A 72,089-nucleotide genomic window follows, 5' to 3' on the forward strand; every position below is an offset into this window, starting at 1 on the left:
TTATAAACTGAGGGACGAGTCTAAATGACTTTCTGTAGAAACAGACGTCATGCCGCAGATTCAGACCTCAGAATCACACACTTCTGCATTTATTTCGTGCAATTTTGAGAGGATAAAAGATCTGAATTCTAAGATATAAACTCAGAATAGAGAGGAAAACGTCAAACAACCTTACATAAGTAACACAATGAAGTTACATGCAATTATTAAATTCCTTTCCTGACCATGTGATTATAACTTTCACATTATGTGTTATGTCCACCGTAAAAGACTTTGGAGGTCAAAACTCAAGGTTATGTTTACTTGCTGCATTTAAATTATACTATCTGACTGTCTTTTAATACAGATCTCAGTCAGGTTAGATGCCATATTAATTTAAAAGCAGTTGAAAAGCAGTCTGTGTGAGACAGACTTACAGTCTTCCCATTATAATCACAACCCACAACTTTCAAAACCAGTGTACAGAGTTTTTGTCTGTTTTTTTAGGAAAGACATTTTATCAACTGAACAATCATTATAACAGTACAATGCGCTGAACACGCTGTACTTTCCTCCCTCACGGCCTCATTTACATCCCTGTCAAAAATGTAATATGGCGCCATGCTGACTAAAGTCTGTACTTGAACCAGCAGAACATTTTCAATGCAACAATCCACACAAAACATCGAGTTGTGGCCTCCGAAATCTTACAAGGTTACCAGACGAGGCTGTTTGCAGTGCACAGACGCAAATCCAAACACAGGAACTGCGTCAGTGACTCCTACAACTCTAGAGTCAGATGATTTAGACACATTTCGCTCGAATAGCACACATTTTTAGACGTACGACGTGGCTCTAGTGTGTTTAGATGCTCATTAGAAGTAATCGCATTGCTGTGAACACTACTTTTGTTTGTTTTCATGAACTGAAGGATGAGTCTAAATGACTTTCTGTGCTACCAGACGTCACGCCACACATGGCGTCAGTAGACATCCAGGACACATCCCCCTCTGCTGGCACAAACACAGCAGCGCAGGCTTCAGCAGGACACATGCTACTCGTCTGCAAAAGATGCCAGTGGTTTGGCACATTGACTAATGAATTCAAACAGGAAGAAGTCACCAGAGAGCTGAATGATATGTCATGAAATCAAATCCTGACTCATGGATCCTGAGAGACGTCAGCTGGAAGCTTTATTTGAGTTTATCTCCAGTCATGTGACCGATTGTTAAACATCCGAGCCCAATGCACAAGGTTTCCCACAGAAGAGCTCTGGAGAGCGGCTCTGCGGAAACCTCCCTGCCGTGCTTCCGGGAATTCAGTCCACTGACCCTGAAATACAGTCTTGTTTGTGCTCAGTCCGACTCTGAATCCAGAACCAGAGATGGGAACTGAAGCCCTCCCTCGGCCAGCAGCGAGTACAAGCCCCGCAGAACCACAGCACTGGGTCCATCCGCTCCGGGACGAGAGCTCCAGTACGACGCAAGGCTATCGGTCATCGCCTAAAAACAGAAATCACAGCAACATTTGATTACTGCTCTGCGGTCTGTCCAGCTAAATAGCACACAGTGCATGCCACAAGGTTATTAAACTCAGAATGAAACCGAAACCATTATATGAAATAAAATAAATATGGACTGAAGTAAAATATATAGCAAAAAAAATATATATTTTATTCCTACAAGCAGCTTAGGTAACATTTCTCAATTTATTTTAGTTAACCATGATGCACTAAAACTATTAAAACTAAAACTGACGTGAAATAAATAATAAGAAAAAACAATAATAATAATAAATAAATTAAAAAAAAAAAAATATATATATATATATATATATATATATATATATATGATAATTAAGATAATTAAGAAGATTAAAACTATAGAATTGTGAAATATAATTACAATTTTAAAAAACTTTTCTGTTTGCATATATTTTAAAATGTCATTTATTTCTGTGATCAAAGCTGTATTTTCAGCATCATTCCTCCAGAGTCACACTATCCTTCAGAAATCAGTCTTATGTGCTATAAATGTTTTTAAAAACTGCTTAAATACACACACATACATGTATATTAAGGAAAAACATGTTAGATTTATATATAAAATATTTATATTTACACATGATATAAATTATATAGTATAAATATATTCACATACACATTTCTATATTTAAAAAATATTTGTATTTATATATACAGTACATATAGTTTGTAAACGAACCTATTTTGAATGTGATTAATCGTTTTGCAGCCCTACTATTTCTATTTTATCTCAACTTTAATTCAACCCAGTTTTCAGTATTGAATAAGTTCAGGATCCATGCAGTGTATTGTGGGATTTACTAATGACGGATGAATGCAACGCTGCCTTAAACTCCATCCAAAATAAGGTATCTCACAACAGATTCAATCTATGACTGCTGTCTATCTAGTCAGCTCACTCAGAAAACAGAAGAAAACAAGAAGAAAAAGCTACTTCCTGAATGTAAGAAAGAAAGACTAAGTAATTTAAACCTGCTGAAGATGAACGGCCTGCTGAAGCTGCTCTACTCGGAGCCTTTGGCTCTCCAGCTCTCTCAGTTCAGCCCCACTGCTGTACGACAGGACGGGGGGCAGACAGGAACCGGCCGGGGCGCCCCATTCACTTCTCCTCCGGACGGGACACAAGCCTCCAGAGATCCTCATATCCCAGCTCTCCCAGTCTGAGAAACACAGTATTTGATACAATATATTCAAATATAAAATATATTTTAGAATATTTGACCATATATTTTAAATAATCTTCTTAATAATCCTTAATAATACCAAAAGCCAAGAATAAGGCATAAGATGGAAAATCAGCAAGCATCTAAAGCATATTAATTGCTTTCCCAAGAACTGTCATATATTGATCCCTCCGGGTCAGGGAAGGGAGGATGAGGTTTCAAAATGAAAAAGCATGTGAGAGGCTTTGAGATTTTACCGGTATCACTTCAATATAAATATATAACCGTTAACGGCATTGAGAAAGGGATGGGAATATTGTTTTCTCTGATAAATGGACGGTGTGTCCACTTGTGGAAATCATGACTGAATGTGTGATACTGGGCCCAGAGCAGACACAACTGTGCGTGTTTAATGGAGAGTGAACAGATTACAGGCTACTGACACCACATTAGACCCAAAATATCCTGAAGATGAAGCGTGTGTAGACTGAACTCACAAACAGCACGTGAACATCCAGAATAAACTAGACCGAGGCTAGCGCTCACAAAAAATGGCCTTGTATGTCGTTCTGCTGAAATGAAAACATTCAGTTTATCATGAAGTAAAACTGCAATTATCTGTTGATTCTGACGTGAATCCACTATATAATAAAGGTTTATTTGTGTTAATCGTGACATGGGGATTTTCATGAATGTCTGGTTGGGTGGGACAAGCTGGTACATGTGTCAAATAAAATTACAATTCAATTAATTTTAAAATGTAAACTATCATAAAATCATGATTTAATATTAACATTTAAATTTATATTAATATTATAATTAATCGTATAAAAAATATATTTATCAAAAATAATAATAAATAAATAAAATAAAATAAAATAATTTTACTTTTTTTTTTTTTTAATGTGTTTTTTACACATTCTTTTTGTGTGTGTGTGTAAATTTGCAAATATTAATTAAGCAAATGAATAACGTCACAAGCAAGGAACCCTGACATGAAAACGAGATTCTGAAGCACCTTTCTTCCGTTGATCAGCACATGTAATAACTTCTGCCGTCATCCTCTCCAAACCCTCCAGCATCCGGAAGGACTCATATTCTCTCTCACGCAAGGTCCCTGTGACACACACACACACACACACACACATTTATCTTGGTCTCTGTCTACTCTAAATGAGCTTCCTGATTCGGAAGTGTCCTGTGACTAACGGCTAGATGACAGTGTTATCCTTGGAAGGATCTTTATTGCCCAGTCCTTATTGTCCATCTTTCTGCCCCGGGCCGGGTACCTGAATCTGAGTGCTTCTGGGCCTGCAGCTCAGCGTTGAAGCAGTGCGTCAGGTCAAGACAGCGCTGTGTAAGCACGTCCAGCTCTCTTGTGATATCAGCAGGACATACAGTAGGCAGTTCGGACGGGAACTGATACAACAGCAGCTCAGGAACATACAACAACAAAATACTACAAGATTGTAATCATTTTAAAGTCATGTTTAAAGGAACAGTGCACCCAGAAATGGAATTTTACTCACCCTCAAGTCATCTAAGATGTAGATGAGTTTGTTTCTTTATCAGGACAGATTTGGAGAAATATAGCTTTACATCAGTTGTTCAGCAGTGGATGCTCTGTAGTGAATGGGTGCCGTCAGAATGAGAGTCCAAACAGCTGATTAACACATCACAATAACCCACACCACTCCAGTCCATCAGTTAATGTCTTGTAACATGAAAAGTTGGATTTGTTTCTTATAAACACACTTTTTTTCCACTTCAAAAAGACATTGGTATGGATTACTTCAGGATTATTGTGAGGTTTTAATCAGTTGTGACGGCACCCATTCAATGCAAATGGCTAGTAAGTGATGAAATGCTACGTATTCCCAAATCTGTTCTGATGATGAAACACACTCATGTACTTGATGGCCTGAGGGAGTAATGCTGACTGCACGGATACACGGATGATATCTGAGGTGATAGCGATCAAACGCTACAGGACTGATCTGAAAAGGATACAGTGTCTCGCAGTCTCTCTGTGAATTTGGTTCTCTCTGGTACTGGCTTTGATTGCTGCGTTAACACCTTCCTCCACAATCTGAAAGAAAAATTATTATTCTCACAACAATAAGTGCAATTCATTGAAATTAGTGGAGCAAGGCATTTATGTGAAGTCTTCCTTACAAATGTTTGAGTTGCTTTTAGCACTATAACTACTCTTCTAGTCACTAGACTTATAAGTAGCTAACATAATTTTATGTTTAGATTTTTCTATGTTTAAAAATGCTACTTGTGTTTATTGTGTGAAAAAAAAAAATATATATATCAACCTGCTTTACAACTTCATAACAATACAAAAAATATCGGTATTTCACCGACAAAATGAACAAGTGGTTTTTATTAGACTGGTTTCATGTTAAAATGCATGTCCTGTGACTTTAATTTCGAAACAGTATTTTAAGTTTTGCGCTGTTTCATTGCCTTATAGTGACATGACTTAAAGTATGAATTATTTACGAATTAATGTTATGCCTCAAATGCTACTGAGAGTGCTCAGCTTGTAGTGAACCTATAATATTCCTTTAATTTTTAAAGACATTATCAGACTGACCGCTTCTGTTTTGTCCTCTGTGCTCGCCAAGCTGGTAACAGAGGAGATTGTATCCTACAAAAACAACAAAGCAAAGCAATAAAAGCTACATTTGAAAATATTTAAGATTTATACAACAACACATATACCTTACAAAAATGTGTGGAAGGTAGATTTGTAAAAAAAATATAGATATATTTACAATTTTGAAATGTATCAAAAATATTGTATAAACAGTATTGTTTTATTACAATTAAAAATAACGTCTCTATTTAATTCTATGTCGAAATGTAATTTATTCCTGTGGAGCAAAACTGAATTTTCAATATCATTACTCCAGTCTTCTCTCCTCTGATCAAGACACACTTCATCCTTATTATAAAAGTTGAAAACAGTTTTTCTACTTGGCTTTTTTTTGGATTCTTTGATGAATAGAGAGTTCAAATGAACAACATTTATTTAAAATATCAATCTTACATAACATAATGTCTTTACTGTCACTTTTTTGATCAATGTAATACAAATGAATGACTTCAAAGATGACTATCTGATCATAATCATACCATTGCTCCTCAGAGCGCACACTTCCTGCTGTGACTTCCCCGTCTTCACCGTATGCTGGCACTTCTTGGCTGGAGACTGACGGGGAATTATCTTCAGACGGCTCTTCAGCATCTGTGGCTTTGACACACATCTTCTGCTGGGGTCGTGTGGAAGAGATCCTCGCCTGAGCGCTCTTTGAGACTGACGGTCTTCCGTTGACCACCGGATGAGCAGTCGGTCCCTTCCGGACCAGAACCGGCCGCGTCCAGGGGACCCCGTGGGTCACATTCCCTCCGGCCCGTCTCCGATCAATGGCTTTTTTAGACGTCTCCGAGAGAGGGACAGATTTCACCAGCTTTCTTTTATCTTCCTCTTTACCAGTATGATTAACGAGTGCTTTATTTTTTCTCTCATTAGGTTGTCGTTCTTTATGAACCTCAGATGTGCTGCGGATTTTCAGTGCTTTTTTTAAAACCTGCTCCAACAATTCAATTTCTTGCTTTTCTTCAGGCTGAATATCTGCTTCGGGAGGCAGAAACAAAGATCGATTGTGTAATTTACGATGTGGGATGACATGACGAATAAATAGAAATAGATCAATGATTTTCCTCTAACCATCTTTAGTACCGACGGCTGCTGCAGTTTCTGTCACACGCGTTCTCCTGCAAAAAATATGGCATGGATTAAGCTTTTCTCAATTAATTTGAACTTTTCACAACACAGGAACGTTATAAGAACAAGACAACCACTTAGATCAGCGCACATTGAGTGTAAAATCTCCTTGCACTGTCGGATGTTTTCAGTGAGTCTCGATTCTTCAGCTTTGCACATCTTGATGGCTTCATCAACAGCCTGAAGAAGAGACATGCTCAGTATCTGGGGAAAATACACAATAGACAAGATCTTAGGTAAACATGTTTATGAATGCTTGGAATTATAGATGCTATATCTGTATGTTTTTTTCTTTCTCCACCATATTAATCACCTTTTAGCTTTATTCTAATCAATTTAAACAATCAAATATACACTGCCTTAAAAAGTTTGGTATCCTTAAGAGTCTCTTATGCTCATTGTGATATAGTATTTCAATTTTTAATATTAGTTTCCATTTTGTATATATTTTCAAATATAATGTAGTCCTCTGATAAAAGCTGTATTTCCAGCATCATTCCTCGAGACTTCAGTGTCACATGATCTTCAGAAATCATGATAATATGGTGATTTATAATCAATGTTGAAAATGTTGTGCTGCTTAAAGAGTAAGAAACTTCGTTAAAAACATTAAAAATCATACTTATCCCAAACTTTTGAACGGTAGTGTATATGCAAATGGTTTTGAAGCATAAATGACACTAAATTCAGTTATTAATCCACTAAAGAGTAATAAAAAGTGCATACTTAAGTACAGTAAGTGTTCATTCAGTCAGTATAACGCTATATTAATGAAGATTCAAGACTCTTATCATGGAAATGATTCAAGTTACCCGCCAGGAAGCGCACGCTAGCGTCTAAAAACACAGCTTTCACTTTTCTTTATCCATCCTCTATGTACCTCCAGCTCGTTGGATGTTTAAATATATCGTATGTAACTAAAACTGACAAAATAAAGAAGGAAAACTGAACATTTTGCATCAAACTTCCGTGCGCTCCGTGAACACAGCTCGACTTCTCACGACGCAACTCACGTATCGCGAGATTGACGCGGCGCGTCGTTTCTATGGAAACAAGCGAGAGCTGAGCAACAGTTGTCTGGAGTTGAGGAGAAACTGAGAAAGTCGTTTCGTTTCTCAGCATGGAGAATCACAGGGATTTTGGGAGAGCTGTGCCGGTGCAGATCAGTGTTCTGTCGGCAAACCATTTGGTAGGAAGTCACTAAAATCATTAGACATTGTACAGTCAGTTATTGCATTATTCTATCGAACAATGGTAATCATAACCGGGGCTAGTTGTCACACGAGGAACGGCTATATAACTGTACGTTAGATTTTTACATTTGCCAACGTTACATGGTTTAAAACACTAAGTTGAAAAACTGTCTTTAATTTGAGACGAAACTGACTTTCAAAAATGATCCTACTGTGAGAAAATAATAATATTCACTGAAGTGAACAGTGTGACAACTTACCCCGGTCTCCACTACAACTGTTGCTACAATAAAACAAACTTGGCTTCAGCCACCACTGACTTTAAACAAGTAAATGTATAAATATACTAAACATTAGAGAGATTCTTAAAAGCTTCCGGCACTGTTTGAATGTATTGTTATGATGTTACAGTTGTAAGAGTAGCTGTGGTAGTGTGGCATGTTCAAGCTAGGTTACTGTAAAACAGTCATTGCTATTGTGTGTTCTGTTATAAGTTACTTGTGATTATTTCAGAGGGGCAGTAGGACTGATTCGTGCCTCAGCTTTGTTCGGGTGGAGTTCAATGGATGTGTGCTGGGAGACTCACAGAAACTGGACGTTCCTGTGGACAAAGATGTGGTTTACAACTTCAGCTGTAGTTTTGAGTGCTCAGAAGTGGCACACACACTGGATGATGTGGCTCATAAACCTGTCATACGTGAGGACTTTTGTCTCGTTTCTTGCACAAATATCTAAAAATTCTTAAACCAAGCTACATTTACTTGAGGGGCTAAGTGAGTAAATTTAGCTACAAATTAAACAATAAATATTCCATCTATCCGTATATACATACAGTATAGTTGACTTGATTTTAAATGTTACATTTTTCATGGTTAAATGTAAACAGAAATGTGTATTCTCAGTGACGGTGTTCGAGATCTTACCAAAAGAGAAAAAACAAAAAGAGGAAAAAACCACTGTACTAGGACAAGCCGTCGTGGATCTACTGCCACTGCTGCGAGGTTTTACCCATTAGATTCAAACTTTACACATTTGAGGGGAACTTTTTATTGGATTCTCATATACGTGAGGTTTGATATCGGTGATATCTTTGTTCTAGGCCAGTGCAGCTTCTCATCCACTGTGCTTCTTCACGCGGTGCCTGGATCACCGGCAGATGTTGCTGTACATGAGGATGGTGTAAAAGTAAAGACAATGTTCATGACCTCATTTTTACACCACTACATAAGTACAATATAAAAATATTTGATTATGCATTTTGTATGTATTTCTATGCACAGTCCACACTGGATGTGATGGTGCAGGTTCCCGAGCCGTTGCTCTCTGATGCCCAGCGCTCTGAGTCTAATGTGCTGATGGTCACTGTGGAGACGGCGTATTCTGTTCCCGACATCTGGAATCCTGCCTCCACACCTCCGTCACACTATATAGCTGCCCTGCAGATGCCTGTCTCAGCCACGGTAAGAGACAAGTGTTTATCAAGTGTTTTAAATAGAAATAATTCCATCCTTGCTGAGAATGTTTTTTGTAATGAAAAAATCTGAATGATTCCAAACTGTTGACTGAATGTGTTTCAGTTAGTGCTGCCAAACGATTAATTGCGATTAATCGTATCCAAAACAAAAGTGTCTGTTTCAGTAAGTTCTGTCAAATGATTAATAGCGAATAATCGAACCCAAAATAAAAGTGTTTGTTTCAGTTAGTGCTTGCAAACGATTAATCGCGAATAATCAAACCCAAAATAAGTGTTTGTTTCAGTTAGTGCTTGCAAATGATTAATCGCGAATAATCAAACCCAAAATAAAAGTGTTTTTTTCAGTTAGTGCTGCCAAACGATTAATCGCGAATAATCGAACCCAAAATAAGTGTTTGTTTCAGTAAGTGCTGCCAAACGATTAATCGCGAATAATCGAACCCAAAATAAAAGTGTTTGTTTCAGTTAGTGCTGCCAAATGATTAATCGCGAATAATCGAACCCAAAATAACAGTTTTTGTTTCAGTAAGTGCTTGTCATGATTCTGCCTTCATGTCCTGACTTTTCTCTAGTCTTGAGGCAGGATCATGACAGACCCGTGTTTTGTGTACAAGCACATGGCCTTGTCTTTGGGCCATGTGCTTGTGTTGTCTCGTTCCCTTGCCCCGCCCCCCTTGTTATCCTAGTCTTGTGGTGTGATTGCCTTATCTGTGCCACCTGTTGTTTCTTAATTAGTTCCCCTATTTAGATCTCCTAGTGTGCTCTGTCTTTTGTCGGTTCATTGTTTCCTGAAATGTGTTTCTACTTGTCAGCCCTTTGAGAAGTCTTTGTATATCCGTGAGTGTTTATTTGTAGTTAGTGTTCTAGTTTTTTGAGTCTTTGTTTATCGTGTCAACATAGTCCTGTTGAGTTATTTTGTATTTTCCCTAGTCAGTGTTTTCCCCCTCGTGGGTTTTGTTTTTCCCACTTTTTGTATTTAATAAACCCTGTGTGTTGTGATCCCTGTCTGCACTTGAGTTCCTCCTTGCCAAACCCTGACAGTGCTGCCAAACGATTAATCATGAATAATCAAACCCAAAATAAAAGTGTTTGTTTCAGTTAGTGCTGCCAAACGATTACTGTCAAGTGATTAATCACGATTAATTGCATCCACGATAAAAAATGTGTTTACATATACATAAATCTATGTGTGTGTGTGTATATTTATTATAAATACACACCCATGCATGTATGTATTCATGAAAAATATTTTACTTTTATGTATTAAATATTTATATTATATATATATAAATGAGATGAATATAAATACATGTGTGTAAATACATGTAAATATTTTCTAAATATATACTGTATATGTGTGTTTATATATACATAATAAATATGTACAGTACACACATGTATTATGTAAATAAAAACTTTTATTTTGGATGCGATTAATCGCGAATAATCATTTGACATCACAAATAGTAATTTAAAATACTATTAATATTTTTTAAATTAATACATTGCTTAAGTTGTTCATATAGTAAGTGCCAAAAAAAGTTTAAAAAAATTATTAGAAAATGTAAAGAGTTAAGTTTATTGGTCTAAAATAACAGATGTTTAGATATGTGCAAAATATTTGAATGTCTAAAATAATAATTCACCTAAAAAATTAAAAGTCTTACATTGTTTATTCATCGTTTTACAGAAAGAGCAAGTCTTGTTATTCTCCAATGGCGTTTTAAAAATGGGTGGTGAGAAGGAGCCAGTACCAAGACCCAAAAAATGGCCTTTGGGGTCTCTTCTCGCACCAGGGGCCGAGGTCATTCAGGGCCTTTATATTGATGCAGAACCCACAGACACGGATCACGGAGACCTTACTGATATAGAGGTGACTTGAGCCATTAATAGACACTTCAGTGATGGATGTGGAAGGAATATGTCACCACATTGATCTGTTTGTGTGCTATAGGACAAGGATTTTAGAGCAGATGCAGAGTGTAACCAGAAAAGAGTGAGCTGGGATACGGCACGTCGTTGCTTTATTGATGCAGGAGGTGTGGCCTGGTGAGTAAACAACACTTTTAATAAATGCACTCACTCCTGTGTCCTGAAATCCATGTTCTCCAATCATGTCTTCCTGTTTTTCTCAGTCTTTCCCGCAGGATTGCAGAATGTAGATTGTGGCCTGTTGAGATTATGAAGGCCATACAGACGGCACCAACCAAAGGTGGGAAGACAAGACAGGTGAGAAGCATCCTGAACTTTTAACATATAAAGGATAGTTCACCCAAAAATGACAATTTGCTCATCCAAGAAGTAGATGAGTTTGTTTCTTCATCACAACAGATTTGGAGAAATGTAGCGTTATATCACTTGCAGTGGATCCTCTGCAGTGAATGGGTACCGTCAGAATGAGTAAAAACAGCTGATAAACACATCACAGTAATCCACAAGTAATCCACTCCACTCCAGTCCATCAGTTAATTTTCTGGTGAAGTAAAAACTGTGTGTTTGTACTGTGTGTTTATATCTTATGTAAACCTAGTTTAGTAATGTTATCAATCAACTTTGCATAGATGATAGCACAATATTTCACAAAAATATACGTATATATATTTAGCGAACAGTCAAATAAATTAACCCTATGAGTGAGCATGAGCAAGGACTCTACTAAAACAATTCACACCTCCAATGTTCAAACCAAACCTATGTCTGTGGTTTGTACTCTGTGTTAATTCTATCAGCTGTTTGGACTCTCATTCTGACGGCACCCATTCACTTCAGAGGATCCACTGGTGAGCAAGTGATGTAAAGCTACAGTTCTCCAAATCTGTTTAAATTCGTCTGCAGCTTGGATGGCCTGAGAGGGAGTAAATTGTCAGCAAATGTTCATTTTTGGGTTAACTATTCTATTAAGAAACAAAGACAAAACAAGACAACAATTAATTTAGATTCCATTATTGTGCTTGCCTCTTGATAAACCACAAATATTGCTTTGGTGTGTTGTAGGGGGAGGACGAAGCACAGATCTCATTCCACGGAGTGGTTTACATGGATCTGGTGCCGCTGTTGTACCCAGGAGTGCGGCGTATACACGGGGTGTACCGAATCTACCCTTTTTATGAGTCTGATCTGCTGAATAAGGTGAGTGAGTCACATCCAGATGAAATGAACCATGCTTCAAATCAAGATCAGAGATGACAGAACGGTCTGATACCACTGAATTAAACTTGGAAAAAAAGTTTTATTATATAAAATAGGGCTGCAACTAACGATTATTTTGATAATCGATTAATCTGTCGATTATTTTTACGATTAATCGATTAATCGGTTTATGTACTTATATTTTAGTTTTTTCCATTTTTCCCCCAAGTAAATTATTAATAAAGGGTCTTTATCATTCAGCATAGATTTTTAAGAGATTTTAACCATTTTGCATTGTCATATCCTCATCAAAAATATACCTGGAGTTGTTTTATTATGTTAGTAATCCTTTGTCGAACTCTTCTGCAATCAAAACACTGACCCATACTCTAGCAAAATTCACAAGGAGATTTCAAATATTGTTTTCACCATGGCAGTCCTTAGAGCTCCTAAAGTAGTTTAACATCCCAAACAAAGCTTAAGGAATCTTTGAGAACATATTTTCACGAAGTATAAGGATAAAACAGAATAAAATTGCAGTGCATTGTATTTTATTATTTACTGGGAAAAAGCTTTATAGCTTATGCTGTGAAATTGTAAACAATCCTTCGAAAAAAAGTGCCAATGGCATGAAACCTGAATGGAACTCACAATTTAAAGTAAAATCCATCCGAAGGTTGTCCAAAAAAAAAAAAAATTGGGACACATACAAAAAACATGCTGTGTGAAAAAGAGCAGTGAATACTTAGAAAAGAAGTGCATTTTAAATATACTCAAACATTTACCTCTCTCATTCAGTCATAATTAGGCTGCAAGTCTGAATTATGAACTGGTAAACGACAAACTGATCACATAACATGTTTGTAAAGCTTTAAATGTTAACTGTTAAAAAGCAATGTTATCAGCTTTTACGACTAAACATTTGCAAACAACCCTTGTACTGGAGAATCTGCACAAATAAAATTCTTAGGGGCCGTTCACATATCGCACCTAAAAACGCGTGGAAAACGCTAGGCGCGCCGCTTTCTCCTTCTTTCCAAAGCGCTGGGGCAGAAGCGCCCCTGAGGCGTCTGCCTTTGCTAAGCAACCATGACGTGCTCTCTCCATGACGTGCCCTCTCCATGAAGACCCGGAAATTTCAGCAAAGGATAAATGGATGCAGTGTGGACGCGCCTGGAAAAACGGGCGCATCGCACCGCGTGCGTGTCGCGACCGCGTCGCTTCCATTATGAGAGTGCATACTGCGCGCCTAAATAGGAAATAACGAACTTGAGCACGCAAAAGACACGATATGTGAACGGCCCCTTAAACAGTTCAGTAGTGCAGAGTTTACAGGTTACTCTTCATTTTGAAGGCTCAAAGTAAAGTACTCCCACTTCCCGCTGAATGCTGCAGAGACGCTGTTCGGGAAGCACGTGACATAAAACGAGGCCAGCTATTGGCTATTCGCTACTTCACCTGCTGTACTGGCTGAGTAAAACCTCCGGTGGCTCATTACTGCCACACTTTGGTCACCGCAGATTTGAAATATGCACGAAATGAGCCGCTTATGGCAAATAAAATTTATTTAGCGACGAATCGATTACTAAATTAGTTGACAACTATTTTAATAATCGATTTTAATCGATTAAATCGATTCGTTGTTTCAGCTCTAATATAAAATGACTCAAGATATTAAGTCTTGTTAAGTTTGTGTTTAAACCAAGAAAGATATCTATTCAGTAACATATATAAATATATATTCAGTAACATTATCAGTTAAGCTGAAAACAAGATTTGAACTAACTGAGCTGGATAATGGCACTAGTGATGTGGTTATTGACCTGATTTGAGCTGAAAAATGACACTGTTGACTTCTGCAGAGCTGCTTTACAGCTGAAATGTAATTTCTTTTCATAATAGATTTTTTTACATTAATAACACTGCTTTTCTTGTTTATTAATGTGAAGCTGCTTCGAAATCAGCAGTATTGTGTATATAAATACTGCAAATGTGACTAGTTTTACAGCATAAAAATGTAAAGTGCTTTGATCAATATTTTGAAATGGTCTGAAACGTACATGCTATCTTAAGACTGACAGTGAATCTTCTCTTCGGTGCTGTTCCAGACGCAGAGGACCTACAGTGTTTTGAAGGAGTGCAGCAAAGCCCCGGCAGCACTGGGCCGAAACCGAGCCAACTCCTCCGTCAACTCCTTAAAGGCTTTCCAGACTAGACCCACGGAGAACCAAAGAGGAAACAACGATGTTTCCAAAAAGGTATAAAAGAGAGTTTTTGTCTTGTTTTTTTTAAATACCAATATCTACATATATGCACAAAAGCATATACGTTTTTACTCAAATGAGACTTGATAGTGTCAATGGGTTAAGATCATTTGGAGCAGATGCCATCTCTTCCCCTTTCCGTGCTGTAATAGGGCTCGTTTTCGATATCCCCCCTTATTAAATCTGTATCTGTGGCTGAGAGACGCTTCCCAAACCAATTAGCTGTAATAGCAGCAGATTGCTGGGTGAATCATCTCCTTTGCTCATCTGCCCCTCTGTGACGTCCCGTGACTCCACAGCAGACGGAGAGAGGCGAGGAACACACAGCCGCTCCACCAACTGAGCATCTGACGCCGCAGCTGCCCGCGACACAAATAACAGCCGCTCAGTCAACACACACAAACACACACCTTTATCAGAGTCCCAGAAGAGACAATGTTCAAAGTTTCAGTTACAGCAATGCCAGTGGAGAAAATGTTGAGTTATAAAATTAACATCGATTATTTGATTTCGAGTTTGTATTGAGATCTCTGACTCACGTTGGCAAAACTGAGTGCTTTTCGAAACATTGAAATTTAAAAAAAAAATATATATATATTGTCAATTTACTCTATTTAGCCTGTATTATCTATTCTGATTGTTGTCTGAATTAAAATGCCAAAAGAAAAGTATTTATTTGAAGTAGAAATATTTTGTAACATTAAATGTCATTGTCATTTTTTATCAATTTCATGTGTCCTTGTTGGATAAAAGTATGAAATTCTTTCAAAAAATATTTCTGACCCAAACTTTTGAGTAGCTTACATCACATTATCCATTTACATTTAATCATTTAGGAGAAACTTTTATCCAAAGCAACTTACAAATGAGTGAATCAATCCCAAGTAAATCCAAGTAAATCCAAGTAAAATAGGTTTCGAATCCCGTTTCATGTTTATTTTAATACACACAAAACATCTTAGAAGTACATAATAATGGATCTTCTGACTGATGTTGTGTTTCTACAGCCGGATTCTCAGGGAAAATGTGCTCAGACTGACAGCATGTCTGGACTGGAGCCTCAGGTGAACACTGAGGGACAGGTCAGTTCATCTGTCAATCACATATTAAAATGAAGCAGTGAAATATAAAAAAAACACCCTTGGTAAGGTATGATTTTTCACCCTCTCAGATGTACGCCGATTCAAGATCGTACATTATTATTGAAATTGCTGTGGAAAAGCCACTGGCTCCAAAAAGACCGCCGGAGGAGCTGGCCAAACGGTGATAGGAAAGAGTTTCATTCAAATTCAAAGGATTGTGTTGTCCTCCGATATGCTGCTTCATGTGTATTGATTCTGTCTGACACAGGGTGATGGAGCTGGTTCCTCCCAGACCTCCACTGCCTCGACGACCAGCAGGAGCAGAAAGAGTAAAAACAACATTTGTCCTTGTTCTCTCACCACTTCTGTCATTTATTTGTTGCTTAGAGTCAGATCTGTGGGAAATCATTTATACGATCATAGCAAAACAGAATGGCTGAAACGTACTATGAAATGCCTTGGTCATACTGTATAATAAACGAGAATAATATGACTAATAGATGTGCGTGATATTCTCAGGCAGTACAGGAATACCAGTCTCAGATAGCGAGTGTGGCTGCTCAGGTGTTGGATCAGTACCAGCAGCTGTTCGGGGCAGCGTTTCTGCCGGGTGGGAAACCTCTGGACCCAGTCATGCAAGAACAGCGGAAAAACCAGCTTCTCGGAGAGCTCAACTACTCTGGGAAATACTTTGCCTTCAAGGAACAGATGAAGGTCAATTTCAGTCAAGTTGAATGTGTTTTTGAAGTCCATTTGCAAGGTTACTTACTTGCAACAAAACAGTCATGATTTAATGTTTCATAATTCCTTTGTAAAACATTGTCTACATCTCTTTACTACAGCTACTATCCTTCCCATTCTCTTCACTGTGTTCTCAATATGCTTTGACCATGACAATTTATTATTCAGGGAGATACCCAATAGTTTTGCTTCCTTAACTTGCTGGATACGTGTTTAATTTATATGTAATTTCAGCTCCGATTTGGACCGTAAGACAATAATTAGACCCAAAATACTATACTCTTTGTTTTAGATGTATTTAGTATCAACTTGTTTTCTAAAATTCACTTTTCTATACTCTCCAACTCCTCATAATTTCAACCGACGGTTGTGCAGATGCATAAACTTTTGTATCATCTGTATGCATTGTTAATTTAGCACGTCTTAATACCAGATGTAAATTATACTGTATGTAAAAATGGAACAGAGAAGTGGTCCCAAACAGCTCCCTTGGGGAACTCCACATTCCATTCCCTTTCTATCCGAATAACTTCCATTTGAAAAAAAAAATCTCTGAGATTTATTATCCAAATAACTTTCCATCCAAGCAATAACTGATGGTCTGAATCTATAACTCCAGATTATCCAAAACAAGCTTATAATCAATAAAGTCAAATGCAGCAGTAAAATCTAATACAACTGCTCCACATATCTTTTTTTATCCAACCCTCAATCTGTGCAAGATAGAAACATACCAAGGGCATTGGTAAAATAGTCGATGTGACATCAGGGGTTCAACCGCTATTTAACGAAGCTACGTGAATACTTTTTGTGTGCAAAGAAAACAAAAATAACGACGTAAGTAAAAATGTATTCTCCTCATCCCTTCACGTCATTGTAGAAAGAGTATTACGATGCATGCGTTTGCTTCTCCTTAATGTAAACAATGCATGTGCATGTTAATGTAAGAAGTAGCGCTACGTGCATGCATTGTGTCAGATTTAATCAAAAATTTAAATTAATTACTTTTCTTATGGGTTTGGAATGACATGAGGGTGTGTCATTAATTTTATGGGTGAACTATCCCTTTAATTGTCAAAAACAACACTGTTTTGGACTTCTGTATGAAACAAACGTTGTTCTGCTTCATACTGTGGTTTATCAGAGCACATGTAAATGAGCTCCTGGTGTTGTATGTGGCAGTACTCTGTGGTGCGGATCGTAAGAGAGAAGATGTTGAGGACAGAGGCTTTCTCAGACCCTGAACAGCTGCAGGCGTTCCTGAGTCAGTTGTACGTGTTCCTGGTGGACGAGATGCATGCTACTCTTAATAAGGTGATGCCTCAAAATTTTTTTTTTAAATAAATTCTGTTATTTGTTAGGGGAAGCATTACTGTTACTAAAAGTGAGACTTATTGATCTGAACAAAGCTTTAAGCTTTATTATTAAGCCCTGGTGCTTTATAAGTGTGTTTTTCATGCACTGATTCAGACTCTGTCAGTGGACTCGCAGGACGCTCATCAGGAGCCTGTCCTGAGCTGTGCTCAACTCAAACACTTCGCCAGAGAGGCCGAACTCAACACGGACTACCAGCTGGCAGCACAGTACTATCAGGAGGTGAAGCATTACAGCTCTTCTGCTCCTTAAACATACTATCACACTACACTCCCTCTCTACCCATCCTAATAATGTACACCGCATGCTTTTCACAGTAGCTTATAAAACAGTGTAAACACATTATTCACTGTAGTATATACAAGTACATTGTTTCATGCTGAGTCATATTTTACCCATAAATAAAAAAATTATATATACGAATGCATATATACTATTCACTATATACTATTTAATACAAAAATATATATAAAGTCAATAAAGTAAGATCTACTGTATGCATATATTATGGCAGTATTTTCTATAGTACATTTAAAATATGCTGATTTATTCATTCAGAATAATGAAAAAATTCAAAACAAGAGAAAATAAACACTCAAAAAAGCTTAACTCCTGGATGAATTAATGAGAACTGGGGTGGTAATAATAATGCACTCATAATAGTACAAATTATGCATTTATCGATGAAAGCATTGCAAATCTAAAAACTGTTTGTGTTTTACAGTGTTTAGGGTGCTTTGTAAATTACATTATTGTTTATGAACTATTAAACCACATGTCTGGGTCATATTCCACCCACAAATGAAAACAAAGCAATAAAATATGACATTTATGCTGAAATAAACAAGCAATTATTCTATGACAACTTAGCACCCCACTCTCATTAATGTAATGTGGAAATACTGATATATTATTTAAAATAGAGTAAGTGCATTTATTTGGAAGACACTTATTTTATCTAAAGCCACTTATTTATGAACTAAATTAAGTAGAATATATATATATATATATATATATATATATATATATATATATATATATATATATATATATATAAATAATTGTATCATTTGCTGTATTGTCTTTCAAACATTGTGTTACAGTAAAGAGAATGATAACCATAATGAGAAGTCCAAAAAGCCGTCCCTGGATGTTAATGTAATGTAAATTGCAATCACACGGGCATTTCAAGCATGAATGCACTGCATTTTGTGAAAAATGAAGGATGTAATTATAGTATCTCATGCATATTCAATGAATTCCTTTGAAATGGCATGCTCTAATGACAGTGTGCTATTTCAAACTCATCATTTGTGACATGCCAGTATCATTGGATGTGAGTCCCGTCCCTCTGTAGTGTTTGATTCGGGAGCGCAGCGAGCCGTCCCACTGGTGTGATTATGGAGCGTTTCACATGCTGACCGCTGACCACCTGAAGGCAGAGGAGTGCTTTCAACAGGCCTTATCCATCCAGCAAACACACATCCCGAGGTCAGCAGACACAAATGACTCAGACTAGTTTTCTAAACCAGTGCTTTGACTCATTCTGCTGTTGTGTTCGGTGCAGTTTGCTCATGTGCGGCGTGCTGTCAGAGATGAACGGACACTTTGAGGATGCCGAGACTTTCTTTGAAAGGGCGACTTGTGTGGAGCCCAACAATGTGGTCGCCTGGGCTTTGTTCGGTGAGAATAGATTACATACAAATGCTGAAATAAATATACTTCATTCACTTTTGTTTATTTTACTCGGACTGCAAAAGGATATCATTCGAGTTTGCAAAAAATATTTTCAAAATGATGAAAATGTGTTTTTACTCAGGTATATTCTGCCAGACTCAGGAGAAGTCAATAGAGGCAGAAATGGCTTTCCGGGAAGCCAGTAAGCAGCTTAATGCAGTCCTGCAGACTGGATCCGCATCTAGACCAGAAGTCAGCTCAGAGACTCAGTCTGGTCAGAAGAAGGACCTGAAAGATGAAAGCCGTGAGACTCCAGCTGGAAACACAGAGGAGACAGGTGACCGCCTCATGTCCGTCTGCTCTGTGACAAAAGCTTTTCATTTATAGCTGATCTGGGATCATTTGCTCTAAAGGAGGCAATACAGATGCTGTACATGAAGAAGAGCGGCCACAGAATGACCAGGAGAGCAAACAGGAAGTACAGCAGCAAGTTCCCCCAACCGGCGTCCAAACATCTATCTACATGGAGACAGTGTGGTTTCTCCTGCAGAACTACGCATTACAGGTCACCCCAGTTACATTAAAGGACATCTTTACAAATCTACTTAGAAGGTTTCTTGCACCAACAACAGGCATCATTTAGTGTTTTATGGCTATTTTGACCCTTTGTTGAAAGGCCGTTTTTGCTGCTGTTTCTTTAAGACTTGAACACTACCATTCAAAAGTTTAGTGTCTGAGAAGTCTTTTAATGTTTTGGAAATAAGTCTGATGGAGGCTGAAGGTAATACTGGATTGTGTTGGTGTCCTCAGATGGCCCAGCGTGCTCTGGCTCTAGAGCTGCTGTCTCCAGACAGAGGCACCATCAGCTCGTATCACCTCGCTCTCGCTAAACTACACCTGCTGAGAGGAGAACACGACAGCGCCGAGGCCAGCCTGAAGGAGGCGCTGACCGACCACTTCCAGGTCTGCATCTTTCCTTGTCCTTTCTACAGATTTGATTTGAGACGCACTTCAAATTCACTATTTCTCCTCCTCACAGAATCCAGACATATGGGCCCTGTGGGGTCACTTGCATTACGAGAAGGGCGATTACGCTCAGGCTCAGAGCTGCTACGAGCGGACGCTGGATTCTGTGCTGGACGCCTCGGACACACACTCCATCTTCCTTCGCTTGGGCTCCATCTATCTGCAGAAAGGAGAAGTGAGTTCAGATCGACTGCTTTGGAGTATTTCAGTAAAGCAGATTTAATGTGTGCTTCATTGCTTCTGTAGTGTGATAAAGCCAAACCTGTATTCCTGCGTGCCTGCAAACGCTCTCCGTCGTGTCTTACCTGGCTCAGACTGGGAATCGCCTGCTATAGAGTGAGTACAAACCCATAATGCATTCAGAAGATCTTTGCTGGAGCCAAAGTAGAAGCAAAGTCTGTAATTGTTTGAAATCTAAATTGACTTGGCTAGTTGTTAAATGTGCTGTTGATCAGCTGGAGGAGCTGACCGAGGCTGAAGAGGCGCTGACTGAAGCCAACGCTCTGAATAACAGGAATCCAGAGGTGTGGGGTTACCTGTCACTAGTCTGCTTACAGGTGAGTGACTGACACATGCATTTCTCCAATTTATTCCCTTCTTTCTTTAAACTTCTTCACACAAAAATGAAACATTCTACCATCATTTTACATTCTATGTCTGTATGAGTTTCTTTCTCATGTGGAACACAAAAGAAGATATTTCGAAGAATGTTGGTAACCAAATCGATTGACTTCCATATTATGGACAAAATATCAAGTCAATGGGAAATGGGTTACATAGTTCTTTCAGCATTTCAACAGAAGCATTATTTTGACTGTAGTTTTGACTTCTTTCCAGACTGGCCGAAAACTAGAGGCAGAGCAGTCATATAAATATGCCCTAAAGGTTTGTAATGCTTAATGTCAATGTGTTTGTGAAGTCTGTGGTATCCACATGTAATTCTGACCTCTTATAAGTTTGGTTTTTTAGATGAATTTGCAAGAGGAGTCCCTTCTAGAGGAGATTCACGAGCTGCAGTCACGTGTTGGGTTTGGGAACCCTTCCTTCTGATCGCTCTTATCCACATAAATGTCATTTTCAGCTATAAAAAGGTTCCTTGTTTAATCCTAATGATAAAAAAGGTGTAATAAAATGATAATAAAATATGATTTTAACCATAATCAGTTAATGTGTTTTTTTTTTGGGGAGGGGGGGTTGTTTTTGTTTTGGCCTTCACATTTAAAGTTCACACCAAGGATGATAATGATAACAAATAAACAGTATTAATATTAATCATTTTAACTCCACAACTATGATAGCGGCACTGAGGAACGGTATTGAAATCACTGTTCAACTAATAAACGATAAAAACACTGACAGTCGATCCGAATCTACCAGACTTTAAAGGGTGTTACCTCTGTCTTTTCAGGGGTCAAACAAAAAAACACAACATAATTACTAAAACGGCGCATACAATTAAAGAGAAAACAGGAAAAATAAAGGCTCATTTTCAAGCCTTTTTAAATAAGGTTGTAAAAATGTACACATTTATAAACAAACCAGACAGACAACCATAAAACTGATTGTTAGAAATTCATTAAACAGGAGAAATATTTACATGGCTCACAGCAGACACAGAAGTGTTCGTCTAAATTTCATCATCATGTAGAAAAGTTTTGCGAAACAAAAACAAATCTCTATATAAAACAATAAAACTTGCCTTCACCTGTACCTTGTTATTAGAATCATATTAAGGTACTTTATTAAACAACTAAACTTAATTTTATTGAACAGAAACAAGAAGTTACACAAGGACGCATCCTCATCCTCAGTCTGCAGGGGTCTTTGTTTAGGTCTGTTCATGAACACAATTGCCCCATGTGTAGGTCAGCTACATCAGAACCATGAGTTGTGCAAAGTTGAATATAGCATCTCTAAACAAACGTAGCTTGGAAAAGCCCTCTGCTCAAAGGGAAATATACTGTAATATACTAAATCTTCGAAGTGACGACCTATTGTACCAAGAAAGTTGACTGCACTCTCGGATTCACATTAAACTGTTTCTCACACACGCACAAAAAAATGGTTGAATTTAATGGTCGCTGCGCCTTTAAGCGCCAGCTCCGACAGACACGTGGTTTCATCCGGCAGCTTCCTGCTTTCTGAGTTCATAACGGAGATCCTGATCTCCGCAGACAAAAGAAACGAGAATCCGACTTCTGATCATTTCTCTAATCAGTTACCAGTCTGTTATCATTCCTACAGCCTGATCGGCCCAGTTAGTATTATCATTATTATCTGATCTGACGCAGGACTCGCTGAAGAGCTGGATCGTAAGTATTAGTTTCAGTTCTCCAGTATGCAAATGAGGGCGCATACTTGTGCTACGTGCCTGCTAGTGGGTTACACTGAGGATGCCTAACGTCAGCACTAGTTCACTTGTATAGTGACAGCTGATTATTTTTATCTGCTTGTGCATTTAAATGGATGCTGATCACAGGACAGAGAGATTGGGTGGCATGTTCTCTGGCAAACACCAGAACGCTCGTGACTGCTCTTTTGTTGAGACTGCACACATCTGTGTTTTCATTTTCCCTGCAAACAAACGCTGTGTGTGTGTGTGTGTGTGTGTGTCCTCAGGAACATCTCTTACCATCATCTGTAGCAGGTTCAGTCACTGAGGTAAGAGGTTGTGTTGTTTACAGTGAATTATGTCTTCTTCACAAACTTTGGAGACTTTAAATGAGTTTAGAGCTGTTCTTATCACATTTCTATAATAACACTGAAAACATGAGATGTTCTTTCAGGAGGTCATTCCTCAAATATAATCAAATAGATTAGAGAAGTGTTTTTACTTAATGAAAAGGATGAATTAGTTTTCTAATGTTGATCTGAAATTTGACTAGATAAATATTGGTAGAGAGATAGATGATAGTTATTTTTACTATTATTCATTTACTATTATTTTATTATTTCGAATTAGCTTTTGTTTAATTTTTTTTTTTTAAGATTAAGTTTTAGTCATTTTATGTGCTTTTGTCATTTTTTATTTAAATATTTTCTATAAATTGTCAATTGTCATTTTTAAATTTTTCGATTGATCTTTAATTTTGGATTTTTTTTTTTTTTTTTTTTACAATATTTTATTTAATTCATCTTTAAAATACTTTTAGTATTTCTACCTAAACTTAAGTTATTTGCCAAGGCAACATTTTCAGGTATTTATTTATTTAATTTAATTTTTTTCTTTTTTAGTTAATATCACAGAATAGATAGATGGATGGATGGATGGATGGATGGATAGATAGATTAAAACGATGGATGGATGGATAGATTAAAACGATGGATGGATGGATGGATGGATAGAAAGATAGATTAAAATGATAGATAGATAGATAGATAGATAGATAGATAGATAGATAGATAGATAGATAGATAGATTGATTAAAACAATGGATGGATGGATGGATAGATTAAAACAATGGATGGATGGATGGATGGATCGATAGATAGATAGATTAAAATAATGGATGGATGGATGGATAGATAGATAGATAGATAGATAGATAGATAGATAGATAGATAGATTGATTGATTAAAACAATGGATGGATTGATGGATGGATAGATTAAAATGATGGATGGATGGATTAAAATGATGGATAGATAGATAGATAGATAGATAGATAGATAGATAGATAGATAGATAGATATATTGATGGATGGATGGATGGATGGATGGATGGATAGATTAAATGATGGATGGATGGATGGATGGATGGATGGATTGATTGATTGATTGATTAAAACGATGGATGGATGGATGGATAGATTAAAATGATGGATGGATGGATAGATTAAAATGATGGATGGATTGATTGATTGATTGATTGATTAAAACGATGGATGGATGGATGGATGGATGGATGGATAGATAGACAGACAATAGATCAAATAGGCAAATGTCTTTATAAATGAGTTGTAATCTGTGTTGGAGATGGCAGGGACGTGTTGTGTGTAGATATCAGGAAGATGATCTGTGTGTGTCACAGGAAGTGTGTTTCAGATCCACACCAGACGCTGGGATGAGTGCTGCGAGGACAGAAGATGCTGCTGCTAACGGAGGAGGAGGAGTGTGTCCGGAGGGAGGCGTCACCGTCCTCAGGTGCACCACACACTCCAGAAACACAAACTCAAGAGAAACCAATATATAACTTCAGAAAATAAAATAACATTTCATTGCCGACCCCTGAATGTGGTCTGATCCCTACAGGCCTACAGATCTCTCAGAGATGTTGGCGGCAGGAACCAAAGAAGTTCACGAGAAGGCCGAAAACACAGAGTTCGTCAAAGACTTCCTAAAGGGACGCATCCGCAAAGAGCTCTTTAAGGTACATGGATATTAAAGACCATTTGGAAATCATATTCACATAGGGCTGGGACGATAAATCGATGCTTAGATTTTCAGAATGCATGGCGATTCCTTTTGAATCGATTCTGAGCTTAATTTAAACAGCAGATGGCGCTCTAATCTAGTTTTGATCTGCACACTCAAATGCTCATGAAGAAGAGTGCTAAAGAGCGCTTGTGCGTTCGGCTGAGTCATTTCACTTCATCTTAGAATGCTTTTGTGATGCAAGATTAATGTAAACAGCCCACTGTGAACACCTTTGTAATCCGCTTCAACCTTTTTAAATTTTATGGATGATTATTTTAGGTTCAAGTGTGTGTAATGATTTGGAAACGAGCAGAGTACGGGTGTTTCTAAAGCATGCAGTGCCATCTGCTGTTCAAAACTACGCTCAGAATCGATTCAAGAAAGAATCGCGATGCATTCGGAAAATCTCAGAATCGATTCGCGATGCATCGATTTATTTTCCCAGCCCTACATTCACAACCCATTTCACTTTCATAATGTACTGGGACCTGATGTATTACTTTTTATTTATTTATTACTATCATATTAAACTTTGGCATGTATTACTTTTGATACAAATCCCTTATGCTTATAATGATAGAATTTGACTAATTCGCGTCCACATATCCAGGGTTATTATTATTATTAACAACTAAAAATAAAACAATAAAATAAAACATTTAATTACCGGAAATAAAATGTGAACTGAAACAATAAAATAATAAATATAATATATAATATCCTCTTTTATTTTTATGTTTAATATTTAATCTAGTTGGCGAGACAGTTTCTCAATTTGAAATACTAAAATAATTACAATTGAAACAAAACATTTTTTTAATAAATATATAATTATTATTATATTAAATATTATTTATATACTATTATAATATTTAAAACATTTTATTATTTTATTTTTATTTTACATTTAGTTTCATTTTATTATTATTATTTTATTTTTTTCCTTAAATATTTCTATTCAGCTATAATTATATTTCCTTTTTTTTTTTTTTTTGGTTGTTTGCCAAGGCAACATTTTTCTTTAACATCAAATATTTCAATTAGATTTTTCTTTATTTCAGCTAAAGTAAAACAAAGAAACTGGTTTAGTGTGACGTGATTGTGATCTGTAGCTGTGTGTTTGTGTCGTCAGCTCGGTCACGTGGCTCTATACTTCACGTACTCGGCTATAGAAGAGGAGATGGAGAGAAACAAGGAGCATCCTGATTTGGCGGCGCTCTACTTCCCCCATGAGCTGCACCGGCGGGACGCTCTGGCTCGAGATCTGCAGTACTTCTACGGCGAGGACTGGCAGGACCAGATCAGCATCTCTCCCGCCACTCAGCGCTACGTGGAGCGCATCCATCAGATCGGCCGGGACCAGCCCGCGCTCCTGGTGGCTCACGCTTACACCCGCTACATGGGCGACCTCTCGGGCGGCCAGGTGCTGAGGAAGGTGGCCCAGCGCGCCATGAAGCTGCCGCCCACAGGAGAAGGCCTGAACTTCTACCAGTTCGACGGCATCCACAGCGCCAAGGCCTTCAAACAGCTGTACCGCAGCCGGATGAACGAGCTGGAGCTGGACTCGCTCACCAAGCAGAAGATCGTGGACGAAGCCGTCCTGGCCTTCCAGTTCAACATGGAGGTGAGCGCTGCTGGAAAATACCCTAGTGTTTCAGTTACCATTGAAAGGGTTCTTTTTTTAGCATTTCCTGTGGTCGACTTATCATGTCTAGGAAGTGTGGTTTTGCACCATAAATGTTTAATTTAGTTGTTAATGTAATTTAGTTCATGATTGTGTTCCTAGATTATCAATTCCATTTCAAAATTAAATAGACGTGCATAAATATAAATATTTTATGAATTATTTATTTATTGTGTGTGTATATATTAAGTCATTGTCATCATTGTTAAAGCCAAGAGCACAAAGAACGATAACTATAAAGATAGCAATACAAATATAGTTTTAAAAATCGTTAAAAAAAGAGTCCACGCTACAGCTGTAAAAACGATAAAGATACAGAGAAACAATATCATTGGAATTATGATTTTCTCCTGCTGAAGAACGATGACAACATTGACAGCCAATCAGAATCCGTCCTGCTCTAACGAGCTCCAGAATTTAAAGCGGCAGACGCAGATGAAACGCTAACATTGTTATCTTTATAGTTAACACTCTTGCTGTGAACGGGGGTTTAGAATGTTTTGGTAATGTTTAATCAAAATGCTCACTTTTTTATTTTGAAATTAAATTTACATATGTTAATTAATTAATTATGTAGATATGCAATTAAATAGACATTAAACCTTTTTTATTTATTTTTTACGAACAATTTTGTTTAAAATTTTACTTCGCTTTTTTTATTAAATGGACATGTGCACATATATAAATATAAATGTATAAAATTGTTATTATTATAATTTTTAAATATAATATTTACATTTATTTCAACATTTAAATTTTCAGATTTGAGATTTAAAAGACAATTAATATTAATGTTTTTTTTTTTTTTATTATTTGTATCTAATTTTTTTTTTCAAACATTTACAATGTATTGGTAATTTATTTACCTATTTGTTATTTACCTACATTTATTTATTTTTCACACTTCCATTTAATCTATTATTATATAATTACTTTTTAAAATACATTTAAAACTTACATTGTATTTAATTTAGTGTTAAAATATTGATTAAAATGTTATTTTTAATTTATTTGATTAGATTTTTTTTATATTTTTCTTTTTGATTTGATTGTGACTCAGATCATTATATCTGCACTTACTCTGAGGTTTTCCACTAACCGTGAATGAATGAAAGCACTGATAATTGCTCTCTCTGTCATGACCTGGAGTCTCTCTGTTAGACTGATCGGTTCGGCTGAGCCCGCTGTCACTGTATTAATATCATTCTCTCTCCAGTGAGCGTGTAATTAAAGATGAGTGTCTCTCCGCTCTGTGTGGCTGGAGTTTCATCCGTCAGCAGATGGAGGCTTTGTCCTCAAAGTAGATTACAGATGAGCGCTGAAATTAAATGGACAAAACTGGGTCAAAACAGTGTCTCAGGTTTTGCCAGCATCCTTTATCAAAGTGTCTGACTGTTTGCAGTGAGATGTAATTGAATCTGTTTATGTAACGCACATGACAACAAGCTTTTCATGAAATGCGTGTCATTTCCTCATTGCCTGCTCAATGTTTCCCGTCATCTCTTACAGTAAACCTTCTTTTGTGTTGCTGCAGATTTTCGGAGAACTAGAGGAGGTTGGAAAAACCCTTCAGGACGATGTTTTGGATGCGGCTCCTGTTCATGGGGCTCATGGAGAGATGCAAGGAGACATCAGCCAGTGTCCGTATTATGCGGCCAAAATGGGTAAACATGACCAGATCATTTAATCCATACCTTAATTACGCCTTAAACCAGGGGTCCACAAACTTTTATTTTGTCAGCATTTATTTATTTTGAATTGAAATTGAATAGATATATAAATATACGTATATTAAATTATGTATTGCATTATTTCTGTATTATTTATTTTCCATATTTTCATTTTTATTGCCAAAAAACAAAAAAACTGAATTTATTTTATTGTTTTATATATAATTTATATATAATTAAATTAATATTTTAATAATTTAATTGAACATTTTCATATTCATGGTTATCTTGCAATAGTTAATGATCACATGACATACAAGTAAACCAATAAAATATTTGATCTTTAGTTTTAGTAAGCGTTTTGTTTGATTGGTTTTATGTCTTATGTTATGTTTAAATTAAATTATTATTAACATTACTATTATTTATTTTACCTCTGATTATATAATTAAGACAGACATGTATTAATCTTGTATATTAAAATTGTATTGCAAAAAAAATAATAATTTGATCATAGTAATTTTAGGCTTTTATTTTGGTGGAAAATATCTATATACTTAAGTACTCATTATATACTTATTTAAATTGCAGCCTTTGATTTTATAATTGCACTAAGTTATATCACCGTTAAACTTTTATTTTGATTACTCATGGAGTCCTATTTATCTATTTTAATTTAAAATATATTAATTTTTAGTTTTTCATCAATTCACAAACCCCCTACAGTTCCTCAGTTTGGGAAACCCTGCATTAAACTTAAGAAATGACACTTTGTATTTTTTCTATTTCAGCTGCCAGCGGTGGATCGTCATACATCTGTCATCTGGCCATGACTGTGCTTAAACATCCCTCCGGTCAAGTCCTATTGGCTGCCTGGATCGCTGCTCTCGCCGGATTGGCTGCGTGGTACCTCATGTGATCCAATGAGAAGAGAAAGGGCTCAGATAATAGATGAGAACATGGTTTGTTCTGCTTTAAAGTTGTAAGGCATTCCAATGCATTTCCCTCTTAGTGCATCCCATTTGCCCCCTCATTACTGGGTAAATGTGACTTAATCTTAATGTATGAACATAGACTGTTTAAACGCAGGATAGCATAGTTTGAGCATAGTGTTTTATTGTGATAGGTGTTACTCTTGCACCTGTCAGTGTTGATGAAGTTAAAGGAACAGATCTCCCAAAAATGAAACTTTGATGAACATGTCCTCATCTTGAGGCAATCCAAGAGGATGATTGTTTCTTCACGTGAACAGATTTTCAGAAATGCAGCTTTTCATCACTTGCTCACCAATGAATCCTCTGTAGTGAATGGGTGCCGTCAGAATGAGAGTCCAAACAGCTGATACAAATTCATCCTCTATCCACTGCTGAACAACTGTTTAGACTCTCATTCTGACGGCACCCATTCACTCCAGAGCATCCGCTGCTGAACAACTGTTTAGACTCTCATTCTGACGGCACCCATTCACTCCAGAGCATCCGATGCTGAACAACTGTTTAGACTCTCATTCTGACGGCACCCATTCACTCCAGAGCATCCGATGCTGAACAACTGTTTAGACTCTCATTCTGATGGCACCCATTCTCTCCAGAGTATCCGCTGCTGAACAAGTGAAGTAATGATACATTTCTGCAAATCTGTTTAAATGAAACCAACTCATCTACATCTTGGATCGCCTGAGGGTGAGTAAATTAAAATGTTCGGGTGAACCCCTTCAAGGCTGAAGAAGAGCTGCGGAAATATGCAGAGAGTATTTTTATAGTTTTATCGCTTATGGGCCGAAACATACTCTTCACAAGTACATGAATGTATACGCTTCTGGCTACGCAAGCTTGATTTCATAGGTCTTCGTAATTGTTGCATTATCATGCATCACCATAAGGGGTGCTATAGATGGCATTTGTGGAAATTGATGACTACTACAGTCAGTTTCTCATGTTGAGGAAACTCTATCGCCCCCTTAAGGTTTGGTTTTGTTACATGTTCAGAGTATGTCTATACAGAAAAGTACATGATTCCATTGGCACATTTATCAAGCTTGCTTTCAAACAAGATATGCTATGCATCCATGCAGCATTTACACAGAAGAGCAGTGCTTCTGCAGGCCAGGCTACTGAGACGCTGCGTTAAGAAATGACTGGCACAACGGTTCATGAAGAAAAGCCTTTCTGAAGAGGTTTAGAAGGTAAAGGATGGGAGAATTGCACATTAAGGTCGTGTTTGTCTCATCACACATGATCTGTTACAGACTTGGCATTCAGGGTTATTCTAAACAGACGGTTGAAGCACAAGATTTCTGGATTTTAGATTCACTGAATCAAGATGAACTGTTTCACATGGAAGCCTGTTTCCACCACTGAATAAAAAATAAAGCTGCAATTGCAAGTTATAAAGAATTGCGGAATATAACGTTTTTTTTTTCTCGCGGTTCTACGTTTTGTCTCGCAAAAGGGAGTTTATATCTCTCAATTCTGACTTCTTTTCTCAAGAATAGTGAAAAAAACAATTGTTGCAATTTTGAGTTTCTATCACGCAATTCTAAAATAATAATAAAAAGATTTGCGAGGTTTTTATTTGTATTTTTTTCAGTGGTGGAAACAGGTTTCTGTATTTTTTTTTTTTATAGTGTTTGCCCAGAAATTAGTTTTTAAATGGCCGATGATGAAGCAATTTAAACAAGGGAACAATGCTGAATTAGTATACTGTTTTTGTACAAGCTAGAATACATTTTTATTTTTTCTTTAGGTGATTCATTCATCTGACTTGGCGATAACTATAATATTAACATTTCTGGATGCAATAATTTCATGAAAAGGAGACATTAATGGTTTTGTTCCCTTTGATGTTATGTATTAACACACTAACATGTGCAATGTTGACAAAGGCACTGTGACACGATGCATTTGAAAAGGATTGTGGGGGTTTGTGTATCCGTCCTTATTTACTGATGCATGTGTTTAACTAATGGTATTTTTTTCAGAAAGGCATGTATGATTTAGTTTATATAACAACTAACACAATCACATCATTTTACTGATGAAAACTGTTCTTGAAGAGTGTTAAATGTAATACCAAATCCTGAGGGACCGAACCTGGACGGCTTTGTGCAGGACTTGGACTTTCTGAACCAAAGGAAATGTTACTTTACTAAAAAGATTATAAAATAGACCCCCACTGTATGGAAGAATTAGCATACATGGTTGTGTTTGGGTTGTATGCATATTTTGTGTTTTGAGTTACTGACAGCTTTTAGTTTATTTTTTTTAAGCACATTGAGAGGAATAGTGTTGATATACAGTACAGTGTTTTAGACTAAATTTCCTTAGTGTTATATTAATTTGAAGGTTTAGAAGAGGTTTTTATTTTTATTCTTTTATCAGATGTTGGTTTATTTTTTCCTCCAGCTCTGTGTTCACTGTAATAAGTAATAAATTCACAAGTGTGCTGCATTCACTGGTTTGGTCATATTTATTTTTTAACCTGCAGAAATTTCAGAAAATCATTTTGGACTCCGTGTACAAAGCCCTTTAAGCTCTATGCACCATGTGTCATCTTGACATTTCTTAAAATGTATTAGTTAAAACCTGTAGCTTGTAGCTATTGTGACTAAAACATGCATTAAAATGTTGTATATATATATATAAAAAGCACTGTATAACATAATCATAATAAAAAAAGAAATTAACCTTAAGTAAATTATAGTTAAAAAGCTGTTGGATACCTCTCGTTGAACGGTTTTAACGAGTAAAGAGTTTGTTGTTCGTAGTGGTCATGAAAGGAATTACAGTTTTGGACAAGTAATTTTTATCGAACACCTCATATTAAATGCTCAATTTTAAGGCTCTTAGCTTTACTTTTATACGTTTACTGTTTATATGAGTCCTCACTAAGACTCCCATAGTGTGTTAGTATAAAGACGATTGTGTGTTATTTCTTACAAACTAAAGGATGAGTTACAATGGTTTTCTATGACAAAGTAAATAGCCTACAAGTTAGGAAATGCACACTTTAAAAGCTTTTTTTTTTTTTTTTTGATTCTGGATGCGGTTAACATTACAACTGAACTTGCTATGATTACCTTTTATTATTATTTTACTTTCTATATAACGTTAAGGTAGCAGTCCTACTATGAATACTGCCAATTTTCTTCTATAGCAAACACATAACTTGTGCGAAAAAGCGATTTAGACTGATTATGGAGAGTAGTTTTTAACCTGTTATTTGGTTAATCTTAAAGCTGCGGTAGGTAACTTTTGATAAATATGTAAAAAATATATATTTACAAAAGTTACCTACTGCAGTTTTAAGTGTAAAATTCATTGTTCTAAAGCAAAAACTGTTTATTTTCCGTGAATAGTTAAAATGCACACACCATATATTCAACAAAGTCATTTACAGTTGCCACAGAGAGATTTTATTCATATTAGCATATTTATCTCTACAACAACACATTAAAAGGATCTTAATATCAACAGCTGTCTATGTACACTGCTAATCAAGCAGAAGAATGTAACGTTCAGTGAAGTGTCAGCACATTGGCCTTCATTAATCTGAAATGATATTGTTACTGAAGAGAAGATTTCCCCTCTGTTACTGAATCGCTTCAAAACATCAGAAAAGGAAAGACCTGACCATGTGAAACCATAACGTAAAATTACAGACCAAAGACAAAGTTCACGTAGGCTCTAAGGCTGATATCACAATGTTTCAGGTAAAGACAGTGCGTGTGCGCAGATCATATTCCTCCGGGATCTGGAGGGATCTTCTCTTAGAAGTCAAAAACGCATCCACAGCTCTTCATTATCTGTAGTTTCTGAGGAGCGTTGAAGTCAGGCAGAAGACTCGTTTCCCTCTCTTCTGTGTCCATCAGGTTCACTGTGAATCTGTTCTCCACTAGAGTCTCAGTTTCCAGTCGATCTTTTACCTGGAGAAACAAACAAATACAAGAATGAATCGGTCAGATCCAGTAGGGTTTCACAATCTATTGAATGCCACAGAGTAAGAGATCCCAATCCTAAAATTTAACAGGTGTTTATTTTACCCAATTTATACTTTGCAAAATTGTTAAAATGTTAAAATATTTAGTTTATAATATTAATATTTGACAACCTTTATAGTACAGTATTTACTCGTTTAATATATTTTGTTTACTTGTTTTATTTGCTTTATTCGTGATTGGTTTTAATCTAATGTTTATTTACTTTAATTTCTGTTATTTACACACACATATATATACATACACACAAACACATATATATATATATATATATATATATACACACACACACATATACATATATACACACATATATATATACACATATACGCGCGCGCGTGTGTGTGTGTGTGTATATATATATATATATATATATATACACGTCTAAACGTGTATCTATATCTCATTATATATATATATATATATATATATATATATATATATATATATAAAATGTGTAATTATGTTAAGGCACTGAATTCACAAACAGCCACAAACCAGGTACTGAACCTCTAAAATAGCGCTTTATTCAGGTTTTCCCAATCCTTACAATCATTCACATGATTTCAGGGAGTTGTATCTTAAAACTAATCATCCTACCTGGTTTGTGGCTGTCAGGTGGAGCTAAACATTTTCTTTAATTTGGAGAAAAGGCCTTGGTCTTTCTGTTTGTGCCCCGTGCCGGTGTGATCACTGGCCGCTCCTGGACAGAGACAGGTTGTGGTTTTAACATCAGCGCCTCTGATCCTTCAGTAGATGTGAGAGATGTACCGCACTGCTCCAGTGATGACTGTACCTGCGGAGGAGCTGCTCACTCCATTGACCGTTCCCTCCACGTCACTCTCGTCCTCCGCGAAACTCATCATGAGGGCTCGCTGCCGGTCTGTCAACATCCTGGACACAAGACACAGGGACGGATCAGCCCTCTTAACCTTAAACAGCAGCAGCACAAACCCATCTGTATAACCCTACTTTGGGATTTTGATCTTGACGTGGACGTAGTGGTCACCATAACCGTAGCCGCTGACCCGGGGAATACCTTTCCCAGAGAGACGGATCCTCTGGTCGTCCTGGACCCCAGATGGGATCTACAAGAGCATTCCCAGACTCAATAACTGTTTTAATATGCAGAACAATATCTAGAACTGAGGAGAAGTTCACTCAAAAAATCCAAGATGTAGATGAGTTAGTTTATTCATCAGAACAGATTTGGAGAAATGTAGCATTACATCACTTGTTCTGCAGTGAATGGGTGCCGTCAGAACGAGAGTCCAAACAGCTGATAAACACATCACATTAACACCACTTGGGTCCATCAGTGAATGTCTTGTGAAACTGCGTGCTTTTAAGAATTAAATCCATCGAGACGTTTGAACTTAAAACCATTTCCTTTGCCAAAATTTGAGTCTATAAACCATAATAACGTTTCTTCCAGAGAAAAGCCTTTCCATTGTTGTCCTCCCATATCAAAATCCACCAACATATTCATAACCGGTTTGGACCGTTTACACTTGTAAATAGAGCTCGATCTGTGCATATTTCTCTCCTGATTCAGACCAGATGACTTTTTCAATGGAGAAAGCAATATTTTGAATAGAGGACTCTATACGCAAAACATCCTTAATTTGCTTTTCACTTCACTAGATGTTAACTGATGGACTGGAGTGGTGTGGATTACTCGTGATGTTTTTATCAGCTGTTTGGACTCTCATTCTGACGGCACCCATTCACTACAGAGGATCCACTGACGAGCAATTGATGTAATCCTACATTCCTCAAATCTGTTCTGACCAAGAAACAAACTCATCTACATCTCGGACGAGCTGAGGGTGAGTACATCTTCACGAGTTAATTTTAGGTGAACTGCTTCTTTAATTAGACAGTATGGTTATGTTTAATGTTGCACCGAGAGATCGATGTTCTCGTAGAGTCCTTGTGCTCGGACCGTGCCGCCCAGTATGGCCTGAGCCACAGAGATCGTGACATCAGAGTGGATGTCAGCGCCGTCTCTCCTGAAGATCGGGCTCTTCTGGACCTGAAAGCATCAACACAGACAGTGAGTGTCCAATACACAAGCCAACATCTCTAATCCAGTACCTTAAACAGAGACAGAGAGCTCTGCCAGACACACCACACATCATTCAGATGGGCATAGACATGATATCTGAACTCTTCACCAATATTAGCTTCATTAACAGCATCAGTTGTCCCGATTATTTTAAAGGTATTAAACACTTTTCTGCTGTGAATTATAAATGTTAAGAAAAACTTTACTGGTGGCAAATAAAATAGTAAATAGGAGCTTTCATCTGATTATTATTAATAATTATAAAGAAATAAATCTGTCAAAACTGTATATTTTTAACACCAGTTATCAGCAAAGACGGAAAAAATTATTTTTATCAAAATTTATAAACACTACTGAGGAGTATTCATACATATAATTAAAAAATACATAAATATTAAAAAATATGTTCATGAAAATATGTAAACATCTATAAAATAAAATTAGATGTTTGTATATTAGGTTAAAGAAATGTATTATAATATAATAATATTATAACAAAAATCACATCATATCAAACTGTGTTTTTATTTTAGATTTTATTTTCCTTTAACGCCTTTAGGAAGATATCCCAGGTTCATCAAGTTCATCAAAGTTCTCCGTCCTCCATCACTTTAGTCAGCTCTGATGAAACTCCTCTCAGCTAGCACGTCTTTTCACCTGTCACCTGACCTGAATACTGAGTGCTGATTCGCTACAAGGGACTTATGGGCTTCTGTTCACAAACAAGGATTGCTCGTCGCCTTGAAAAGTGGACAATCCCGGCTTTTCTGACAAAACTTGTTTACATTTATGCATTTAGCTTTTATCCAAAGCGACTTACACTACAGTCAGGCGAACAATTTTCTCCTAACATGTGTTCCCTGGGATTCGAACCCACAACCTTGCGCTTGTTAACGCAATTTTTAGGGTTCAGATCTCGCTATTTTTTTTTTTTTTTTTTTAAGTGGCATTAATTGGTTTTTGTAAATAAACTATGTATGTATACACACAAACATTTTCAACATAGACTTTGTCTTTTGAACACAACTGTAACTATACACACTCTTATTTACTGCAGGGCTGTAGAATCATTGATTCTGATTGGCTGATTTAAATGTAACCTCTCGGTGTTGATGTACTCACTCTGAACGTGATGAAGATCTCTTTCTTCCCCACAGGCATTCGCACCGTCTGCCCGTCCTCGATTCCTGCACAACACAGTGAACAAACACTCACAGCTCCGTCCATTCCCCGAAGCCAGAAGAGGAGCGGCTAACTCACCAGCAGGCACAGGCACCGTGACGGTCCTCCTCTGTTTGGTCTGTCCCGTGCCCCGACACGCCGTGCAGGGCGAGGTGATGACCGAGCCCCTCCCGCCACAGCGCCGACAGGTGGAGCGCATCACGAAGGGCCCCGTGTTCACCGTCTCCTGCAGGGACGAACCACAGGTGCCCAGTCATCAGACACGTCTAGATGAGCGTGTGCGCTCCAGGGGGTCACTCACCATCCCCGTCCCGTTGCAGCTGCCGCAGTGCTGGACCTGTGACCCGGGCTCATGGCCTCTGCCACCACACCGCTGACACGTGTCCTCGAGGTGCACCGTCATCTCCTTGTGCACTCCTTTGGCAGCCTGAGCGAACGTGAGCTCCATCACATACTGTGAGCAGACAGAGCAGAGGGGTCACGCAGTGTCTAGGGCTCTACTGAATTTACTGAATAGCGCAGGATGTCATGGAAATAAACCAAGCAAGGCAAACCGTGATATAAAAGAGCATCAGTGATGATTCAATTCTTAAATATACAACATATAAATGATTAAAAAGGACTGTTATTTAAACATGTACTGCATTTGGTCACTGCAGCTGAATAAATCACAATGGCATCATGTCAAACACAGACAATCAGCAAAAATAATTTATAGTTAAAGGGACTTTTATTATGAAATGCTACTAATATAGTGTGCATTCATTAATAATATATTACGAAATGTATTTCTATTGTATAATAACATTGGATTTTCCTCAAAGAAATATTGATAAAAATATCAACTGTAATTATAATTAATATTGGTAGTGTATTATTATTTTGTGGAATATTAAGGGATTTTAAAAGCCAAGTTTTAATTTATACAGTTAGGTTCTGTTGCGTAGAACTTCAGTTGAAAGCTCAAAAAAGAAATAAATAATGCAATGTTTTATTGTAAATTAATAATTCAGTTAGACATATTGAATTGAATTAATATTGAATAAGACCATTAAAATGGAATCCAGAAAATAAATTGGGGGTAATAATGAAATTAATATATATATATATATTAATTTGGGGAGAAAATAAAGTGGCATTTGTAGAGAAAATTTTTTTTTGAGAAAATATAAAACTAAACTTTGTATAAAAAACTAAGTTTGGTAAAAAATAAAGCAAAATTGGGAGAGCACGTCTGACCTCTTGTGGCTGATCGAAGACGGCGTTGAAATCCCCAAAGCCTCGAGCTCCGGAGAACTCGCCAAAGATCTTGCGGAAAAGCTCCTCGGGGTCGATGCTGCTCCCTCGGCCCCAGTACTGCTGGTGTCCCGCGCCGGCCTGTCCCGCGTCAAACCCAGCGGAGCCGTACGTGTCGTACTGTTTCCTCTTCGCCTCGTCGCTGAGCACCTGAGGACAACACATTCGTTCGTTCATTAGTCCTCACCGATGCCAGAACACGCTTTCACAGAGCGAGCGCTTCAAACCTCATAGGCCTCAGCTAGCTGTGCAAACTTCTCCTTCGCCTGAGGGTCGTCTTTGTTAGTGTCGGGATGATACTTCTTCGCCATCTGAACGAAGGAAGAGAACAGATATACAAGCTGTCAACTGATGAAAAAATGAGACTGCAAATAGCCATCATCACACTCTTTACTTAAAATTCATCTGAGAATAGAAACCTGCTGTTTATTATGTGTGATGCTTTAGTTTGCATGCAGTGAAAAAATAAAACATTTATAATATCAGAAAATAATATACAATTTTTAATATATGTAAAATTAGATTGTTACAAATAGATTTAGTGGTATTAATAAATATCTAAATGATAAGCATAATATTGTATACATAGAATATTATTTATGTTTTATATTACCGGCAAATAATATTCTACATCTTTCATACAATCAATTATTATTAATCTTTATTATATTATAAAATAAACCCCAAACATTTAGGGGAAACCTATATTTGCAAAACAATTTGGGATATTTCTGAGCTGGCAAACGTACATACATTTAAGATGAGATTTATTTAATCCTTGGTTTGCTTCGTTTATTAATGATTTGTGCAGAATATTCTTTTCTTATATATAAACTATCATCTCGAGCACAACACTCATTGTAAGACTATTTTTGATTAATATTTAAGGGCCATTTTTATCGGTTTACGGTTTTATTTATAAATAAAGAAAAAAAGAAAAAGACCTATAACAGCAAAACAATGCAGTATAAAATGACAAAACATTAAACATGCTCCACTGCTAGTATTGGTGTAATTACACTTCTAACTCAAATCATAGATAGTAAAACACAGCATGTTTGTGACAACTAGCCCCGGTCTGTATTCACAATAAGACGACAGGTGTCTTACCTGGTAATAAGCTTTCTTAATCTCCTTCTGCGTGGCTGAGCGTGGGACTCCTAGGATCTGGTAGAAGTCCTGTTTTCTGGCAGGACAGCTGGTGTGAAACGACATCTTACACACCACACGAGAACAAGGGCTCAGCGCTGCGACACACACACCATCATCACAATTATTAACCGCAGGGTTACGACCAAAATCCCACTGTTAGGCCTACTAAAAAATACCACAGTGGCACCACGGTACAATAATGCCATTAGATGGTAATACCACGGTACCTTAATTTGGTGAATGTTAAAAAAACATGACATTATTATGACTTTACTTTATTTCTTCACAACAGGACTATTAAAGTGTGTTTCTGTATCTAGCTGGCTGTCACTGCTGAACTTCAAGGTCAGAGAAGTTTCTGGAAACTGAGCTGAAGCAGGCGAGAGCTTTCTCCTCTGATCCATCCACATCCACGCACACGCACACACTATTGTTTATTAGACAGCTCTTGATCAAACTGATCACGTGCGCTTGTGTTGTTGATTGAGAGCTGAGTGCAATAACTGTGTTTGCTTTCTGACCTAACGTGAACGTCACATGGCTGCATCATCATGTCATCTGTCAAATGAAGCTGAATGTATGTCAGATCTGATTTATAACGGCATGTGTTAAACTCGGAGTTAGCAGTGTGTGTGTGTGTGTGTGTGTGTGTGTGTGTGTGTGTGTGTGTGTGTGTGTGAGTGTGTGTGTGTGTTATGATGCTCGGGCCTCTGTCTCTCACCCGTTGTGCCTCTCAGTGTCACCGCGGTCCACACCCGGCGGCCCGACAGCTTCGAGAGGCTCTGGACAGCGCTGGACAGGAGAGGAGGGCATGCCCGTCTGTGACCGGAGGAGGACAGAACCGTCGCGATCCAGCGCGCGGAGCTGCGAGCCACGGTACACGCCATCTTCCCCACTCACTCGTTCACCTGACACCGACACGAGAGCGACTGCGCATGTGCGAGCGGCGCACGCAAGCGCTACTGTACTGATTGAGATTCTTGGTAAGCTTAGCCTGTCCTATCCAAGGGGCAAGGAACTCGACCGGAAGTTGAAGTCGGGTGGGGGCTGCCATCTTTTAGCAGAACTTCACTTGCGTTAGCATTCCCATTGACTCCCATTCATTTTGGCGTCACTTTGACAGCGAATAACTTTACATCTGAGGCGTTTAAAGACTCTGTTTGTCCATTATTTATTTCTAAAGATACACGACAAAGTATAAAGGGCTCCATTACCTTCTATGTTACATTATGGCCCCGTATAAACAGTTTTTGTAAAAAATAGGCTAACGATTGCGTCACAACCACTCGGCTCTCTGTCGCATTACCGTACAGACAGGAGGAGAAGCTCGCAGGCAATTAACTTAATATGGCGTACTGGCGTTACATTTTAAAATACTATACAAAATAATTAATCAGTATACTTACTCCTGCTCACTCACGACAAAGAACTCCCCGCTCAAGCTCACCGTCTCTGCAAGATTAACGATGGCAGTTTGCACGCACAGCTACTAGAAGATTTACATCTGGCACACAGGTTGCTGACGTCGTCAAGCTTCGTTTGAGTCTGCGCGTCAGAAACGGAAGTGCTAAAAAACGCTAAAACTGGGCTTCATTTGTCTCAATTGAGTTCCAATGGGGTCGCTGTGTTCATTTCTTTTACTGTCTATGGTCCTATCCAAGTAGCCCAGCACTCTGGGGTTACTCGTCCTATCCCGAAGCGTGTGAGCTGAAGAAGAGTGGACGGGCTCGTGAAGATGACGTCTATGTTGAGGAAGTCATCCCAAACAAAAAATAGTAAAATACCGTATACAATACAAAGCCAATATAATAAAAATTATAAAAATAATAAAATAAATAAATACATTTTTATATATTTAATTATTTTTATCCATATAATTATTATTTTTTTAATTTATATATTATTTATATATTACATAACTGGATCTCTGAGAAACTGAGAAATGTTGCATTGGCAATTGATTTACCTCGTACTTTTTGTTTAATAGTAATTTTATGTGCTTTAAAAAAATCTTTCTATTCATTTTTTTGTTTGTTTGTTTAATTCAGTTCTAACTCAGTAATTTTAGTACGTTAACTTATTGTCACAGCAGCGTTTCCCAGTGCATTGGTTTGCTTTAGCAGACTCTCCTGACATGCACACGTGTGTTATGCTCAGATTCCCAGCACTCTCATGCTTCTGTGTGTGTGTCCTCACTGACATAACATCGGAGAGTGTGTGAACTTGTGTTAAATGTTGATCTTCTGGATGTGGTGTGTGTGTGTATGTGTGTGTGTGCAGTACTGGAGCAGCGTGAGGATCAGATGCAGGGTTTGGCCTGGAAGGAGGACGGCTCTCTGCTGGCTTCATCCTTCAAAGGTCAAATCTCTACAGCACCAGCTCTTCTATTCACCCTTTTACAAATGGGTCACACGTCTGTTCTGATGGCTTGTAGACAGCCGGAAAAATCAGTGCTAAATGCAAAAAAATAAATTGCAGCTGTAATTGTGTGTGGGTAGAATTGCAAAACAGCTGTAAGAATGCTTATTGACTTACAAATGGAGACGTTTCTGATTTCAAAAGTGACCTTTTTATGACTGTTGTGAATATTTAGAATAGAGACAATTTATTATAGTATTTTTTGTGTGTCTTTGAAATGCTAATATAGTTTTCATGGTTATTTTGAATTTTTAGAACTTTATTTTAAAGTTTTGTTGATTTTGTTTATTTATGTAGTTTTTAATGTTTTATTTCAGTTTCAGTAGTTGAAGTACATCAAGAAAAATGTTTTTTGATTGGCAAATAAATAACAGATGATATAAAATATATATATATATATATATGATTTTTCCAAACTGATGAATTAAATATAATAAATAAAAATGGTTCACTATGGTTAAAATGTGTTATTTTAGTATTATTTGTACATAATCATTAGTTTTTATTGATATTTTGAATTAACTTCTATTTTTTTCTATTTATTTTATTTTATTCTTCGTTTTTTTTTTTCGTTTTTTTTTCTTTCAGTTTTTTTTCCTTTCATTTTTGTAAATTACTAACTTTGAGTTATATTTTTAATATAGTTCTATTTAGTTTCTATTTTATTTTTAGTCATTCTGGTTATTTGGAAATTAATTAATAAATGTTTGCAGTTAGTTGTTGAAGCAACATATGTACTTTTCTGGCCTTTTATGTTTTTTTCCGTTTTTTTTTTAATTATTTTATTGCAGCTTTTTTTTTTTTTTTTTACTGAATGAGAAACATTAAATAGTTTTACTTCAGTTAACAGTAACAACATGGCACACAACATATAAATCCAGATTACAATATACTTGAATTGATTTAATAGCAGTGCACATCAGAGCTGTTGTTCATCTTTTTTTCTTCTTGTGTTCCTGATGGTAATATATAATGTAAAATATTCAAAGTTACTGCCAGGAGGCACATTTACTTCTGCATATGATCTTTACAGGAGTTTCTGAAAGGGCTGCAGCACATTCTCACCAGGAGATGACGCCAGAGCGTGTGTTTTCACATCAAGATTGGCTTTATTAGTGAAACACACATGATCAGTGTGACAGGATTCTGTCAGTATCTGATTTGAGGAAGTTTATTACATCTGGCCGTTGAAAATCTGCACTTCAGTCGTTTGTTTCATGTTAATTGCACATCTTATTTCATTATGGAGGACAAACACTTCCCGTATGACATGCGTCTGTGACTCCTCTGAAACACTGAACCGCACACAGAAGACTTTCTGTTTTATTTTTGGACACAAAGGTTTGTGTTTGGCAGGAGCAGAGTTTTTATTGAGTTTATGGAAGGAGCTTTGTTAAATCAACCTACTCGGTTTAGTGATGAAAATGTACATTTGATGACGGTATTTTCCACTTTAATAAAAAGTCATCTTATAAAAAGGATAATAAATTAATAATTTTTTTAATGCAGGATATAAATAAACTAATAGAAAATGTTTAATATTTTAATATTAAAGTATATCAGTTTAAATGTTTTTACATTCTATTTATATATTTTTAAAGCTAAACATAATAAAAAAAATAATATACAATATTTAAAAAAGATTAATTAATGTAATATCAATAATTTAATACATATGAAATATTTTTATAGAAATTTATTATTTTAATTTATATATTTTAAGTGAAAAAAAAAAAATATATATATATATATATGTGTGTGTGTGTGTGTGTGTGTGTGTGTGCCAAATTAATAAGAGTTTTGCTGAGAGCTGAGAGCACAGCTGACATCTACAGCTAGACTTTGTTGTGTTTGAAGTATTGCAGAGCGGGGCACCAGACCCCCGGAGCGGCTGATTTAGCACCCTAAAACACAGAGTCTGACCCAGGTACGGAGAGTTACGCTCAGCCGCCCCGCAGGAGGAAATGGAGAGCAACCCATAAAGAAATAATAACAGAGCTGCAGACTCTGTTCAATGCTCTCAGAGGTGCAGAGCCAAGAAGAGTTTATGGCTGCATGACAGATCTTAGGATTAGTTATGAGGAAAAATGAGGCTGCTTGAGTTTGCACTCAATGCTTTGTGATTTCTCTCTCTCTCTCTCTCTCTCTCTTTTTCTCTCTCTGTCTCTCTCTCTCTCTCTCTCACCCCCAGCTGCTAGAGGATAGTCATTCCTGTATGAATATGAATCATTTATATTGTGCAAAATACTGGACATATGTGTACATATTATTTATATTTAGATATTTAAAAAGTTTTATATTACATTTATAATTTTAAAATATATACATTGTTTTATTAAATGGCTATTTACATGTATTTTTCATTTATTTATAAATTTTATATAAATTTATGAAAATATTGTCAACTTACAATCAAATATTAAATTTTTTTAATTCATTGAATACATTTGAATTTGTATTTATGTATTGGATAATATTGTATGAAATTAAATTCAATTAAAAGATAATTATTTGTATTATTATTTTATTATTTTTGTTTATTTTTATAAAATTATTTATATATTTAACTATTTATTTTTTATATTTATCTATGCATTTTTAAATATTTATACTTAGTTTGAACAATATTTATATATGTATCATATTTATCTTAAGCTTATATTTGTTTTTAAAAAGTATTTGAAATACAATTTATTTCAAACAATAGTATAAAAGTTAAACAATTAAATTAATCGTTTTTTTATACATGAATTTTTTTCTTTTTTTTTTTTCTGTCAAAAATAATCATGACTGTGTAATAGCGGACCAGAATTCATCCTAAAATATATCAAGAGAGAAAAACTAAAACAGGGCTAAGTAAGTGGTAAATGTGAGACGGGCTCACAGACTGAGCTCAGAGGTTGTGGTCTCAGTCGAGTCGAGCTGTAATTGAAGAGAATATGTCCTTCAGTCTCCCCAGATCCACTTTATTAAAGCAAATCCGCCAACATGTGTGTTCAGTTGCAGCCGTTTTCCCCGTTAGGTGAACGCCTCGTGACTGGCCTCGTCTGGAGGCGTGGACGCGCATATTTTACAACACCAACACCGCTTTCATCCACAGCCACTCGGTGGATGGTTATGATTAAAACACGATCAAAGCATTAAAGCAGGTGTTGATTTATGGGCTTGTGACTGCGAGTGCGTGACTGATTGTGCTCTTGTGTGCGCAGGTATTTCAGTTTTTTTTTTTTTTTTAATCTATACTATATTTAAAAAATGTTTGCTAGTTTTTCTCTTTTTATTTTCTTTGCATCTAGTAAACACTTTCACCACGTGTTATCTCCTCGTTTAAAAGTCAGTTAGTGGCATTTGTTTAGTTAAGCATCATTATTATATATAATATTATATATACATTAAAATGTTTTTTATAAAATATTATTTAGCAAAACTTCTAAGTATTAAACTTATTAGTTTCTGAATGAATCTGCGTTTTGCACGAATTGTGTGATTGAAAGACTCATGAAGACATTTACTGCCACCTGCTGGCAGATTTAATTTACTTAAAGAGGGCGAAAAAAAAAACAGTTATTTATGTTATTTACTCATACCTGAATGACTGACTTTCTTTTGTGGATCAATACAGTTTTAAAGACTGCAATTATTTAGATTAGTTAAATGTCTATACTAATTGTATATCAATTTATTGAAAATTAATTTATATGTATTTTAAAATATTTTTGTATTCATTTTTTTTTTTTTTACAAAACTCTGACACATTAAAGCAAAAATGTCTTTGAAACATGAAAGCAGACACTTTATTTGCATTTATTATGTTTTTTATTTTAATATAAAATCATTTTAATGTGATGTGGATGCCAAAATGGAACACATATACACACACACACACACACACACACACACATACACGCATACACGTATACACACGCACACACACACACACAGATTGAGCGTGTCTCTGTGATGGCGTCAGGGGTCAGACGTGTAATAAAAGCCACACAGACTCTGATGTGTGATCAGGATCTGACTGAGGATCAGTGCTCAGGTGTGAGTCTGACCCCTCTCTCTCGGGACTGCAGTGCATTGTGGGTGGGCTGAGCATGACAGTGCATGACGTGACCGAGTGTTTCAGTAACAGACTGTGAGGGAAGCTGCTAACTGCTGCTGTTTGATGAAGGCCACTATGTAGTAGACGGTGTTCAGAATGAGACAGTAGCTGACTGCATACTATGTAGTGCACACTCCGTACACAATCATATGTTTTTAAAATAGCATGTGGATGGGGTGCATCATGCAGGGTCACTTCAAATACTACAGCACTGATTCTCATACAGCCTCAATACTACCATCTTTAATGAAGTAAATAAGCTCTTACGTGCTGTTTTCTGGTCAAACATCAACTTTTGATCATCTGATCCACTCGTGAGGGACAAATTAAGAGCTGATATACAGTAATAAATAATAATAATAATGATAATATCACAAATAACAATAATAATTCATAATTATTAAAAAAGAATAGTTTATTAGTAGTAGTAGTAGTAGTAGTAGAATGAATAATAATAATGATAATAAATAATCAAAAAGTTAATTTGTTATTAATTTGTAATTATTTTGATAGTCATAATTATTTATTTTAGTTTATTACTATTATTATTATTATTATTTACAAAACGACCAAACCTGGGTTGAGACAAATAATAAGAGAATATAATAATAATAGTTTTATAAAAAAAAAAATTATACTTAGATTTTTAATAATAATAAATTATTATTATTATTATTATTATAAAATGATCAAAACATTTTTCTACTTCAAACCAAATAATAAAAGCTATATTTAATATTTTATCAAAAATAATAATAGTCTTCATCAGAAATAATCTCAACTGCAAATATTTTTTTTTTTACTTTGAAAAAAAAAAAAACTCAAATAAATAATAATAATAATTAAAAAAAAAATTTTTGTATTTAAAATTTTGCATTGTGGTATGGAGTTTTCTGCAGTTTGATCTGTTATATACTGTACTTCTTGTGAGATATAGTAACTTATGTTATTATTCCACTCATAGTTTGCATACTGATGAAATGGTGCGAGGAGTACAGTACGTGTAGCATCATTAACTCATTTCACATGAAACGTCTTTAGCCAGTTATAACAGAGATCAGGAACAGCTGAGAGACATGAATAGTGACCATAAAGCTTGACTGAGATCACAAGAGTCGTCCAGTAGTGTCTGAAATCTTTACTTGCTGTTGTTCGGTTGTGTGGCTCTGTGTGAGCCCAGCCTTGATTCGGATGACTTGTGTCTGGAGACGAGCTGCCAGTGGTTACTGACGATGTCTTATGGGTAAAAAGCATTATTCCCAAAGTCTGTCTCTCAGCACTGAAACCACACGAGTGAGCTGCCTATGTAGGCGGCATTTAAAAGCATTGACTAAAAATACACCTATATTTATTGTGTTAAAAGAGAAGCATGCCATTGAAATACTGACTGTCTGTGTATATCCTGGCTCTTATCTGTGTTTTTGCACCAGTCTCTGCTCTTCATTAAGGATCTGTTGTGTCGCAGGCTGTTCCCATTAGCGCTCGTTTCCTCTCTCTGTCCTGATTGGCTGTGATAGTTTGAGGGTGACAGGGTCGTCTGATGGTCACTGAGTGACTGAACTGATTTTGACGGCGGGTTCGGTCTGCAGCAGGATTTATGCTGCAGCTCTGTTGACAGACTCGTAACAAATACCACATGAAGCCATTTCTGCCGTATCATAATAAAGCAGGAACAGCACTGAAACAAACGCTTAAACAGTCTCGTTACAGTCATCACTAAAGATCTGATGTGGCATGGTGTAGATGTAAGAGGACAGTCTTGTTGGTAAATGTAGATGCATGATATGATTCAGTTTACTGTTACCCCCCCCCCCCATCATTACTCTCTAATGTTGCCTTAACTGTATTATTACTAATAAAAATTTATTTCTTTGTTCTTATATTTCTCATGCTGTTTTTGTTTTTTTTTCAGGAAAATAAGCTGCATCTCTTCGACCCTCAGGTAACCTTCTAAGATTATTCTTGTTTTACATATTTGTTCAAGATTTGATTAATAGAAAGATGAATGAAATGTCTTTACTGTCATTTTTGATCAATTGAATGCATCCTTGCTGAATAAAAGTATTAATTTATTAAACAAACACGTTGGAACAGTATAATTCCATAGGTAACTTTATTAGTTAGCATACTCCATTTGCAGCCTTTTCTCTTTTTTTTTTTTTTTTTTCTCCATTCACCCCTAAGGTTTCATATTCTATCTTTAGCCAATCAGACCAGGCTGTTGCTTCAGCAGCTCATTCTGATTGGTTGATTGATTCGACAGTGCAGCTGTATTGATTTCAACTGATTGCTTGTTAGCAGAAGTTGCAAGACTTTCAGTCTGCGTTATTGTTCTTGAAACATCGTCAGTCAAGCAAAAATTACAATTATGTTATTATTATTATTTTATTTTATTTAATGTTTTACGTTTTCTTGAAGAAATTCATTTTTAAAAATATTGTTCTTAAGAATTTTCATTTTTCCCTTTCAGGATTTTTCTTAAAAAAAAAAAATTAAAAAAAAAAAGATTTAGTTGTAAGAAAATAAATAAATTGAAAGCAGTAAAATAAATGTCATATTTAATTCAAGATCTTTAAATACAAGTTATAATGTCATTCACTCAAAAAAAAAAAAAAAAATATATATATATATATATATATATATATATATATCAAACTGATTTTGCTTCTTGTTATTAAACCAGAAAAAAATTGTCTGTGCTTATATACTTTGTTAATTTTAAGTGAATTTTACTTGGAGTAAAAAGTAAAAGAAAAAGTAAATTTCAGGTACTTTTGTTGTAGTTTTGTTTTGCAAGTGATTTTATCTTTTAAAAAATGATCAAATACTTGTAATTTTTTATGCTCATTTTCCTCTCTTGTACTGTTTTAAAGGTAGCCTACGTCTTTGTACCTTATTTACCTCTAAAGGTGCATGTGTGTCCCTTAACGCTACATTTTAATACCTGTAAGGCACCTATTAGCTCTTAAATGGTAGGCCTATACCTGTTTGTTCCTTTTGAAGGGTACTGCTATTGATAGTTTATTTATTTTTGAGAATGCTAAATTCTGGGTAAAAAAAAACAAACTGAAACTTTGCTAATACATGAGATGAGAAGTCTGATTTATCCTCTCCCCATCTCGACCCCCCAGCCTCTCACACTGAGACTGACTCCTCACAGAGCAGCTTGTTTTCTGACCACATCCAGCTGGCACCGCAGGAGCCCCCCATTAACATCACACTCACTCCCGCGCCTTTAATGAGCCGACACGGGCCAAGCCAAACAAAACCCAGCCTGACAGGCCTCTGTTTACTCACAAAGAGCCACTGACAGCTCCACGGCGCTGAAGCACGGGCCGCAGTGTAAACAGACTCCAGCTCAAGGCCAAAGCAGAGCCTGTAAAACAACGCTTTCATGAACACCGTCATGGAGCGAGCGCCATTCTTCGACAGGTGGGGTAAAAATAGAGGCTAATTGTATGTGGTATTTAGGAAACGGTATAATTTGCGCTTTTGGACGGCACGAGCGCGATCTGTAATCAGCGCTCGCGCACGCTCGAGCACACGGCTGTATTTAGGTGGCTGGCACGAGCGCCTGTGCTCCAAACTGTGGTTTCCAGAGCCGCTTGCTTTGAGATTTCCTGCTGCGTCTTGATTTTTAGATGATAAATGCATATTTAGGGGCCTCACTCGCACCAAACCGCTCCGAGCTCAGACTAGTTTTTGTTTTTAGACTCTGGCTTGTGGTTTGTGCATCTCTAACCTCCTCATCACCGTGAGATGCAGCTATCCATTTTTAGTTCGGTTTTAGATTTAATAAACAAGATACACACTATATCGACAGCATTTCTGACATTATTTCTGGAGAAAATAATATTGACTTTTATTATTTATAGTATGTTTTCAAAATATTGATTTATTGTGTTTAAATAATGCTTTATATATTTTTATTTTTATTATATACAATAATAATACATTTGTTAATATTTATTTATTAATTTGACAATTTTAATGAACTTTAGATTTAAACATTTAGTAAGGTAAATATGTACATATTTATTTAATTGTATTTTATTTAAATATTCCTAAGTAAACATTTATTTATTATTTCTATGAATATATTTGTCAAATTAATATCAGAATAGCACAATTTATCAGTCACAATGTTTAATTTTATTACAATTTTTATTGTAGTTTTAATTTAATTAGAAATGAACATTTATTTATTTTATTGTTATGTCAGTCAAATATTACAATATAGCACACTATGAAAATCAGTGTTTCATTTCATTAATTAAATTTGATTACATTTTATTTTTTTATTGAAATGTTTTGTTTTAGATTAAATTTAAGTATAAATAAAAAAGAATATTTAGTTTTTATTTTAATAATTCAATTAATATATTTGTCAGAGACCACAATATAGGACAATATTTCAAAATCAATGTTTAATTGATTAATTTTGTTTAATTTAAACGTATTTTATTTTAGATTTAAGTAATTAAATAAAATAAATAATAATAATAAGTAACCGTCATTTCTTTATTTATCCATGTATTAATACATTTGTCAAATAAAAATCACAATCTGTATTTACGTCTTATTTTATTATTTTAATTCTAATGTTTTTTTTATTTAAACTATTATTCAAGTGAAAAATCATAATTACTACTTTTTTAAAATAAATTTTTAGATTACATTTACAATTTTGTTATTCATTTTATTATTCTAATATCAGTAAAAATAAAAGCTTTATTGAATTTTTAACTTCATGACACTTTGCAAGGCACGTGACGAAACTCTCCTGTTTTCGCATCTGTTTTCACCGTTTCTGTCAGTAGTTCATCCGTCTAATCAGTCCCGCCGCTAAAAGAGCGATTTAGACACTTCACAGCTCCAATAATAAACACTCGTTTACTAAATGATTCATGTAAGCGCTTTAACAGAAATACAAGCCTCACGTTTCTGTTTTTAAACGCTGGCTGCTTGAATCTGAAGCATAACTCATAATCTCTGAAGGGTCGTTGATTCTGATGGCGGTTCATACCCAGAATGCTTTGCGGTCAGGTATCGCGTCTGTTGTTTACGTTCTCGCTGCGTCGCGGGTCTTTCGCGGTCTGCATTCATTAGGATACTCACGGTGTGCGCAGGTCTTTATAGGAGACGTGTGTTTTCTTGATGTATGCGTCTCTCTGTGTGTGTGTGTTTCAAATTACAGAGCTGAAAATACTCCTCATAGTTTGAGGCCGTGCTGGCGCGGTGCGGTCCCTGGCAGCGAGGGGAAACAGGAAAGGGAATATTTTCTGGACACGGGGGCCAGATTTCTCGATTTCGGCTTCGGCTTCTGCTGCTTTTTGTGAAATCGGAGAGGCTTTGGAATGAAAAGGGAAAAAACGCAGACTGAGCGACTGCAGGGGTTTGTGGGAGACGCACACAGACGAGGACGCTGGGTATATATTAGGGGTTACACTTACACCAGAATACACTGAAAACAAGCAGTGTACGCTTATCCTGCATCTCCTCTGACTTCAGATGATGAGAAGCTGTTGAAGTGAGCAGCTGGATGGCAGTCCAGCGTTTCTGGCCTCTAAACGTCTTTCTGAAGTCTGAAATGAAAACCAGAGAAGCTGACTGTGCAATTTCCAAATGGAGAAAAGAAGTGTTTTCTGTTGGGGATGTGTAATACAAACATTACCTCTATAGCATCAACATTTGTAAATATGATATACAACATTTATTGTTTTTCTCCAGGAAAAAGTAGTATTGTGCAAAAAATGTGAAGTTGATTTATTATTATTTAGCTTTTTTTTTAAATATTAATTAATTGATTAATGTATTTATTTATTTTTACTTTTTATGCATGTATTTTTTTTTTTACATTTATTTAATTTACTTGTTTGTATTCTTATTTTAAATATTTATTAATTTCACTTATAGAATTACTCATTTTATGTTCATATTTATTTACCTATTTGTATTTATTTATTTATTCTGTATTCTTTGCCCATTTTTATTGATTTTAAAAGTATATACAAAATTGTTATGACAAAAATATTTATTTGTAAATGTTCATTTACATATTTTTAGTTTGAATTATTTTTCATTTAAATTGTAACTTTTTTAAATAATTGTTTACTTATTTTTTATGTATTTAATAATTTCACTTATGTAATTACCTATTTTATGTTTATATTTACCTATGCTAATTTGTTCATTTATTTGTTTTTGTATATTTATTAATTCACTTATTTTAATGAATTTATTTACATTTGTATGTTTTAATTTTATTTTGTACCTGTTTGTTTGTTTATATATATATATATATATATATATATATATATATATATATATATATATATATATATATATATATATATATATATATACAGTATTGTTCAAAATAATAGCAGTACAATGTGACTAACCAGAATAATCAAGTTTTTTAGTATATTTTTTATTGCTACGTGGCAAACAAGTTACCAGTAGGTTCAGTAGATTGTCAGAAAACAAACAAGACCCAGCATTCATGATATGCACGCTCTTAAGGCTGTGCAATTGGGCAATTAGTTGAATTAGTTGAAAGGGGTGTGTTCAAAAAAATAGCAGTGTGGCATTCAATCACTGAGGTCATCAATTTTGTGAAGAAACAGGTGTGAATCAGGTGGCCCCTATTTAAGGATGAAGCCAACACTTGTTGAACATGCATTTGAAAGCTGAGGAAAATGGGTCGTTCAAGACATTGTTCAGAAGAACAGCGTACTTTGATTAAAAAGTTGATTAGAGAGGGGAAAACCTATAAAGAGGTGCAAAAAATGATAGGCTGTTCAGCTAAAATGATCTCCAATGCCTTAAAATGGAGAGCAAAACCAGAGAGACGTGGAAGAAAACGGAAGACAACCATCAAAATGGATAGAAGAATAACCAGAATGGCAAAGGCTCAGCCAATGATCACCTCCAGGATGATCAAAGACAGTCTGGAGTTACCTGTAAGTACTGTGACAGTTAGAAGACGTCTGTGTGAAGCTAATCTGTTTTCAAGAATCCCCCGCAAAGTCCCTCTGTTAAAAAAAAGGCATGTGCAGAAGAGGTTACAATTTGCCAAAGAACACATCAACTGGCCTAAAGAGAAATGGAGGAACATTTTGTGGACTGATGAGAGTAAAATTGTTCTTTTTGGGTCCAAGGGCCACAGGCAGTTTGTGAGACGACCCCCAAACTCTGAATTCAAGCCACAGTACACAGTGAAGAAAGTGAAGCATGGAGGTGCAAGCATCATGATATGGGCATGTTTCTCCTACTATGGTGTTGGGCCTATTTATCGCATACCAGGCATCATGGATCAGTTTGCATATGTTAAAATACTTGAAGAGGTCATGTTGCCCTATGCTGAAGAGGACATGCCCTTGAAATGGTTGTTTCAACAAGACAATGACCCAAAACACACTAGTAAACGGGCAAAGTCTTGGTTCCAAACCAACAAAATTAATGTTATGGAGTGGCCAGCCCAATCTCCAGACCTTAATCCAATTGAGAACTTGTGGGGTGATATCAAAAATGCTGTTTCTGAAGCAAAACCAAGAAATGTGAATGAATTGTGGAATGTTGTTAAAGAATCATGGAGTGGAATAACAGCTGAGAGGTGCCAGAAGTTGGTTGACTCCATGCCACACAGATGTCCAGCAGTTTTAAAAAACTGTGGTCATACAACTAAATATTAGTTTAGTGATTCACAGGATTGCTAAATCCCAGAAAAAAAAAATGTTTGTACAAAATAGTTTTGAGTTTGTACAGTCAAAGGTAGACACTGCTATTTTTTTGAACACACCCCTTTCAACTAATTGCCCAATTGCACAGCCTTAAGAGCTTGCATGTCATGAATGCTGGGTCTTGTTTGTTTTCTGACAATCTACTGAACCTACTGGTAACTTGTTTGCCACGTAGCAATAAAGAATATACTAAAAACCTTGATTATTCTGGTTAGTCACATTGTACTGCTATTATTTTGAACAATACTGTATATGAATTTTGTACCTATTTAGTTTTATCTATTTATAATTGATTAATTATATTTTCACTCATTCACTCACTTTTCTTGAGTCAGAATCAACCGTATCACAGTGTTTAACAGTATTGTGACATGAATCTATGTCTGGCGTCATATTTCTCTGTAGAGTGACGCAGAGCTCATGATTTCCTCATTAATATCTGTCTATCATTGTTCTTGCAGATGAAGCAGACAGTTTTCATAAAGGCCTCATTCTCGACTGCCAGGCAAATCTGTGATAAGAGGATAATGGTTTTACTCTCACTTTCTGATCAGTGGCCGTCTGTGCGGTCCAGACCGCTGCCTCAGGTGTAGTTACACACTAGCGCATCAGTGTGATGTTTTTCCCATCAGGTCTGTTTGAGCTCGTATGAAGGAGAGCTGGAGCTTCAGCATCACCTGCTGATCTTCATCTGTTTTCTTCTCTCTCTCTACTCTCGCTGCGCTCGGGTCATGTGCTGTGTTTTGGGCTCTTTGTTAGTGTTGGCCGTCAGGTACAGACCCGTGGCTGACCGCCAGTGTGACAGACACACATGCTTCTCATTCATCGAATGATTTCCGGTAGTTATTTTCTTTACAGTGCATGTAACACATTGTGATCCTACATATCTGAGATCTGTCTTGTGTAATTTTGGCCACCAATGTGTGTGTTTTTTTTTTTTTTTTTTAAGGTTGGTAAGCCAGCAGAATGGATAGATAGGTATTTTGATTGATTGATTGATTGATTTTACTTTATAACATTATATAGTATTTTATTTTACATTTAACAAAAGAATAGATACATAACATATTAACACAGTTTATATAATTTCTTGTAATAATGTTTTTGTAAATAAATATATATAGAAGTTGTAATTTTATATAGTAAGTCATATAAATTTCATACATGATATTTCATCTATAATATATAAATAATTCTATAATATTCCATTGTATTATAAAGTAATAAATACATAATATATTTTACTTTAAATTGAGATTTAATTTATATATATAATATATATATATATTTAAAAATCTATTTTAAAACTATTATTAATATAAAATATTTTAAATGTTATAACATTTTCTATAATTATATATATAAAAAAGAATCTCCTTTACACAGCGATGTACATGGTATGGTTAATATACCATCTATGATAAATTATTTAAAAATCAATAATACAGTTTGTAATATTTAATAAAATATTTTTTCTTTTATTCTGCAAAATAATGCATAGACTTTTTATATTTCATATAATAAAATTGTATTATATATATTATTATTATGATATATATATATATATATATATATATATATATATAATACGTTATAAACATGGTATACATAATATAGCTATGATGTAGTTTTGTTTAAAAATAAATTATACATTTTGTAATATTTTATATATTATATTAAAATATAAGCATACATTGACTTCATTTTAAATTGTATCTAAATATAATGTTTAATATAATGTGTATTATAGTTTATATATTATTCATAATGTTATTTTTTTAAAAGAATGCATTTTACACTAATTTAATTTGCACAATAATGTACATACATCGGAGCGTTTCTAAAGGTGTGAGGACTGAGTTATGTTTTGGTCCTTTAGAAATGTGGTTTCATTTTTCTTTTCTTTTTTTGGACTTAATAGACTCATTTGGCTCTGTTTGTTTGTCTCTTCTGTTTTGTGGTTACTAGTTTCTTCACTGAGAACATGTTGAGCTAACTGGTCAAATTGCTAGCTACTGTATAAACAAGCATATGGCCGTATCTTCATTTACAAAATTATGCACATCCACTTCATAAATCTGTTTGATTTATTTAAATTGGAATTCAAATCTCAACATTCCAATCCAGTCTGCAGAGTTCCACAGATTTTCCCGCCACAATCAATAAAGCAAATCCTTTAAGAATCTGGAGGTTCTGTGCGGGATTGAAGCGTGTGAAGGAGTCTGGTGGTGCTAATGAAGAGGCTCTGTTTGTTTTTGGGCCAGCTGGCACTGACTCTGTACATGTGAGTGTGTGTTTTTCAGTGCCGAGGCCTCATGAGCAGAGCCGTTGCCCAGAGACGTTCCTCTTCTAGTTAATTATCCCAGCGCACACATGTGTCTGACACCTGGAGCCAAGATGGAGGCTGTGCGGCGGAGCTCTCAATCATCCGCTGGGGCCTGAAGATGACACCCTGAATCCCCAGGGAACCGGAGGAGAAGAGCAGACCAGATCAAGACTTGTGGCTGGTGTGAACTCCAGCTCACTCTTCCCAAGCCTCTGATCTGCTGATCTCAGTGGCATTGAACAGAGGAACTTCCCCACTGGACGGAGTTGAGATTTTAACATTTTAATTTGACTCGGGGGTGGAGTGTGAATATTTGGGACACTGTTTACAGTCAGTCAAACTTCTGTGATGCATTACCAGAGGAAATGATATGGTTGTTTTGTTCTGACAACAGATTCTTCTGTACCCCATCACTGCGGTTTCCTCCCACATCCCAAAGACATGCAGCTTAGGTCAAGTGAAGCTTCTAAAGTGTCTCTCCTCCAAATTGTTTGTAAGATAAACCTGTGCATGGATGAACTGCTTCTCACTATGAATATAGTCATAGATGCTGGAATAATGATTGAAGAAAATACAAACAAATGAATAGTATTGATAGAATTGCTCTGTTACTGTAACCAGTTCAGAGTGCAGATGTACACTGTATGAATACAGGTCACACAATGAGGAAAAAAGATATATTTAGAATATTATAGAATATTCTATGCATTTATTTTTACTTATTTTCTTTTATACTTATTTTTTGTTTGTTTTTTATTTGTTTGTACTTGTTACTACTTTCTTTTTATTTATATTTACTTATTCATGGATTTATTTATTTTACATATTAACTCTTCTGTTTGTTATTTTACAAATTTACTTTTATTTATTATTTAACCTTTTCGTTATTTATTTATTTATGTTTTACTTTTTGTTTATGTATGGATATAGTTATATTTATTTACTGTTACCTGTACTTATTTGTTTTGCTTATTTTTGTTTATTGTTTACTTATGGATATATTTATATATTTTTATTGTTACTTTTGCTTATTTTACTTAATGTTTTTTTTTTTTGTTTAATTATTATGTATATATTTGTTTACTTATATTTATTTATGAGTTAACAGTTATTTATTTTACTTAATCATTTGCTTATTTAAATTATTAATTTCTACTTATTTTTATATTTACTTTTACCTACTTTTATTTATTTATCTATATATTAATTAAATATTTCATTATTTCTAGCGGTTGATTTTTTCCTGTTTTATTGCATCTGTGTAGTGTTATGTATATGTATGTTTAGTGGGGTCATATGGCCGTTATCCCAGTGTTTAATAATATAACAGTGTGTATTTGAGTAGAGAGCTTATGATTAGCACTGATTGCCTGAATGTCCCTATAATTGGGACGCTGTTTTCAGTCTGTCCTCTGCGTACGTCCCTCTTCTGTGACTCATTAGTAGAGTAAACTAGAGAGCGAGTGTGAAAGCCGTTGATGGCCGTATCCATCATGAAGCCTGGTGTCACTGCACTAATGAGTCTTTTCCTCAGCGGTGTATTTGTGTGACGTGTTTTCACAGGCTGCTCACACTGATTACAGCTGATGCTGAGCTTTCAGCAGGCCTTTGTGTCTCAGACGTCTAGTCAAATCTCAAGAAATGTGTTACGCTTTCATCTAGAGTGATGAAATCTAAGACTTTACGCTGCGCACAAATCTGATTTGCTTTTCAAATCCAATTTTCAGGATTGGCTTTTCATTTTGCAGATGAAATCTGACCCTTTTACACAGTGTTGTCAAGTTTAGATGTACCATAATAAGTTTCTTCAGTAGTAAATTTAATTTTGAAGGTTTTAAATAGTTTTTATTTTGTTCATGTTTAATGTAAAAGGGACCTTACTGTTGCCTAAAATATAATGCTTATTTTTTTTGTTATTAAACACAAATAAACAAGCCCAGCCCAGGTGACAGAAAGTAACACAAAAGTAACCCAATGCATTACTCTCCATAAAAAGTAACTACACTATTAGTTGTTTTCCATGGAGTAACACAAAACTGTAATGCATTACTTTTCAAAGTGACTTTCCCCAACACTGATAAGTGAGCTCTTTGTTTGAGTCTTCACTGCCACATGAAGCACTCACTACTGCTGATCAAACCAGTATTCTCGTCCAGTTCTGGTCTTAGAAAAGCGTCTGCTAATAGGACACATTTTCCGTTGGCGGTGGCGAGGCCATCTGCAGATGAAATTCAAGCCCATCGGAGCTGATTTGGAGTTGCTGGTCTCCTGACGCACCTCAGATCCGCTGACTTCAGCTAATGAAGCGCTGGATGGGGCATCATGTTAAAACTCATGCACATATTTACTTATTTTAAACTGGTAAATGCACAGTAGAATACAATACAATTAATTTATTTGTAAAATAAAATAAATAATGAAATAAAACAACAAAAGCATATATTTAGTGACATTTAATATGCACATATTGGCATATTTTAAACCGGTAAATGCACAATACAATACAATTCTTTAATTCTTTTCAAAGTGCAGCTGTACACTGTATGAATACAGGACACACAGGGAGGAAAAAAGATAGAATAGAATATTCTATGCATTTATTTATACTTATTTTTTATTTGTTTGTACTTGTTACTACTTTATATTTATATTTACTTATTCATGGATTTAATTATTTTACATATTTATTAACTCTTTTATTTGTTTTTTACTGTTTTACTTTTATTTATTATTTAACCTTTTCATTATTTATGTTTTACTTTTGTTTACGTATGGATATAGTTATATTTATTTACTGTTACCTGTACTTTTTTTTGTTTATTTATACTTATTTTTATGTATTTATTTATATTTACTTATTTTTATTTATTGTTTACTTATGGATATATTTATCTATTTTTACTGTTACTTTTGTTTATTTTACTTAATGTTTTTTTTTTCTTTTGTTTAATTATTATGTATTTATTTATGTTTACTTATTTTTATTTATGAGTTTACAGTTATTTATTTTACTTAATCATTTGCTTATTTAATTTATTAATTTCTACTTAAAAACACTAACCTAAATATAACTTAATTTATAAATAAATTCTAAATGTAAATATAAATTATATAGTAAATATATATAAATGAATAAATACATACAAAAATATCTATATTTATTTAATATATATATATATATATATATATATATATATATATATATATATATATATATATATATATATATATATATATACACTTATGTATATTTACTTTTACCTACTTTTATTTATTTATAAATGCCCAATACAATACAATTCTTTAATTCTTTTGTGAAATAAAAGAAATAGTGAAATTTTTGGTCTTTTAGTACATCTTGAGATCCATGTAAAGTATGGGCACCTGTGGTTTAATGGTTTGTTGTGTAGTTTTGTATGTTTAAAGGAAGAGTAAAACAGTGAAGTGCAGGGATTGATTGACAGAAAGCGATGAAGGTGGCGCAGTGATTCGGATACAGTCTCACTTCTTCAGGACGTTGAAGTCAAGAGCACTGCTGAGTCTGTCTGTCTGTCTGTCTGTGATTTGGCTGCTGATTTCTGCAGGTCTTGCACATGTGCGAGCTCTGATCTGAGTTTGCACATTGTGCTTTGAAGACTTTTAATGTGGCTGTGAGGAAATGAAAGCCAGCGAAGTGATCTGTAAACGCTGCTCAGGCCGGATTCCCTCTAATTACATCTCCAGATTTCTGATGTCCAGCCTCTTCATTTACAACCATTAACAGAGGAGCACGTTTTTCTCTTCGCATTCAGTTTGGATCATGCATTAGAGTTAAATGAAATGAACACTGACCTTGTTCAAAACTCTTTTTTTTTTTATTTTTATTGTGCACAATTAAAAATAAATGAATATATATATTCATCTAATCTGAAGTGTCCCCTGTCTGTGTCCCGTCTGAGCCGGCTGGTCGTGCCAGCTTCTCTCTCCACATGTGGCCGATCCAGCGCCCCCCGTCCTGAGGTCGACCGCAGTCTGGCAAACTCTTCCTCAGAGCGATTCAGGACAATTAGTGTCGTGGCAAAATAACGAGAGGTTTTTCTTCCACTTCTGTGCTGTTTTATTTTACACTGATCCATTCGCTTTCACACAATTAAAGCCTTAAATTTAACAGCTCAGGACAGAGATCACTAATGGATCTCTTCAGTTAGAGAAGCTTTCCTGTCAGCTAGGCTTTTTGGTTGTGTCTCTGTTTTGAAGGATTGATTATAATTTTGTCTGTTTAATCATTGTTTTTCTATTTAGATTTTTTTATTGTTCTAATTAATGTTTTAAAGAGTAAGATTTGCCAGAATTTTTCCATTTCAGTCTGATTTCAGACATGGTATTACAGCGTTCTTTTCTTTTCTTTTCAGTATGTTTTATATTTTATAATTAATAGAATATTTATTATATTTTAGTTGTACTTTTTATTTTATTATTATGTTGTTGAATTTTATCTAAATCAGTTTTTTTGCATTATATTTTTATTTGTATACTTAATATTTATTTTCCTTTTTTCTTTTATTAATTGTTTTCCTTTAAATTTCTATTATTACTGTTATTATTATTATTATATTTGTCTGCCAGATTACCAATCTAAAACATTTATTTGAGATTTTATTTGATAGTTTTTGACAGACAACTTGTATATACTTAGTCGACAATCACTGTCTTGTTTGAATTCTCCAAATCTTCTGCATCCTGATTTGGGAAATCTGTTCTTGGCTCTTCATGGTCATCGGTGTGTGATGTGTTGTTTAAATCCAGACGAGTTATCAGTTTGTTATCAGTTTTACTGTTTTCATCTCCCCTGAGCAGTTGCTTGAGAGTTATATGAGAAAGTTGTGTTTTTATTTTCCCTTCTTAAAAGCTGTTTTTAGCCTTTTATATCGCCTTAACAGATGCTGTTGAGCAATGTGGCCTCAATGAAAATTAATGCCGTGGCCTCCGGTGGTTTTTCATGACTCAATATGACTTTCAACGACTTGGCGTTCGCAATCACTAATGCTTTTTGCACCGTGACGTTTTTCCCAGCAATCACAGGACCTGGATTGAGTTACTTTCCCCCTCTGTTTGCGTCAGGCCCCGCTGCCCTGGACACCCTGACCTCCTCTTGGCAAAGCCCTCGTCCGTTCGTCGTGATTCGATGCTTGTTCCGGAAACACAGCTTTTAAATAAAACCAGAACTACCTTTAAAAGGTTGACTCTGAAATCCTCAGGTTACCTTTTCTGCTTAAGGGTAGCACTTGTGACGTGTTAGCTGTGTGTTTGTGTGTTATCTTAGCACACGACCTGTGATGGACTATTTCTGAAAATGCTGCGTCAGCATACGTGCGAACGGCACACGTCTGTGCTAACAGAGTACGACTTTCCCACCGGTGTTGGTTATCAGAGAAGTTTCATGAATGCTAATCTGTGTCTTCCACTTCATAGGTATTTAAAAGAAGCCGACAGTATATGTTCTGTGATTATGTTCACTGGACATGTGTTTACATTATATGCAACTGTATTGGTCATGGGCTGTGCTGCTGGATGAGGAGGTTTAGAGATCTTCAGGAAGTGTGTGAGGCCGCAGGAGTTGTTTGGACGTCGAGTGCCAGCCGCTGTAAGTCAACACCGGTGAGAAAGCATCTCAGAGAGTGAACGTCTGTTCAACCTCCGTCTTTCTCTCTGTATTTTTAGCCTCCCTCGCAGGAGACATGGAGCTAGTTAAACGGCAAACCTTCTGCCTGCTAATCTCACGTCTGACCCCGTGACCGATAGAAGGGGTAGGTAGGAAGATAGATGGATAAATAGATGGGTAGGTAGATATATGGGTAGGTATATGGGTTTATTAGTAATAGATGAATAAGTAAATATGTAGGTACTGTAGATAAATAGATATATGAGTTAATAAGTCTATAGATGGGTAGCGTGATGGATGCGTTGAAGGTTAGATATATAGGTTGATTAGTAGATGAGTGGATGATGGATTGGTTGATGGGATAGATAGATAGATAGATAGATAGATAGATAGATAGATAGATAGATAGACAGACAGACAGACAGACAGACAGACAGACAGACAGACAGACAGACAGACAGACAGACAGACAGACAGACCGACCGACCGACCGACCGACCGACCGACCGACAGACAAATAGATAGATAGACAGATAGATGGATAGAATTAAAATTAATATCAATATTAATATTAATATTAAATTTAAATTTATGCATTAAGCAGACACTTTTATCCAAAGTTACTTACAGTGCATTCAGGCTATGGGTTGATTAGTAATAGATGAATAAGTAAATATGTAGGTACTGTAGATAAATAGATATATGAGTTAATAAGTCTATAGATGGGTAGCGTGATGGATGCGTTGAAGGTTAGATATATAGGTTGATTAGTAGATGAGTGGATGATGGATTGGTTGATGGGATAGATAGATAGATAGATAGATAGATAGACAGACAGACAGACAGACAGACAGACAGACAGACAGAAAGATAGATAGATAGATAGATAGATAGATAGATAGATAGATAGATAGATAGATAGATAGATAGATAGATAGATAGATAGATAGATAGACAGATAGATGGACAGAATTAAAATTAATATCAATATTAATATTAATATTAAATTGAAATTTATGCATTAAGCAGACACTTTTATCCAAAGTTACTTACAGTGCATTCAGGCTAAAAATTTTTACCAAACAGATGGATGGATGGATGGATGGATTGGTTAATGGGTAGATAGGTGGGTAGATAGATAAATGGATGGATGGATGGGGTGGTGGGTTAATGGGCTGATAGATGGGTTGATGGGTAGATAGATAAATAGATGGGGTGGTGGGTTAATGGGTTAATAGATGGGTAGATAGGTGGGTAGATAGATAAATGGGTGGATGGATTGGGTGATGGGTTAATGCGTAGATAAATTGGATGGGGTGATGGGTTAGTGGGTAGATTGATGGATAGATGAAGGGATAGATGGGTAGATAGATGGGTAGCTATTAAATAGGTTGATGGGTAGGTGGGTAGGTAGATATATGGGCAGGTATTTGCATAAGTAGATATAGACAAATGTGTAGATATATGAGTAGATGATATATAGGAAGATGTAGATATAGGAAGACAGCTCACTTTTATCAGTTATTTTGTCTTTGGGTCATTAGATTTCTCTTAGATTACTGCTGGTTCAGATACAGATGAAATAGCATGGTAAAGATTACATTCATATTAATGCAGTAGTGAGAGTGATTGTGTGTGTGAATTCATTCTACCTGGCAGTGTCTCTATACTAGTAGTGAAGCTGTGGGATTTAGTTAAGAAATAATTTATAGAACTTTTCAGTTTCTGAGCTATTTTATTGAGAAATCGCAGAACAGTGTTGACAATACATTTCCACGCTGAATGATTCAGTGCACGTGATCTGCGTGAGATGCATGAGCTACTGTCTGTAGTCTATGTGCGTGCATTATAGTGCAGCAGTGCATTAGATTAGAATGGCGATTAACTTAAATGTACATTAAGTTGTTTGAAACGTTCAGTTTCGGGCATCCAGTAATATAATCCCACAGGTCTTGTAATGCGCTTTCGGAGTATGCATTTATTTGTTATTTTAACTGTTTGTAGACAGAGCATAAACGTGGAAGTCCTTCAAAGATTTCTTCTCCTGTTGCGCCCTCTACAGGACCAGCGACGGCAAGCTCAAAGCGTCCTGGCAGAGCATTAAAGTTGACTAGTTCATTAGTTGTTGGAACCACTAATATATACATTAATTGGTCGATAAGTAGTTTGGTAGGTGTGTCCATAGTTTGATGGATGGAGGGATAGGTTGGGAGATGTAGAAATGGATAGATAGGTAGATTGGTAGATGGGTAGACAGATTGACAGAAGATATAGAAGTAGGTAAAGTGGGTAGGTAGATCAGTAGTTAGGCCTCTTTATGGTTTTGACACTGATTTGATTCCCATCACTATCGGTCTGCACCTCATAGTCAAACTTTTTCCACTTCCTTATATTCTTCCTCTTCTCTCTCTTTTCTAAAGCACTCATTTGATCGGTTTTCCCCATCTTTTAGATTTTTCCATCTGGCAGTTTGAGTCCGATGCCAATATTTGTCTTTCTTTCCGACGGCAGGCGGTGACGTCTGTGTGGTGAGCAATTATACGCCGATCAGTCTCAAAGGAAGAGCAGAGTTTAGAAATTGAGCCCTGTGTCAGTCAAAGAGCGCAGACCTTTAATCCACACAAGATGCCTTTTCAAAATAGCCCTCAAGCGGCTTCTGCTGTAGGGGTGTCTGTGCACATGTGAACACGCATTACATCTGAACAGTTATTAGTCATTTCCAATTAAGATCAGCAATGTTGTAGAGGTGGCTGGTATTTATTTATGGACTGTTTCTTCAGCTGTGGAGTCTTTTGATCATGTGGACGTTCAGAGATTAAACACTTCTTGTGCTATAAAAGGTGAAAAGTAAAAGTTGTAAGTAAGATGATTGGAATACATTTACACAAATTTTTTTTTACTATTTCTTCTTAGAAATGTAATGTTTGATTCAATGTGTTCAACTATAAAAATAAAAGGTAATTGTTACTTTTTAATCTCTTTTTAAGTCAGAATTGCGTGACAAACTTGCATTTGCGAGAAAGTCAAAATTGCAAGATATAAACATTGTGAAAATTGCAGGACTTTTTTTCTTACCATTCTGGCTTTTTTGTGTGTGTGTTTTTTTTTTTTTTTTGCAATTTCAATTGCAAGCTTCTTGCATTTCTGACTTAATAATCTTTATTGTGAGTTTATGTCACAGTTCTGAGAAAAAAGTGAGAATTGCGAGATAAACAGTCGCAATCACATTTTTTTTTATTCAATAATGTAGAGGAAAAAGGATGACTCAAACGGTTTTGCCCCAGTTTAAAAAAATTATTTTTTTAAAGTAATATTTTATGTTTTATCCATTAAAGCCCCCCCCCCCCCCCACACACATAAAATCATCAGCTTATCTGTTTTGCTAAGGATAATTTCATAGTATTTCTTCACTTTCACATTTAATCTCAAGTTCTCTGTTGTTGTCCCCTCGGTAAATATGCAGAAAATGATTGAGCAAAATGATTTATATAAATAATTTCAAATAGCTTTATGTTTGTTTTTCCTCTTAGATGAGGTCATGGTTTTGAAAATGCCATTATTTTTTATGATTTTAATATTTTACCATAGAAGTCTTGGGTCTGGAACGTGGATGAATAAAACCTAAACATAAAAGGCAAATTTGAAAAGTAGCAAAAATAAATGATCAAGGCGTGGTAGAAAGCTTCCAAGAGCGTTTTAATATGACCTTTATTTAACAATCCGTTGTTTATAATAAACATCATAAAAGTGCCTGTAGTTAAAGAAAAACACCAATAATCAAAATACAAACTCATGGGAAATTCAGTCATCTAAAGAGCAGCAGGGTGGGAAACTTTATTTATTTATTTATCTATTTATTTTACGTTTTCAATTTTATCAGTCACTGTTTTTACTAGAGCTAATAATTTGAATATATAAAACAGCTCTCCATTTCTATAAATGTGAGCTGATGTTCATTTCACGAACTGTTAAATGAGCTTTCATGACAGTTAAGTTGATGGCAAGTGCATTTCTCCATCTCATTTGTTACTCCACTGAAATATTCCTGGCCGGTGCGGTTTATGAAAATATATGCTAGTGATGCATGCACATCTGCGCTAGTGCGCACCCTGAGCGTGTATGAAAATACGAGTTTCTGATTTCTGCAGTATTCATTTTCCTAGCCGACATAAATCAACAAAATAATGTATTTTCATAATGTGCTTCTTCATCTCCAGGAGATCCAGTTTAGTGTTTAAATGGACTCGTTTGGCTGCTCCATCTGTCTAGCTGTCTAGTGGGTTTGGCGTCCTGGGACTCTCCGTTGATCTCTCTGGGATGATGGTTATCCCAAAGTCTTTCCTTTTGGGTTTCTTTTCCGCTGTCCCATCTTTATTTTCCGTCTCTCGTGCTGTACGTTTATTCTTTCGGCCCTAATTCTAGGTTTATCCATCTTATAATCAGTGTCTGTCCTTCTTTCCTGATGAGAACCATAAAGAATCATTAAATGGAGTCATGTTATATTCCTTTGGAGAAGGTATCAATGCAAAAATAGCTTCGGGTAACATTTCAGTGTGCTTTTTGTGCCATATGAATAAGCAATCAGTAATTTTACTGATTTAAGTGCACATAGTGCAGTTCAAACGGCTTCAGGTTCATAAAGTAAGTGAGTCTGATTCACACGGATCTTTTTGAACGATTCATTCAATGACCCAGCTAATAAGAGTCATTTGATCATGAGTTGCTTTAGTCTTGCTCTACCGTTCGTTTGTCGTACACCAGTGAGGACACTGCATTTGAAAGACATGTTGCTGTTTATTCTCCAAAGCATCTTTGCAGAGATAGTGAATCATTTTCTAAACTGAAATCAGCTGAACTTGTTGGGAACCGTGACTCGACAGTGAGTTGATTCACTCCGACTGAAAGTGATTCACCAGCTCAGAGGACATTCGAGAGCATGTTTGATTTGATTTTAATGTCTTTCTCAGCTCAATTGGATGTAGAGCTGTGTGCAAAATACTGTATGACCATAACAAAGTGCGTTTATCATGCTTGCTCTCGAAAAATACATTGGAAAAAATTAGCTGAGATACTGTCATGCATTTGGCTCTTAGTTAAATACAACGAGAGACCTTCAAAAACTGTTATAAGACATCGAATGTCATTCAGTAATTGTATTTAAATAAAATATTAACATTTATTTAGTTATTAAGTGCTATTAAATGATTTAATGTTATTTTTATTTTTTTTGTATTCAGACGTATTTCTTTCAGTTCTTTTCCTAAATTGAATATAAATAAATATTTATTAATTTGAATATTAAACACCATTTAATTATTTCATATTTGTTTAGAATAAAAAAAAATGTAATGTAATATATATATATATATATTTATTATAATATAATTATTGCATGCTGCTGAATTATTTATTTATTCATTAATAAACCAATGAATGTCTTATTTATGCATGAATTATTATTTTTGTCTGGATTCAGGAGGGGGAGCATGTTCTACTCAGTCCTTGTATTATAAATAAAGTAATAAATATTTATTTAATATAATATGTTTTAAAATAAATAACTAAACAATGTAATTATTTGTTGTATTAATATTATTTTTTTTTTCTTCTCAGTATTCAGAAGGGAGCGTGTGTTTCATGTGCTTACTAAACAAAAAGGTCAGGAGTGTCTGCCACAGGCACTGGAGCTCAGAGAAAGCCGTCTCCGTTACTGTACAAAGCATGATCAGCTCAGATCCTGACCCTGGTGTGTTTGTGTGAGTGTGTGTGTGTGTGTGTCCCAAGCACACAAACGCACGCCTTGAACCGAAACCACGTGTTGGCACGACCCGACATATACTGTATAGAGGCCTACAACAAGTAGATGCTTTCACAGCTGTTTGCAGAAGTTTCTGGGTTTCCTGGAAAGACTTGCAGTCCGTTACGCTTCCTAAATCTTCCATCTATGCCATCTTTCTTAACTATGCAGTTTTGGTGCAGGAAAAATAGCAGCTGACAGCAGGAAGATGGTTTTAATCATCAGGCGAAGGAGCAGTAGACTGGGCAGGAAATGGAGGAATTAAATGGACGGTTTGCATTTCGTCCGTTCCCCTCGAATTCAGTTTTCTTCACTCCGTCCGTGTTACGCCAACTGAACGTTTACAGAGGGAAGGGGTCGCCATCACTGCAAACAGAGCTTGAGAGCAGCTTTATCCCAATTAAACAACAAACGCTGAAGAAAACATCAAGGACGTCTGATTAGAGGAAGGAAAGAGAGCGAAATAAAGCACAGGTTGAGAGGGAAGGACAATCCCAGATGCGGCGCGAGTGACGTACACCAGACACGCCGTCCAAATCACTCCGGGACAGGAAACTGAGGCTCTTTAATCAGGACGTGGATCAGGTGAATATCTCCCGCTCTGCTCATTAACCCTGTCAAAGCACACGCTCATGTTACAGTCCCAACTATAATCACAGTTTCTGGAGAACGCAAGAGGACACCAGTGTGTCCATGCAATGAACGTGAACGAGGATGGGTGCCATCAAGCTCCAAAATATACAAAAACAACAAGTTTTATAAAGCAGTATACTGCAAAACATTGCTTTTTAAAACTGTCACTCACATTTTTGAACATAGACTTTATAATACACGATCCAAACTTAGATTTTTATGATTCATTTACAATTTACATGTTAATGCAATGTCAGATTTAAAATGGGTTTTAAAGGATACATTTTGAGATTTTAAGTTTTCAGTTGATAAATAATTTCTGATGATTTCTAAAATGTGATTTTTTTTAAACAAAGAGTCAAAACTCCTGTTATAATGTAGATTTTTTAGGGTGCACTCTTGTCATAAATTAATCTGTTACTTTTTTTCTACATCATTTTTAACAAAAAGCATTGCTAAAATATATTTGGGAGTCTTAGACCTTTCCAACGATAAATAGTTTGTCATGATTAGATTAGATTTAATTGTAATATAGTGAAGTAAATGTAGGCGTCCCGTATTCGAGACGGGGTGACAGTTAAAGGGTTAATAAGCTTTTAATTCATGTTTTTGTCATTTTCCTGTATAACTGTCTAAAAATCCATAATTCAAGATAAATATTTATATATTTTTAATTATTGTTTATACTTAAAACAAGTAAAAAAAATCTCATAAACTCATTTATTTTGATAGATATGCAACCTCAGAAAACAAATCTTTTCCTGAAGGTTTTCTGGATTTTCTGATTTGCAGCTCAAGAAACTTTTTTTTTAATGACCATCAATGAAAAAAAAAAAAAAAAAAAAACAGTTGTGGTGCTTCATATTTTTGTAGATTTTTTATTTATTTAATTTTTTTCAGGAATGAACAGTTCTAAAGAACAGCATTTATAGTAAATAGAAACATATCGCAGCATTATGTTTTTATTTATCCTTGCTGATAAATTTAAAAAAAAAAAAAATTATCTCATAGACCCAATATTTCAATATAAAACATTTATTAATTAAAAAAAAATAATAGATTTTTTTTATTAATTATTATTCAGTTTTTTTATTTTTTATTTATGCTGTATGTGAAGAACAGACCAGTCGGTATCCTGCTTTATCACATCACAAATGGATTGTGATCAGTCAGGCATTACATTTCATATAAAATAATTCATATAAAAATAAGACCATGTGTAAAGACCGTTAATAAGGTTGGTTTTGTTTTCATCTTGACTTCAGGGTTCAAAAACATGGGGCTATTCAGCAGCAGAAATAGCTGTACTACTGTTACATGTCAAACAACCCCATCATGCCTGGCATTTAACAGCATTTTTCAAAAGCAGAGCAGCAGAAGAGTAGTTTGGAAATCTGATGCTGAATCACTTTGACGGAGGTCAGCAGCAGCAGCAGCAGCATCAATGACAGATGCGATCCACGGCTGGAAAAGCAATGAAAGGAGCGAGATGGTTACACAGAGGGGAAAATATGAAGTCGCACAAACTTTCTGAGGCCTGCTGCTCACTGATCTCTCTGCCACAAGCGTATGAAGTGCGGGAGAAGAAATTGCTCCCACATGTGCTGGAGGACACCTGATAGTCCTCTCGCTGGGTGGATCGACATTCTCTGTCAGTGACACAGCTGCGTTCTCCGTCTGTGCAGAAAACAGCCCTTCTGTGGCCCTTCAGCTTGTTTTGGTTGGGAGCGCGGCTCCACATAAATCCGGCTCGGCCAGGAGCTGACTTTGAGCTTTGGTTTTCTCCCGGCGTTCAGGTGTTATTGCTGTTATTTTTATCATCTCGGGTTCTCCGGTGTGTTTTCTCAAACGTTCTCTGAAGGGTTTCTGTTTGCCGTGCGGAGGCATGGACTTTATTTGATCTCGGCTCGTTTAGCGTGAGCTGGATCCTGGATGCCGAGCTTTGTTCCTCAGCTCAAGAAAACACGGCGCTCTCGGGCCGTTTCGCTCACGTGTCTGTGTTTCTGAGAGGAAGATGACTCTCAGGAACTTATTGCACTTGTTTGTAATTGAGCAGGAGACTTGCATCTTGGCAATGCTGAGGCACACCACACTTGTGTGTAAAAACTTTGTAATTAAGTAGTTGTTTTATGTTTTTAAAAGTGGTCTCATGAAGGCTGTGTTTATTTGATCAAATAAATATGCAGGATACAGTCCAATGATTGATTGATTGCTGTGACGTTATTAAAGGCACACACACACACACACACACACACTCCAGCTGAGGTGTCAAAAAGACCTCACAGCCTTCACGTCAGCCACTGTTTATTTGCTACACAAAGCCAAACGCGATGATAAATGGCTCTGTGCAGCTGCAGAAACCCTGGGATGACATCATCCTACAACGTCTTCATCTGCTAAACGTCTTATGGGTGTATTTATGTTTATATTCTTAGCAGGTACATGCTTATGCATCTAACAGTGCAGTACTCTGACGTCACCTTCATGTGCTGTTATATAATATAAAAAACTGAACAAAATAAACGCTTGGATGAACATTTCTGTTCTAATGCAACACAGGCTGGCATCAATTATTCACTCTATACCACAAGATGAACACATGTGCATGTGGTAACAAAGATATTCTTCAGGTTTTTGTCACCGAGTATGAATGCTTAATCGTAAGGAAGTACTTTAAAGCAGCCTAAGTTGGCATCAATGCACTAGAAACAAAATACTTGATTCAATGAAAACAAGAAGCAGTGCTGCATAAGATATTAAAACTATATTTTGAATACTTTAAAGGGCTTTAAAGTGTATTGTTAGTATTCAAGAAATGAACAAACTTTAAGGGTCTGAATGTAAAACTTGTGGAACTGTGCAACCAAAAAAAAAAAAAAAAAAAGTACATAAAAAGAACGAAGTCAAATGTAATTTTAACAAAGTAAGCTATATTAGCTAGTGTCCAAGGCAACATTTCTCATTTTCATTTAGTTTACCCTACTGCACAAAAAAAAAAAAAATAAATAAATAAATTATTAATTCAACTAAACTTAAAATGTAAAATATAAAGATATTTGTTAAATATTCAAATATTCAAATATCCAAAATATATAAGAAAAACTATAATTATATTCAACATTAAACATTAAAATGAAAAACAATATGTAAATATAAAAATAATAAATAATTTAAAAAATTTAAATTACAGTATAATAATGAACTATAGTATTTTTGTTACACTAAAAATAACACTCAAGTGGATGCACAATATACAGTATGTGTGTATATATATATATATATTTAAATAATATCTATATTCAGTTGTAGCTTTTAAAACGATTGATTTTATTGGTATTATTAATTTATTATTGGAGTACCTGCCAGCCAATCAGAAACAAGAATTCCACAGCGTATAATTTGCATATAATTTGAACGCATATTGTTAGAATCAAAGTCAGAAATGATCAGATTTGCTGTTATAGTCACAAAAAAGTTTGTCCGGCTGTTTAAACAACATTATTAATAACAGAAACTTGATCAGACACTGAATTCATCTCTGAAAGGTAAACATATTTGATAATGCATGGGAAATGATCTGACATTATCGGTGGCCTCGGTGTGTTTTCCTTTCTAATCACGGGTTGATTTGTGCCGTGTGGTTTGGCTGGATGTGAAGCGTGAGTCAGCTCAATCTCCAGTCCTGAGTTTCGGCCAGCGATCTCTCTCTCAGGACGAGTCCTGCCAGTGTTTGTTCAAAGCGTTGCGAACACATTGTTGCAGGTCGTTCAGAGGCCTGGCCAAGCCAGTTCACAGAGGGAGAACGATAAGGACAAAGGGAGAGGAGGGGGAGCGGAGAGAAAGAGAGGTTGAGAGTTCACACAGACTGATGAATGTGTGTGTTCTACAGACCAGGGACTCCTGCCACGTCTTGTTGTCTTCAGCTCTTGTTTCTTCTCACTTTGATTTGTCGATCTTCAGAGATGCACTGGCTTTAATGTACTACCTGAAAAATTCCAGACATTAAAATTAAGTGCATCTTTTGTATCAAGTTTCAAAAAAGGTCCCCTCATTACTGTTGATCTGTTTATGGCGGGCGATTACAGATCTGAGCCATGTTCTGTGATTCTCTCCTTGCACATCCTCGACCCCGAGGCTGAAGATGTTTGGTCCTCATCCAGTAACCGTATCTCTTCCTGGATGTGAACCAAAGACCTCCATACCTTCCAGATGAGGTCGGATGGAGCACAATAAGGCCCGAGAGCTACGTCCCCCCTGAGGGACATATATTGAGAGTGGTTTAATGTGCTGGGCGTGTGCGTGCGCTGCTGATAGATGCATGCATCTGAACTCCAGACCGCATGCATGAGGAGCACAGATTCAGGCCGTTTCACACCAGAGCTCTTGCCTCTTTGACGTCAGCGGTTTGTTGTTTGGTTGGTGTGAACGCTTGTTTTCTGAAGCCCCACCTGTCTGAGAACTAATCTAGGGCACAGGATCATTTTGGCCTTATTTGCTGAAGTTATCCGCTATTGACCGT

General features: G+C 35.9%; 4 protein-coding genes across 8 annotated transcripts; 2 read left to right on the forward strand and 2 right to left on the reverse strand.

The window, feature by feature from the left end:
• Nucleotides 1–467: 467 nt before the first annotated feature.
• LOC127953858 (tubulin epsilon and delta complex protein 2) lies at nucleotides 468–7,477 on the reverse strand. 3 transcript variants are annotated; one of them, XM_052553197.1, is made up of 10 exons: nucleotides 7,208–7,477; nucleotides 6,573–6,685; nucleotides 6,425–6,471; nucleotides 5,830–6,331; nucleotides 5,288–5,341; nucleotides 4,696–4,774; nucleotides 3,975–4,104; nucleotides 3,704–3,802; nucleotides 2,495–2,682; nucleotides 468–1,481 (listed from the first exon to the last, which is right to left on the reverse strand). In XM_052553197.1, the coding sequence occupies exons 2-10, from the start codon at nucleotides 6,674–6,676 to the stop codon at nucleotides 1,335–1,337; spliced, it is 1,350 nt and encodes a 449-aa protein (XP_052409157.1). In that variant the 5' UTR covers nucleotides 6,677–6,685; nucleotides 7,208–7,477; the 3' UTR covers nucleotides 468–1,334. The 3 variants fall into 3 exon arrangements, with proteins under 3 accessions (XP_052409157.1, XP_052409158.1, XP_052409156.1); XM_052553198.1 differs by having other exon boundaries at nucleotides 5,830–6,328; nucleotides 7,294–7,439; XM_052553196.1 differs by having other exon boundaries at nucleotides 7,294–7,439.
• Nucleotides 7,478–7,479: 2 nt separating this feature from the next.
• cfap70 (cilia and flagella associated protein 70) lies at nucleotides 7,480–21,601 on the forward strand. The gene is made up of 26 exons (XM_052553195.1): nucleotides 7,480–7,670; nucleotides 8,188–8,371; nucleotides 8,577–8,675; nucleotides 8,774–8,859; nucleotides 8,955–9,134; nucleotides 10,839–11,021; nucleotides 11,103–11,197; nucleotides 11,284–11,377; nucleotides 12,143–12,277; nucleotides 14,386–14,535; nucleotides 15,549–15,623; nucleotides 15,713–15,804; nucleotides 15,892–15,952; nucleotides 16,143–16,337; nucleotides 17,547–17,678; nucleotides 17,835–17,960; nucleotides 19,096–19,229; nucleotides 19,306–19,421; nucleotides 19,558–19,752; nucleotides 19,829–19,980; nucleotides 20,226–20,378; nucleotides 20,455–20,616; nucleotides 20,688–20,777; nucleotides 20,897–20,998; nucleotides 21,279–21,326; nucleotides 21,411–21,601. Exons 1-26 carry the CDS (start codon nucleotides 7,602–7,604, stop codon nucleotides 21,489–21,491), a joined length of 3,189 nt encoding a protein of 1,062 aa, XP_052409155.1. The 5' UTR covers nucleotides 7,480–7,601; the 3' UTR covers nucleotides 21,492–21,601.
• Nucleotides 21,602–22,526: 925 nt separating this feature from the next.
• On the forward strand, nucleotides 22,527–31,660 carry hmox2b (heme oxygenase 2b). 2 transcript variants are annotated; one of them, XM_052551569.1, is made up of 7 exons: nucleotides 22,527–22,753; nucleotides 23,061–23,102; nucleotides 24,472–24,584; nucleotides 24,693–24,810; nucleotides 25,990–26,481; nucleotides 28,076–28,205; nucleotides 29,003–31,660. In XM_052551569.1, exons 3-7 carry the CDS (start codon nucleotides 24,505–24,507, stop codon nucleotides 29,128–29,130), a joined length of 948 nt encoding a protein of 315 aa, XP_052407529.1. In that variant the 5' UTR covers nucleotides 22,527–22,753; nucleotides 23,061–23,102; nucleotides 24,472–24,504; the 3' UTR covers nucleotides 29,131–31,660. The 2 variants fall into 2 exon arrangements, with proteins under 2 accessions (XP_052407529.1, XP_052407528.1); XM_052551568.1 differs by lacking the exons at nucleotides 22,527–22,753; nucleotides 23,061–23,102 and having other exon boundaries at nucleotides 24,274–24,584.
• A 942-nt stretch (nucleotides 31,661–32,602) lies between these two features.
• Nucleotides 32,603–39,845, reverse strand: dnaja3a (DnaJ heat shock protein family (Hsp40) member A3a). 2 transcript variants are annotated; one of them, XM_052551566.1, is made up of 12 exons: nucleotides 39,627–39,845; nucleotides 38,864–39,000; nucleotides 37,981–38,064; nucleotides 37,697–37,903; nucleotides 36,759–36,911; nucleotides 36,536–36,683; nucleotides 36,398–36,462; nucleotides 35,114–35,242; nucleotides 34,180–34,295; nucleotides 34,004–34,101; nucleotides 33,808–33,910; nucleotides 32,603–33,135 (listed from the first exon to the last, which is right to left on the reverse strand). In XM_052551566.1, exons 1-11 carry the CDS (start codon nucleotides 39,790–39,792, stop codon nucleotides 33,822–33,824), a joined length of 1,392 nt encoding a protein of 463 aa, XP_052407526.1. In that variant the 5' UTR covers nucleotides 39,793–39,845; the 3' UTR covers nucleotides 32,603–33,135; nucleotides 33,808–33,821. The 2 variants fall into 2 exon arrangements, with proteins under 2 accessions (XP_052407526.1, XP_052407527.1); XM_052551567.1 differs by lacking the exon at nucleotides 33,808–33,910 and having other exon boundaries at nucleotides 39,627–39,844.
• Between the last annotated feature and the right edge of the window lie 32,244 nt (nucleotides 39,846–72,089).

This window comes from Carassius gibelio, chromosome B3, assembly GCF_023724105.1.
Source record: "Carassius gibelio isolate Cgi1373 ecotype wild population from Czech Republic chromosome B3, carGib1.2-hapl.c, whole genome shotgun sequence".
Lineage (NCBI taxonomy): Eukaryota > Metazoa > Chordata > Actinopteri > Cypriniformes > Cyprinidae > Carassius > Carassius gibelio.

Coding starts and splice junctions, on each gene's coding strand:
- cfap70 (XM_052553195.1), top strand. CDS start 7,602: ATGGAGAATCACAGGGATTTTGGGAGAGCTGTGCCGGTGCAGATCAGT. Junction 8,372..8,576: donor GGCTCATAAACCTGTCATAC/GTGAGGACTTTT, acceptor GTGTATTCTCAG/TGACGGTGTTCGAGATCTTA. Junction 8,860..8,954: donor TACATGAGGATGGTGTAAAA/GTAAAGACAATG, acceptor TTCTATGCACAG/TCCACACTGGATGTGATGGT.
- hmox2b (XM_052551568.1), top strand. CDS start 24,394: ATGAGTTGTAATCTGTGTTGGAGATGGCAGGGACGTGTTGTGTGTAGA. Junction 24,585..24,692: donor GGAGGCGTCACCGTCCTCAG/GTGCACCACACA, acceptor TGATCCCTACAG/GCCTACAGATCTCTCAGAGA. Junction 28,206..29,002: donor GTATTATGCGGCCAAAATGG/GTAAACATGACC, acceptor TTTCTATTTCAG/CTGCCAGCGGTGGATCGTCA.
- LOC127953858 (XM_052553197.1), bottom strand. CDS start 6,676: ATGTCTCTTCTTCAGGCTGTTGATGAAGCCATCAAGATGTGCAAAGCT. Junction 4,775..5,287: donor CAGAGGACAAAACAGAAGCG/GTCAGTCTGATA, acceptor TTTTTCTTTCAG/ATTGTGGAGGAAGGTGTTAA. Junction 2,683..3,703: donor TGCTGATCAACGGAAGAAAG/GTGCTTCAGAAT, acceptor TGTGTTTCTCAG/ACTGGGAGAGCTGGGATATG.
- dnaja3a (XM_052551566.1), bottom strand. CDS start 39,792: ATGGCGTGTACCGTGGCTCGCAGCTCCGCGCGCTGGATCGCGACGGTT. Junction 37,904..37,980: donor AGCTAGCTGAGGCCTATGAG/GTTTGAAGCGCT, acceptor TGTTGTCCTCAG/GTGCTCAGCGACGAGGCGAA. Junction 35,243..36,397: donor AGATCTTCATCACGTTCAGA/GTGAGTACATCA, acceptor TGATGCTTTCAG/GTCCAGAAGAGCCCGATCTT.